General features: G+C 29.7%; 4 protein-coding genes across 4 annotated transcripts; 2 read left to right on the top strand and 2 right to left on the bottom strand.

The window, feature by feature from the left end:
* The first annotated feature begins 21,539 nt into the window (after positions 1–21,539).
* MYB86 (myb domain protein 86) lies at positions 21,540–23,618 on the top strand. The gene is made up of 3 exons (XM_047319806.2): positions 21,540–21,917; positions 22,058–22,187; positions 22,332–23,618. Exons 1-3 carry the CDS (start codon positions 21,785–21,787, stop codon positions 23,269–23,271), a joined length of 1,203 nt encoding a protein of 400 aa, XP_047175762.2. The 5' UTR covers positions 21,540–21,784; the 3' UTR covers positions 23,272–23,618.
* A 7,495-nt stretch (positions 23,619–31,113) lies between these two features.
* LOC124843159 (pectinesterase-like) lies at positions 31,114–33,223 on the top strand. Its single transcript, XM_047319807.2, has 2 exons — positions 31,114–32,139; positions 32,240–33,223. The coding sequence occupies exons 1-2, from the start codon at positions 31,134–31,136 to the stop codon at positions 32,932–32,934; spliced, it is 1,701 nt and encodes a 566-aa protein (XP_047175763.2). The 5' UTR covers positions 31,114–31,133; the 3' UTR covers positions 32,935–33,223.
* Positions 33,224–38,113: 4,890 nt separating this feature from the next.
* Positions 38,114–43,106, bottom strand: LOC124843157 (Pectinacetylesterase family protein). The gene is made up of 12 exons (XM_047319805.2): positions 42,688–43,106; positions 42,099–42,181; positions 41,641–41,770; positions 41,474–41,547; positions 40,941–41,027; positions 40,744–40,868; positions 40,580–40,640; positions 40,142–40,195; positions 39,929–40,006; positions 39,715–39,820; positions 39,476–39,621; positions 38,114–38,790 (listed from the first exon to the last, which is right to left on the bottom strand). Exons 1-12 carry the CDS (start codon positions 42,893–42,895, stop codon positions 38,683–38,685), a joined length of 1,260 nt encoding a protein of 419 aa, XP_047175761.1. The 5' UTR covers positions 42,896–43,106; the 3' UTR covers positions 38,114–38,682.
* A 23,756-nt stretch (positions 43,107–66,862) lies between these two features.
* Positions 66,863–70,289, bottom strand: LOC124848539 (protein NRT1/ PTR FAMILY 4.5-like). The gene is made up of 6 exons (XM_047326237.2): positions 69,990–70,289; positions 69,845–69,905; positions 69,541–69,758; positions 68,961–69,383; positions 68,651–68,766; positions 66,863–68,085 (listed from the first exon to the last, which is right to left on the bottom strand). Exons 1-6 carry the CDS (start codon positions 69,990–69,992, stop codon positions 67,113–67,115), a joined length of 1,794 nt encoding a protein of 597 aa, XP_047182193.1. The 5' UTR covers positions 69,993–70,289; the 3' UTR covers positions 66,863–67,112.
* Between the last annotated feature and the right edge of the window lie 1,800 nt (positions 70,290–72,089).

Below are 72,089 nucleotides of genomic sequence, written 5' to 3'. Positions count from 1 at the left end.
CGTTAGGATGATAAATTTGCTTAAGTTTTCAAACTTGTATTAAGACGTACCACTTCGATGAAAATGATGCTGCCTCATCTCACTTTATTGGTGTTCGCATGTTTTGCATCATAGGGTATACCCCCTGTTCCCCCTCTTTTGCTTCGAATTTTTCTCCATCATTTTCTATTTTTTCTTTATTAATATTATATTGTTTCGATCAACTTTATGCATGCCCCCCAAAAATTAACGATTAAACGTTAGAAAAGAAAAAAGTAATACTTTCCTTGCTTGACAAACTTTTTCATAAAACTCAAGATGTTTTTTTTGGGATTACACATAGTTAGAAATAAAACAAATTTATAATATATAAATAGATACAAATTTTACTTAAATTTATTTTTATATAGAATTAAATTTGACTGAAAATTCATTTCTTAATGTAATTAATTTGGTTAGATTAACATGTATATGTTTTTGTTTGTTTGAGTCTTAACCTAATAATGTTGTGAATTTAAAAGGAAAATGAGTATTCTGAAGTGACAAGTATCATGAGTCATTGGTCATGACAGCTGCCACAGCCATGTTTTTAAAGATAGAAGACCAGTGTGCAAGAGATTTGTTGAAAAAATTATGAGTTCTCAATTCCACAAAAAATGCAAAGAAGCCCACCTTCTTTAGCTATTGAGCTGGTTCTCCTGCACATGTCCCCCCATCTTTGGAATCTTCCATTTCTGAACTCCTTCACTGTAAGAGTCAAGGTGGTCCTTCAACACTTAAGCCTCTAATTAATTTTCACGAAATAATTACGAGAGAGAACATTATGGGCAGGAACATTCATGCTTGAAAGGTATTGATTAGGTGGAAATTTATATAGAGACCCAACTTGACCATTAATTGTCTCCAAAAGAAAAAACGACTCTTCCACACAGAAAAGGAAATTAACAATTCGTTTAAGCCAGACAAGATTCATGTTTGGCCTTTCATTTCACTTTATAATGTTTTTTCGTTTTGATATTTTCGGCATCTAGAAGTCACATTTGACTTGGACCTAATTAACCAAGTTTTTCTGTTTTTAAAAAATGTTAATGGATTTTAATCTAAGTGGTTATGATGATATCTTTCCTTCACAAGGGATTCATATTTATTAAAGACTTTGTTATATAGTTAAAGCTGCCTAGTACTTGAACTATAACATGTGTTGGGTTTGATTTTATTATGTGTACTCTTTGCTTGTGATCACAAGTTTGGTGTTTGATCGTAAAACTAAAACTAAAACTTTACACCACCAAATAATTAAACTTTTCTCCTTTTTCAATGGAGAATGCCGACGAGTGTATGTATGGATACATTTCTTTTTTCCTTTTCCTTTTGGACTCGCTTGATTTGCTTCTATATATGCCTTGTGTGAATCCTCTCAGATTTCAGTTTTTTGTGAAGTTGACAGATATTGGTGGAGCAGAAGTTAAGAAAATGATGTTACAAAAGTAGGTTATTAGGGCATGGATGAGAGATGAAGTTGTTTACACAGTAAAGTGTTGGAGTTTGGTGAAGTGAAGATGTGCAACAAAATTGGGTCAGTGTTGCTTGTTAAGGTTCATCTTGGATCCACAGCTTTTAGAGGCAACTGAAGTAGATCTTGCTTTAATGGCTGATAATTATAAAGATTGTGTATTTAGCTAAATTGAGAAGCTAGTTAATGGTTTATAAATGTTGGTGGCAGTTAGATCAGTGAGATTTGATGTTTTCTTTGTTACATTTTTTTAAATTATTTATGATAAATTCGATCTTATGCATATATTGTTGGAAGAAGAAATTTAACAAAGAGATGAGATGTAAATCCAATAATATAAATATCACTCTTTATTTAAAACTTTAAGATAATAGATTAACTACTCTTTGAAACTTCTATATAACGTTGTATTTTATAAAACGATTCACAACAAATTATTTGTACAGAGAGAAGAATGATTGAGATAGGCAGAATTGTGCATGATGTCAGCTACAACACCCAACAGGCTGCATTAAATCATATTCTTGCTCCATCTCCAAACACAAACCACATCTTTTCTATTGTCGACCCAACTTCAGATATTATTTCTGTTTTGCCATTTTCATTTCATTTTTCAAAAGTTTTATCTGATAGAGAGCTTTGGGTTTGGGCCCATATGGTTTTTTGTTCGGTTCAAATCATATATAAATCGTCAAGATCATGTTACTTAGTTGCTTTTGTTTTCTGACGTTTTCTGACAAGTATATGTAGTTAAAATGTTTCAAATATTATTTTTCTACCAAAAAATGAAAATCTTATCTCAATAATAGATTGAGTTTTAGTGCAAACTTTTGTAACATGGATTATTAAAAAATCCTTTAATTGTAACAGTAAGAAAAGACTGCACATAAAAATATTACATGTAAAAATTACTTTTTATAAGGAATATTTATACATTATAATTCATCAAATATAAATATTATAATTCATCAAATATAAAAAGGAATATTTATACATACTATAATTCATCAAATATAAATATAAAAAATAGTGTGATGCTAATGTTACACGATAGTTATAGAAAATAGACATGACAATATTTTTTGTAATAAATATAATAATTTTTTATACCAAATCTAATTATAATTGATATATAAAGTGAATGCGATAATATTTTTATAATAAATTTATTTTCTACAACTGTTAATTATAAACTGTATAAAAAGTGAACGTATTAATATTTTTGTAATAAATAAGATAATTTTTAATACTTATTTTAATTATAATTGGTATAAAAGGTGGATAGATGAATATTTTTATAATAAATAGAAAAATTTTCTACAGTGATTTTAATTATAAGTGATATAAAAGTTAGTTTTTTTTTTTTTTTTTATTTTAAAACAGAGGATTCTCAAGTTCTTAATTGTCATTTTCTTATTTCTCCTTTCTCATTATTGTCTCTTCTCTTCTGTGAAATTTGAACCAAATCTCCTTCTCTTTCACCATCATGCTTGCTGTCATTTCCTGTCATCCATTCTTCCGTGATGTTGTGCAATGACTTCTACATTATATATAACTTAGATCTCGTTCATGATGGTGGGTTCTATCTTCCATTATGTGATTAATAAAATATTATTTAATATTGAGTCTTTTTTTAAGATGTATATTTCTCGATATGATATGAGTACGTTAATTAAAAGTCTATAAATATACATAAATTTTACCTAACATGGTACTTTAGAGTCTACTTAAGTATAAAGTCCTCGCATTCATTTTCTTGAATATTCCATCTAATAAGATTTTGTTTTACTTTTAACCAGAGGGGGAAAGTGGCGGAGGTATAAAAGGACTGACTGCACAATTAGTTAAAGAGGAATTGGACGACAGAATAATAACTGGCCAAGTTAGACACATACAACACATAGAAGGTTTTTTCAAAATTTGTAGTTTCTCTCTCAATCTCCATTATCAGGGAAGCCAAAAGAACAAGGAGAGACATCAATTATTTTTGTATACAACTTTATATCAATTTTGGTTTAAATTTATTCTAACTCACAACTACTCATATTTAATTCATTACACGAAATATATTATTAAGCTATTACATTTTGAATTGCAATTTATATAAGGTTAACTCACAAAATCTTAAATTATTTTGAATCAAGTTTAATGAATGTATTAGAAAGTCGGTTTAAGCTTAACTCAACCCACAAAACCGGTTTGTAAGGTGAGGTTTGCACCTCACTTATATATTATAATTTGGCCTTATCTCTAGTCGATGTGGGACTTCCAACACACCCCCTTAACGCTAAGGTATAGACATCTCGTGCGTGATAGTAGAAATTGGGTGGTCCGATAACGACCCGATAGCGGGTGGAATAGAAGAATAGAATGCCCACTTAGAACTCGCTAGGATAGACTCCAACTATGACTCTGATACCATGTTAGAAAGTGGATTTTTAAGCCTAACTTAACCCCACAAAATCGGCTAGTGCAGAAAGGACTTTAGACGTATGTTATTTTGGGCTTTTAACGTCTGATCTCTGTCCGACGTCTATATGGGTGACGTTAATGAGACGTCAGACCCTTTAAGTCAGACGTCTCTATAGAGACGTCGGACCTATATAGGTCAGATGTCTATATAGACGTCGGACCCATACAGGTCAGACGTCTCTAAGGTTGCTCCTGACTCTTGGTGATTCGAGTTTACAACTTTATATTTTAGTTGAAGAGAATGTATTGTACATTTTTTTTTATTGGATGGTTTTAAAAATGTAGTGGAGGGAATTGGAGGACTACAAAACGCAAGAAATCGCCGCCAAAGAACGCCACCCAAGGACACGAGAATAACTGCACCAAAACCCAACGAAAACGCATTTTAATCGGTTCAAATGAAAGATAATGCATCAAAGAGTGATGTAATCGGACTAAAATTAATTTAAAACGGTGCAAAAGTGAGAAAACGAACCTGAAAAATGTAACCCGTAGAGAGAAAACGCGACGAAGATGATGAACAATGAGTGCGTGTAACGGCTGTCTCGCGTTCACGTTGTTTTAATGCCGAAATTTAGACGTCGGTTCCCCTAATTAACAGACGTCTAAAGTGCTTTAGAAGTCGAAGTGGCGGGATCAGACGTCTAAAGGGAGTCAAAAAGTGACTTTTACAATTTCTGGGTTTAGGGTTTAGACGTCGGTTCCCCCAATTAACAGACGTCTAAAGTGCTTTAGAAGTCGAAGTGGCGGGATCAGACATCTAAAGGGAGTCAAAAAGTGACTTTTAAAATTTCTGGGTTTAGGGTTTAGACGTCGGTTCCCCCAATTAACAAACGTCTAAAGTGCTTTAGAAGTCGGAGTGGCGGGATCAGACGTCTAAAGGGTGACATTAAAGGTCTTTTCTGCACTAGCACCTCACTTATATATTATAATTTGGCCTTATCTCTAGTCGACGTGTGACTTCCAACACGCCCCCTTCACGCCGAGTATAGACATCTCGTGCGTGATAATAGAAATTGAATGGTCCGATAGCGGCCCGATAATGGGTGGAATAGAAGAATAGAATGCTCACTTAGAACTCGCTAGGATAGACTCCAACTATGGCTCATAGTTTATAACCAGGCTCTGATACCATATTAGAAGGTGGGTTTAAGTCTAACTCAAAACCACAAAACCAGCTTGTAAGGTAAGGTTTGCACCTCACTTATATATTATAATTTGACCTTATCTCTAGTCGACGTGAGACTTCCAACACACCCCCTTCACGTCGAGATACCATATTAGAAGGTGGGTTTAAGTCTAACTCAAAACCACAAAACCAGCTTGTAAGGTAAGGTTTGCACCTCACTTATATATTATAATTTGACCTTATCTCTAGTCGACGTGAGACTTCCAACACACCCCCTTCACGTCGAGGTATAGACATCTCGTGCGTTATAGTAGAAATTGAGTGGTCCAATAACAACCCGATAGCGGGTGAAATAGAAGAATCTTGCCCACTTAAAACTCGTTAGGATAGACTCCAACTATGGCTCTGATACTATATTAGAAAATGGGTTTAAGCCTAATTCAATTCCACAAAACCGACTTGTAAGGTAAGGTTTACACCTCACTTATATATTATAATTTGATCTTATCTCTAGTCGATGTTGGACTTCCTACATAATGAATTATTAGAGTGGAAGACGATTAAAAGCGTAAGAAACGGGCACTGGACAAGAATCTGACTCAATGCTTTCACTCCATTGTTTCTTATTAATATATAATGACCTTGTTTAGGATAAGAGGAAAACCATGGCCTCAAGTTTTAAACTTTTAAATAAACTTTTTTATTTTTTTATTTTTCTCCACATTAACTTTTTTACTATACATAAAGAAATGTTGTTTTATATGGTTGATTGAACATGGAAAAAAGCATATATTAACAGGCGTAAGTTAATTAAAGTTGGAGATGGATGTGAAATTAGCTAAGAAATTTTTGTTTAACTAGTTTTGATTTATAATAAAAAAAATTAACATTTAAGTCTAACCTGTTACTTGTAAAAGATTATTTTTAGAAGTCACCGATTAAATTATTCGAAAGTTTATTTTATATTAAAATTTAAAATAAATATGAATTTAACTATGAATATATAATAGGTCAATAAAAAATATATTTTAAATACTGCATGAGGTATGGGGGATAGAAAAAAAAAGATAAACTAGAGTTTATGAAAACCAAGTCTAACTTTTTATATGGTATGATATATATAAGATGCAGTGTTTATATTAATTACTTATAAGTGTATTTTACAATAATGTCTCTAAAGAGAATATATCAACAGATTTAATTGGATCAGTTTGGGCCAGAGCGTTTCGTGCCCGTTTATCTTTGGGCTAGGTTAATTTTGTTATGGATTGATAATGAATTTTTCTTCCTATATTCCATTATTATTAATCGCACTCCTATATTAATAGAAAAGATTAAAATAGTCTTCCTTAGTATATCACACCACCGATGCCTCCGTCATTATTGTTGTCTCTGCACCATCATTGCTATAGAAGAAGAAGATTATGAGAGGATTGCTGCAAGAAAACCTCTCTTTATAGAACACATTTCATGTGTTTTGGAAATTTTGTTTCGAAATATTCATTATTTAAAACTTGTTTTAGAAAATATCATGTTTTAAAAATTCTAAAAAACATGTTGTGGTAGATTTCTAAAATAGATAATCAAGAAATAACTTTTAATAATTTAGAAACTTACTTTAATCCAATAATTTATATAACAAATAAATCAAAATTATACAACCGAATTATGAAGGATTTGAATTCTTGTTGCCAAAGAATACAGGTGGCTAATGTTAAACATAAATTCACCGTTTAGAAAATTGAAAAGAAGAATTAGATATTTAATATATTTGGTATAAAGGTCAGATGAAGGCACAAGCATTCAAAACGTAGGAACTTGCACCTGCGGCGGTTTCTCATTTCTTTATGCATTTTCATATTTCAAAAATAACTTTTAAGATTACGTTTTTAACAAATTTAAAAATTTGTTAAAAATTATTCTTTTAACAGAAATCTGTTAAATTTTTTGAAAAACTTATTAGTAGATTTTGAAATTCATTAAAGAAGTTTTTAAAGGTTTTAATAGATTTTGAAAATTTCTTGAACAATTTTTTTCAACAAATTTTAAAATCTGTTGAAGATTAATTCTTGAACGGATTTTTAAACATATTAAAGCACTGGGATATAGGGGTTTTGAATTATAGAGAATAATTTTGAAATTTTTAAAAAATTTGGGGTGTAAGAAGTAACGTAGAGAGGTATAGGAAGAAACAGTCTGCACCGACTGAACATTTCACAAGTATGGGCTCATAAACAAGAAACATATGGGCTTAATTCTTATTCTACGGCCCAAAACGCGCAAAGCCTATTTTTTTAAATTACACAATTTAAATTCTTATTTATAAAATATTTTTGAATACATAATTTAAGCACTAAGTTAAACAAATAAAAAAATAAATTCTAAATTTTATTATATAAAATTTAAATTATACAATTTATTCTGAAAATAATTTTTAAGTTAAAAAAAATCATATACATGGAAGTGCATGGAAAATATGGAGGTGGTGGTAGAATTTGGGTTCTGTCAGACCCAAACGCTGTTTAACCTCTTAAATTCCTGAAATTGAAGAATGAGAGAAAAATAGGGTTTGTGTTCATGTATGGAAGAAAATCGTGGTTTTAAGTAGAGGTGTCATTTGAGCTCCTAGCCCATGGGATGACCCTAACCCCTTCTAAAATCAAGCCCCAATTTTCTAGCCCCCTTAATAGGGGGCTTTTTAAAAGCCCCAACCCCTAAAGCCCCACATAAAGTGGGCTGGGGTAGGGTAGGATGGGGCTAGCCCCCAAACTAAATTAATTCACTTTTAATGTTTTTTTAGCTATTTCTTTTATTTACTTTACAAGTTCAATAATTTTCAAAATTTACATGATATTTAATATCTTTTTAATTAAATATAAATGTATAAATATTGATTTTATAAAAACTTATTTAAAACAATTTTTTAATTATAAGTATATTTTAAATATATAATTTTATTATTTTGGAAAGTTAAAAAAGAAATTTATTATTATTATTTTTATTTAAAAGAAAATGAAAAAAATTTCAAAAAATAAATTATAAAAGTAACACAGTTGAAAATTCGATTTTTCAATAATCGAATTTCGATATCTATATAAATATTTGAAATATTAATTATGGATAGATTTTAAATTCAAATCTATTGATTGGATAAATTTTAATATCCATGTAAAATTTTTATTTTTTACAGTTTGTCATATAAAATTCTTTTGTTGAATGTTTTGTATAGATATATATACATTAAAAAATTAAACCACAAACTTTGTAAAGTTTAAAATTAATTTCACGTAATAAAAGAACTAACTTTTTAGTGAAAATCCTTGTTAGACAAAATTCTTATAAATATCATATATGTTAGTATACAAGATCTAAATGTAATCCTTGTGGTTATAAAATCATATTTTTTTTCTAACCTTTTAAATTAAATTAATATTTTAAAATCATACTTATCTTTATCCAACAAAGATTGTTTTTATTGAATTATTTATCATAATTGAGCCGATTGTAATAAAAAATAATTAAATAATAGATACAATATTTTTAAATAAATATAATGTTATAATTTATAATACTAAAATTAAAATTATTATTGTATTTAATTATTAACATATAAAATAAATAATAATTATAATAATTATAATAATAAATAAATTACATCAATGTCTCTTAATAAGAAACTAATAAAAAAGACAAATGAATATAATATAAAATATATGAAAAAGACATAAAAATATATAAATTGATGTAAATGACTAAATAATACGTTTCATAAATTTTTTTTTAAAAGAATTATATAACTTTGTAAATAATAAATATTAATTTTATTAAATTTGGAAAATTAAAAAAGTTAAAAAGTTATTAAGTCAAAATTTTAACATGTTCACACCAATTAAAAATAATGTAATTTTGATCATAAATCTTAATCGAATGATATTGATTTAAACTAGTGACAAAATAGATTACCATCTATAAATAAATTCGTTAATCCATCAAAATTTTACATATTAAATTAAATTTTTTAACTTTTAAACCTATTTTATGTGGATATCTCTGAACCGTCAAATTTACAAACCAAAATTAAGAAACCAAAATTAAGATGAAAAAATTATCAAAACAAAATTTGGAAATTAAGAAATAATTGTATAAAAGCATTATTATTAAACTAATTAATATAGAAACAGTTATGAAGTAGAAAATTAATTTTATTGGTAAAAAAATATAATTATACATGAATCAATTATGGTTATAAGTTATTACTAACAAAGATAAAATGAAAGCTGGATAAAAAATACATATGATTTGTGATTACTTGTATGATGATATTATGTTTCTAGACATTAAATTTTGTAAAAAGGAAAGCCCATGGGCTGGCCCTGGCCTATAGGGCTTTAGGGGTTTTTAGCCCTGTGAACTTTTTTAATAAAGAGTTTTTTTTGGTCCTGTGGGTTTTTTTGGCCCCAACCCACATGGGTTAGGGCCAAATCTTATTAAAGGGACTCATTTAACAGCTCTAGTTTTAAGTGCCTAGTGTTTTATTTATCCTTAACATAATCATTCCTATAATATCAAATTATAGAGATTTGTTACGATAACTGAATATAATCTGATAGATATAGGTTTGGTCGGCTCCATAAATTTTATTGAATATTGCTTTCAAATATATTTATTGGACAAATAGTCATATAACTAACTATTGCGGCAAGTAATGAACAATGAAATGTAGAATTTAGCTTAACAATGACACTTTATTAGATATTAATCTTCCATATGTGGAAACCAACGTCATGAAAGAGACAGTCCTGTTCTTGTAATAATTGCTTATTGCTTTTAGATGAGAATAATATAATTAAGATGATGTTAGCTAAAATCTATCAAATATGCATGTGCTTCTGTTTCCACTCTCATTGCAACTTTTTCATTACAAAATTAAATTGAGTTAGAAGTTTAAAAAGAATAATATATAATAATCTTTAGGTCATTTAGAAATCCCAATTAGTGATAATTGTGACAGGTGTTAGTAACTTAAGGACATTATACCTACCAGAAGGTGAAGCCTAAGCAAAAATGTTCGAGTTAGTTTAGTAAGACAATTGATTTAAATTCCCTATGCAAGAATAGATAAAATGATAATAAACCTTCTCTCGAGACCAATAATTATACAAGATAACACGGGTAAAAAATCTAATATTATTATCATAAAATAATATAGTCATAAATACAATTAACAAATCAGTCCTACAATATTATTTAGAAGACCAAACTAACCATCTCATAAAAATATGACGTGTCAGATTGATAATATTTTCAAAGACCATACTTTTAAATTCGACTTAATTTTATGCCAAATCAACAAATCATTTTGACTTAAAGAAACATAATTATTATTTTAAAAAACATATCCGTCCATAGATCTATGAGCCAACTTTCTAAAGCCATATAAATCATGGACTAAAGAGACCAACAAGAATGATTATGTTGAGTTTATATGATGACTTTTTATGATCTAACCAAATTAATTTTACAAACATTTTAAATCAATCTATAATGAAATCTATTCTACAAGTTATAAACACATGATAAAAACTCACATTTTACTTCTCTTTTCTTTGGTTGAGAAAATAATTTGTTGCAAAATTATAAAATTATAATATTAGATGAAACCTTCTTAATTATATGAATTTTGGTATAAGCAACACAAAAGAAATTAGAAAATTGAAGAATAGTGAAGATTTCATATTAAGATGTTGGAAAGAGAAGGTTACTAACTTTGATCTACGTTATTTCTAATAATCAATTCAGATACATTTTTACATTTTGATCTATGAGTATTGGAGATTGTTGGCGATATGAAATAATTTAAATGTTTATAATTATTAATCTATGTTAGATTTTATAACAAAGGTTTTACAATGAAGCCTTAGTAACCATAATTTTCTTTCTAATCATGCCATGCATTAATATTATACATTTAACTTTGACTAAATTCGAGTAATGAGAGGAATTCATGATTGACATGCATTAATCCTTTTGTTTAGTGGGTTTATTTGTTTGTAATCTTGATAAAGAAATTAAATATAAGAAAATCATATAACGTAGTTAAGAAGACTTAAGTTGGTAGATGTTCTGTCCCCAAACTTCTTGTCTGTTTTCTTTGTATATATCATAGATGTTTTGACCTTAAACCTGTTCAGTGTTATGTTACCACAGTGCTGTTTGATTTTTTTTTATTATGAATTATCATTTACATATTTGATTAATGGTAAATAATTAAAAACATATACGATGAAATAGGATGTATTATAGTTAAATTAAACTAAATTATCATTTTTATTCTTTGAATATCTCACAATGGAATAAAATAAAAATTGTATGTCATTTTTAAAATCAAAATGAAAAAATGAATTATTTCATTATTGTAATCATAAAATGGATAAAGTTATTCAATGTGTATTAATACATTAATCTAATGTGTATATGAACATATTCTAACATATATTTTTAGACTGGTATAATCAGTGTATGAACAGACTCGTCTAATATGTGTTACAAGACTCGTTTTATCAATGAATGAAAATACTTGTCTAATGTATATTCTTAGACTCATCTAGTCAATGTATGAAATGACCATTTAATATATTTTTTCTATACTCATATAATTAATAAATGAACAGACTCTTCTAATGTGTTACTAGACCTATGCAATATCTTTTCTATATTCATCTAATTAACATAGGAATAAATTTGTCTAATGTATATTATAATATTCATCTAAGTAATAAATGAATATACTTATGTAATGTTTATAGAGAGATTATGTGTTTTTAAAATAATGAAACCGGTTTATAAAAAAATTATTTATACCTTATATTTTTATTATTAAAATAGTAAAGTTTCACCATTTTAATACATTATAAATTTTAAAACACCACTTTTTAGACTCTTAAAATTATAAAAAAAAACTTGTATAATTACGAGAGATGAAAATATTTGTCTTCCATAAATTAGGGGAAAAAATCGTGAAATCAGATATGGAAGAAACAAACTAGTTTAAATTAAGAACAAGAATATACGTGTTTAAGTTGGGAGACAAGGGGAGCAAAAGGTAAATGTCAAAAGACAAGTTCTATAACAAATAACATTTTATAGAGGTCATCCAGAAAAGAGAATAGACGAATATTAATTACAAGGACTAAGGACTAAAGACATAATTAACATTAAAATTAGGTTAAATCAAAATCTAATAGAAATATTTAAATGAGTTAAAAATAAAACAATGTATTTTCCGAAATTAAAAACATATTCAATGTTTTTACTTAAAAATATATTTAAAGTTTTAAATTAAAAATACTAATAAACTTTAATCCTCTCTTTAATTTCATATAATAAAAAAGTAGATTACGGTAAAATTCAGTAAAGTGAGTACCTATCGTGAGATAGATTGGAAATTTGAATATGTCAGACTACTTCGATCTATTCCGTTGAACTGTTAAATTGATGAACCAAAAATAGGACATGGTATACTTATCTATTATTTTAAATAAAAATTAAATAAAAAATAATTTAAAAGATTAAAATTTTAGATTATATTATTTTAAAATAAAAATATATAATGCTACTGTAACTTAAAAGATTAATGCTCTCAAATTAAACTCAAATTATTGATTATAATAAAATAATTATATATATATATATATATATATATGAACAAATTTTGAAAGAAAAACAAACTACAAAAGTGACAGAATGAAAATGAGTGTACTGACAGATTTGGCCAGCCCTGTCTAAAAGTAGAATGTTTTTGATGATATGTTTGCAAGTAGTAACTAGTGCAATTTGTAGAGTAACATGAAAGTTATTATTGTAATGAAATAGTTGGAAATAGATAAGAATTGGAAGTGGTTAAAGTGAGGAAAAAAAGTCATGAAATAATGAGATGTTTGTTGTGGGATTAGAATAATTAGGAAAAGATGGTTTTATGGAGAATACAGAAGCATCTCAAAATTTTCAAGGACATATCAATTATGTCTCCCCTCTTCTTCAAAACCCCATTATCATCTTCCAAATCCTACCTCATCACTTTCATTTCACAAATTTCCCATCAACATCACATTAGATCGTTCGTGCTTTTCATATACCCTTTGCTTTACTCGGATGCCATCGTTTACATTTCTTCAAATCATCTAAAAAATTCTTGTCTTCCAACATCCGTCTCACATTAATCTTTCCCTCTTCATAACATTGGTTTCCAACTATTAATTTATGCTTCAAGTTTCACCAATTCCAGATAATTTATACACTCAATAAAGAATAACAAGACTCAAAGACATTGTTATTGTTCCAATCTCATAACATCTCATTGTACCAAAAGATTATATATTTTGGTAATGTGCTTGTCAATTAGTTACCGATTCTTCTGAACTGTGGCATTTTGGTGAGTGCCTTCAGCTTTACATTCCAATAAAACAATGAACTATGCATTCTCACTACTTTTTTGCTACGTTTCAAACTGTATAATTCGGGAAAAATATTTGGATTCAAGTTAGTTTTTTTAATATTTTGTTTAAATAAAATAATTCAAATTTATTATATTTTTATTTTCTTTTTATGTTCAGTATTTCACTTACTGTTAACTATAAAAATAAAAAAATAAAAAATTAATATTTCCATTTTACAAACATTAGCAAAAAATAACAAATACATATTTCAATACAAAAATTACGATTGACATATGCTAAAAAAATAATTACTTGAAAAAAATTAATAGAAAATAACAAATATTTTTATTCAATTAATTCATTTGAAACAAGACATCGATCTCTACATATAGAAGTTTAATCCTAAAGTAATAATTACAAATATATTTCTAGAATTTTTTAACAACCTGTTAACTTCTAGTATTACATTTAATATTCTACAAATTTCTATTCCTGCATTCAATATTCTACTTACTATATTCTTCCTTAAACTCTTGAATGAATAGATATATCATCAGTATGTGTATGTGAGGTTATGAAATCACTCAGTTTAGAAAGAGATTTTGTAAACAACTATGCTAGCTTAAGCTCATATGAGAAGTAATAAAGTCACAATCTAGTTTCTATTTAATAGAATGTCAGTTACATCGGAGAGAGGGGAAAGAATGGATCCAGTGTATTGATTTCATTTTATCTCGTTCATCGTACTGAGGATTTTATCTCCTAGGCTTGATTTATCCAATCCCTCTAGAATGAGTAGAGTGGCAAAAAAGAATAAATATGACAAACTAATCTCAAAGTGTAACAAAAAAAAACGGATTAAAATGACTTCTTTAACTCGATAGCTTGACACAACCCGTCCAGCCAACCTGACAGGCTTGTCAAGCAACCCGACAACCCGACATTAATAAAAGAAAACTTAATTATTTATGAACATTTAACAAAGAAATGATGATGAAACTCATTTTAATTTTAAAATTTTTTAGTATTATAGTGATTGAATGATTATGTGAACAAAAATTATTTAATGTATGAATATGTTTTTATATTATAGAAAATTCAAATACACTCAATGATTTATATCAAAATAAGTAATAAATTATTCAAATGCAGTTTGATTTTCTCACATCACTCTGACAACCCATCACCTGACAACTCGCTTGGTAGTCTACCCAACAATCTAACAACCTAAAATGAACTCGTTTCAACCCGACCGTCCAGATTGTAAAAGTTCACCCATTATTAAGTGACGGACCAACCTAACCCGACCTAATTTTGGTGGTGGCCAAAGTTACACTAAACTTAAACCCAACAAGTTATCATGTTTGCTATTCTTAAAAATAAAATAAAAATGGAAATGAAAGCAAAAGCGGAGAAGCCAACTAGAAGGTCTTTGGTGCTTGAATCATGTTGCTTCCTTTCCATCTCCTTAATTCGAATTAGTCAAATTGATCAAATTTAAACCTGTAAAAGTGAAAAAATTGGTAGTGACAATTTTTTGTGAGCGAATGAAATTTAAGAAAGACTACAAAAATATTAAGGAAAAAAAAATCCAACTTTTCGCCTTGGAATCGACCATATGTCAAAGCAAAGGACTTGCCATTCTATTTCAACATTAGTAATCAATGATTTTTTGCACAAATATGAAGCAAAGAACAAAACCGTTTAATAAATAAAAGGGGACTTTAACCCTTCTTTAATCTTCATATATGTAGCTCTATTATGCATTGGACCTAAACAAAAAGCTTCATTCGAGGTATGGCCTACCAAGATTAGTATCACGTATTGGCATTCACAATAATGCCACTTATTTATTTCCTTCAATGCAGAAAAATTGAGGGACCAGGGGCTCCATACACAAAAATCTGCACATTCAAATTTTCCGAAAGGAATCCCGGCTCAGCAACTTGTGAGACAAATACACAGCAAATTGTACAAGCTACATCGGATTGAATTTGTCTCAACCATTGTCGGTCTCTGATAATCGCATTTATTCAAGAAAAAAACTTGTGATACATGTTGGCTCTTACCTTTTCTGACTAAGCTTCCTCATTTTGAAAATTTTACAAAACATCAGATACCATGAATGTATGTTTCTTGTTCTAACAACAATTAAATTCCCACTTTAATATACTCCTAAGTGGAAAAACATTTCCCTTTGTTTTATTACAAAAAATAGGTTACTCAAAGGCCGTTTTCTTTCAAGAGTCACTGCATTATCATCTTTAATATTTTCATGGATATTTTATCATGATACCTTCAATTATGAAACTGTGTTAACTAATGTTTCGAAAGAATATTTCTTAGAAAGCAGGTTCGATCTGGTTGTTGTTTAAATATTGATGTTTTTGTGTTCTAATGATTGACAGTCAGAAATTGATTCCCATAAACAGAGACAGCAACATATTTGATTGCAAGAAAGCAAAGAAAAAGTAGAATAGAAAGCATACATTGGCTCAAATCACGTAGCTGACCAACTTCATTTTGGTCACTAATCAAATAAGCTGATTAATTAATTTGTAGGAAGTGTACAAAGTACAACGAAGCCGACACATACGAATGAAAAATATTATACACATTTTAGAAATATTTGGAGTTTGACTTAGCCGAACAGCTCATATGGAAATATAAGATAAGACTAGGAAAGTTTTATGGTTTAATTTATAATTGAAATATCCAATTAGGACATGGCTAAGACCATGGAACCTTCACAATGTCAGAGCCAAAAGACAAGGTATCACAGAAGGATATCGATATAATATCATTCCTGTTCTGTTTCATTATTGAGAACGTGTTCTTGAAAAATAAGTGCTTCAAGACAACTGACTCATTTGGATGCTTGTGTGCCATGAATACCTTGCAGAGAATATTGTGGAATTGGCGACATCTAAGAAGGACAATTCAAACGTTGAATTTCCACTACGTTCAGATGATGTTGTTTAATTATTTTCACTTCCAGTTATGTATTTGTGTTTAAAAGTCCAATTATTTGATTAGTCTTATTATCTAAAGACAAAAGAAATTCACTTCCAGGTATACATTTGTGTTTGAAAGTCCAATCATTTGATTTATTTTTCCTATCTAAAGACAAAAGCACCCGTAGTTTGAAAAAATAAAAAAGCTAATTAAAACACTATTATATCTTAATTCGGGATGTTGAGCTTGCAATTTTTAAGTATGGTTAATATGATAAGTATTATGAAAGGGAAATTTACTTTCATTTAAACTATAATTTAATTATATTTTTCTAGAATGAAAAAGGAAAAATCTCTTAAATAAATTTATGGTGACACGAACGTGATTGTAAAAAAAGAGGCACGTTGATTGAAGATTGACTCTGTGAGATTAAAGTGAGAAAGGTTGTCTGGAATGACAGATGCTTTTGTGATTTGTCCGTAGAGGGGGGAAATGGTACTATTAACGAAAACCGTTGAATCTTTTCTTTCCAAACACAATATAACCTTTTACTTTGTCTTTAAAATTTTTATTCGATTCTTGGTCTGCCATTCTTTTGTGTTTACCAATCACACCGCCCTCTTCTTCTATCATCATCTTTCTCTCTAACATTCTGCATCCTACTGTTCAAATCACTGCGTCATATGACTTCATGTTTCGCAAAAATAACTCAAAGATTAACTTTAAAACTTACAAAATTTAATAACCGAAAGTAAAAAATATCAAATATAGTTTAGTTTAAGAAACTGATGCATTGCTATAACGAGTGAAATAGGTTAAATCTGTATAAAAAATTTGGTCATATTGATATACATTATTTTTCTTTTTGAAAAATTGACTTGATACCCAAGTACTAGAATATACATCAGCTTGTACAAGTTATTAAACTGTAATTTTTATTTATCTTTTTAAATTAAGTAATAAATATAAAGTAACAAATAAAAATGTTTAAATAAAATTTGATATAATTTTACGATAAAAATATAATTTAAGAGTATTTTTTTAACTTTACTTTTTAATTAATTTTAAATTATGGTATTATTTTATCCATAGTGGATTTTTTTTTTACTTTCAATGATTATATTTTTTTATATCATAATTTAGTGTTAATCTCTTATTATATCTTATAATTTTTATAATTAGATTTTAATAAAGTAAAATAACATCTATACTAATATATAAAGGAATTCTCTCTTTTGGTATCCACGATTTATTTTCTATTTTACCCTTTAAGTAACATTTATTTGAAATCGAATTTACAAATTTTATCTTTTAAGTGAATTTTTTTAAAATTAGAATAACTATCTAATATATATATATATATATATATATATATATATATATATGAAATTAAAAAAAGAAAACTATTTTGTATTTTTTTATAAGTGACTTGTTTTTAATTTAACCATTTTTTAAAATTTTAATTATTTTTATAAAATTAGTATAACTATCTAAAATATGAAAAAAGATACAAAATATAATAAAAAATTGTTCCTTTATAAAATTATAGACTGTAAGATCATATAATTATAAAAATAATCAACAAATATTCATATAGATAACTAAAAAGATGCATGCAAGTGGAAGAAGATTCACATGCATCAAATAATAGAAAAAAAAACCAATAAAAAGGATTAAAACTCAACCTACATGAACAAAGAAACTGATCGGTCCAAATTGAAGAGCTCGTTGTAATGATCAATCTTATGGTCTCGATTCTTCAATAAGACGAGCAAAAATAAAGAGTCCTTAAAGAAAAGTGAGATTTCTAAAAAAATGGTTTTTAGAGAGATAATGTGTCTTAAAATAAAGAAACTCGTTTATAACAAAATTACTTATATTAAAACCTTTTAACATTAAAATAACTGAATCTCACTATTTTTAAATCACTATCACTTCTAAAATGTTTTTTTCTAGGTTTTTACAATTTGTTTTGGGCTTTAATATTTTATGGTAAAATCTATCAATAAAATGAGTAACAAAATTTTTACCAAGTTCAATAAAAATATGTTATTAAATCTATTAAAGATGGATGAAAAGAAAGATCAGAAAGAAAATGTAAATATGATGACGGAAGAGGAAGAAAAAAACCACAAATCGCCATCCATCACTGTTAATAGATAATTTACCAACGAAATGTGATCTTTAGTAATTATTGGTAGATTTTACCATTAGATACATGATTGTCAGTATTACCAATGGATTTCTCATAATCATCGAAAAAATTTACCAACAAATGTACCATTAGATTTTATTAGCATGGTATTACTATTATTGATTGATTTTATCTCTCAATAATATTTTTCTTGTAGTAGCAATATATGTACAAACATTTTTTTTTATTAATCCCAGTTGAAATATATTAATACTTGTTCTACGATTATTTTTCTAAAAAACTTAATAAAGTATATATAGAAAATAAAAAAAAATCATATTTTCTATCATTATCAATATTTTATGTAATAAAAGAGTTAAAAACAAGAAGGATTAAAATGACTAAACATTTTAGGGAAAAAAAGAAATATGAAATGTATAAACTAGTCATTTAAAAAACATATTACTTAAAGAAACATTTCATAAACTCTATCAGTTACTAAACAAATTTTATTTACCAATACTATTAATAAGATCAAATAACTTTTTTAACCAATAGAAAAATAAAAACTGCGGTAACATCTCAATTATATCCTAAAATTAAAAGAAATATTAAACATATAAAAGCTCGTAATCAACCATGTTAAATTATTAAGTTGGAGTGTTCAAATACATAAAACATAATTATAGAACAATTTGTGTTTTCACTTTATTATTTTAAAATGGTATGTGTTGTTAGGTAGTAATAATTCGAAATAAATATTTAACGTATAAGATTAGTTTATTAAAATAAGCAACCATTTATGAACCAATCTAATTGTCAGTGTTTGAAGTTAACTTGAAAAAATCAATTGTGTCATATTTATTAACATGACTTATCAACTAAACTTTATTGTCACACAATTTAGTTAGGTTGTACTTATAATGAATTGGATTGGCTCCAGGTATAAGATATATTAAAAAAATATTTTTAACCTTTTTTGTGCTCACCAACATAATTTTTTTTTTGTTTAGTATCATTAGAATTAATTATACTACCTTCTATGATTATTGTCAATTTTGAAATTTAGTGGTTTGGTCACAATTTTTTTATACAATATATCCTAGTGATTAAATGAGGAGGATATATATAAATCAATTTTAACCTTGACTCCATACATACATATTTTACTGAATTTAATAATTCGTGATGACAATTAAAAATTAAAAAATTGTATGGACTCGTACTTAAAAAATGTTCCATATTATTGAAACATATTTACTTAATTTAAAAGAGTAATTATAATTATACTCATAATAATTCAACGCAACTAAAAATTGATTGTTAAACTCCAACAGTATTGTATATGTAAACAAAATTACTACTTAATAAACTAAGAGATTTGAAGTACAAAATTATTATTTGAAATAAAAAGTTATATACTATAATATTCGGCTAATTTTTACTATATTTTATAAAAGACAGAATCTACATATATACAGCGTGAAGTTTATAAAAATATATTAACTTACTAAATGGACTTAATGGTACAAATTTTGACAGTACTGATATGATCTAATATAAATTTGTTTTGAAGAACTAAAAACTGAACGTAGTAACAAAAGTTTCATTCATCCAAAGATTTGGTGCAGTTAGTGAATATTTGATCATAGAAAATTGTCTGCTTTCTTATATATATATATTTACATGAGAGGCAGAGAGGCAGAGATGCAAACTACGATGAATAGGGACAATTGCATTATTGTGATTGTCGCATTTGAATGTGGAAGTACAGTTGTTTATTTCTATTATTAACTTTGGTTTTAGTATCCTACCTAAAAAAACAACGGTTTTAGTATCTTACCACACAAACACAGAAGTCGTATGAAGTCAGAAAATTGACATTCAAGAAAACCACAATTAATTCACAACGTACGTAATTTTCAAATTGCAAAAAAGATGAATCATTAGGATGGTTAGTTGAAGTTCCAGCAATTTCTAAGGGAGGAAAAATGACCTTAACCCGGACAGATGTCAAAAGCAATTTTGCATTTGTTCCCAAATGATGAAACTTGTCCAAACGATCATGGTTTTGAAAAACCATCCCAAAAAACCAAAGGAGGATAAGAAGGCCAGTTTTTTCTGCATAGGGTACCTGGCTGCCAGAAAAAAAGTTAGTCAAGAAAAGGAAAGAGCCATAGAGTTTTCAATTTTTTTAGTGTAATTACCAAAGGGCAACAAAAGAACCTAGAGAAGCTTCTGTTATCATCAATTTAATGCAGTGTATATTGTTTGCTACTCTCAGGAATTACTTGTCTACTAGAATTTTTCCCTTCTCAAATCATGTGCTTAATTTATACTTTATGTTTCTATTCTTGGACTAGATTTAGCCTGGCAGACACACTCCTTCAATTTCCTTACATACTTTTCATTTATTTATCACTCTCTTTTCTTGATATCATGTGAGAATGGTGACGTTTCGTCACACTTGAGAAGTTTCAAACACACCAGACTATACAATTTGGAACTCCCAGCTCTAAGCAGCATGGTCCATAACCACCTAGGTCGGTGAAAAGTAAGAACCCTCTTAGCTAGCTTCGTAGCATATGGCAATTACCAAAAGTTGGTACATACAGTCACATGAAGATCAGAACTTTTGTGTGTTAAAATTTTGAGATCTCTTGAGAAAATGCCAATGGGACATATACATACATACATACATAGGTAAAAACGAAACTTAGTAATAATTATGATGTGTGTTACTCTGTTGTCGTATACATACATCAGTGGATAGAAAGCGTGGAAGAATGAAGACCGTCGAAACATGATGACCCAGATGGTGGGGCCAAAGATTGTCCCGTGAAGAAGGGTGGTGTGAGGTGCCCAGTTGAGGAAAGTCAGAAATGAATTAAAAAAAGGAAAATGGTTTGGCAGTGTCCAATCAGCTCTTGGTACAACTTTCTCCTCTCAAAGGCTCCTCCTATTTATTTGATTCCCTGTCATGCTGCCATTTTATTTTCTCACTTTCCTTGTCTCACCATAATAATAACCCTTTTTAACTCAAACCTTCATAACTCTTCCCCTCACCCCACCAAAACACCCTTTACTTTCCTAGCCATTCATTCTTCCTCCACGTACGTTTCCACAAAAACCATTGCTGGATTCAACACTTCCTCACTCACGTACACATGGGAAGACACTCTTGTTGCTACAAACACAAGTTACGGAAAGGCCTTTGGTCTCCTGAGGAAGATGAGAAGCTTCTGGATTACATCACCAAACATGGTCATGGATGTTGGAGTTCAGTCCCCAAACTTGCTGGTATATCTACATATATACATATATAGTACTATATCGTTTGTTTGCTCTCAAATTTCAACACTTCGTTGATGTAGTGTGCACAATGAATGACTAGAGACAGTAGACAAGAGAGTCATTCTAATCTTAATTCTGCATGCCAGGTCTGCAGAGGTGTGGGAAGAGTTGTAGGTTGAGGTGGATAAATTACCTGAGGCCTGATTTGAAGAGAGGAGCATTCTCGCAGGAGGAGGAGAACATGATCATTGAACTCCATGCAGTCCTTGGAAACAGGTAGTTTAGTATATAGTTAAATATCTCACAGGGCCTTTTTTTTCTCTTTCTTTTTTAACGTATAGTTATTACTTTTGACTTTTGTTCTTGTATATGTATGTTTTACTGTTTCTCATGTGGTTTGCTCGGTGACTGCTTTATCAGGTGGTCTCAGATTGCAGCACAGTTACCGGGAAGAACTGACAATGAGATTAAAAACTTATGGAACTCGTGCCTGAAGAAGAAGCTGAGGCAAAGAAGCATTGACCCAAACACCCACAAACCACTCTCTGAGGTTGAGAAGGACAAGGACATGCTACCCTCAACCGACAAAACCAATCAGAAAGCCTCATTGGGATCCAATGAAGTGAGTTTGGTTGATCACCCAGCAAAAGCCTTGCCTTCTTCAGAGAGATACCCTCTTGAAGTTTCCACCAGTTCAACCCAGGAACTATTCCTAGATAGGTTTGGTGCTACCTGCCATGACAACAGTTGCAGGCCCTCTGATGTGGTAGGACCATACTTCTCCTTCCATCACTTCAACTATGGAACAACAAACATGGGCCTCTCTGCAAACCCCAACGCATCTCTTTCCTTCGTTCCACCCTCCACCTCTTCAGACCTTAACAATTCCACCATATCCTCCTCTATGCTGCATTCGATTTTCCCAACACACGTGAAGCTCCAATCTAACGACAACCCTTCCATATCCTCTGATGCGGTTCAAAACTGGGAATCCAACAACACAAACAAAAGCAATGCCAGTATGCAGTTTCAAAGCAGCACAGACTTCCTTGAAAACACGTGGGGGGTGGCTGAGTCTGCAAAGGTTAACATTAACAAAGATGCTCAAGTGCCCCTTCAGACAGAACAAGAGGATCTAAAATGGTCCGAGTATCTTAACACCCCATTTATTCTGGGAAACACACCGGAGAATCAAATCCAAACCTCTCAATCTATCTACAGTGAGGTCAAACCAGAAACAGGATTCATAACAGACGAGTCATGTACTAGTTGGCACCATCCGCCACCAGCTTTTCAACTTTCCGATATATATAGTAAGAATCTGCAGAGATTTTCAGTGACTTTTGGACAAACCCTTTAACCTGTACGTGATATGTGGAAACTTCAACTCAACGAAAGAGACAAAGATGTTGCCGACTTAATTTCCAATGTGAACCAGGTCAGAATTTTCTCGTGAGTTCTGACCACAGGTGTGTGCTGTAAAAAAATTTGTGATTAATTCCAGCTTCTTATATATTCCCACCATTTTGTTACACAAACGTAGAGGCACCACTGCTGAAATAAGGCTTGTTCCAATTCAATGCTTCTCTCCTATAAAATTCTTAAGCCGTTCCTTACAATGTACATGTAGCTTGTGAGTTATTTTTGTGTATACAAATTCTTATTATTTTGTACCAAGACTTGCACAGTTGACATTGCATTACTTCATGGAGGCTGCGTGTGACTCAATAGTTTCAAATCCTAATATCTTTTGAGATGTTCGGGATTTGTTCTGTCTCTTTTTACAGTCAGTTTTTTTTTTTTCTTGATCCTTCTCTAACTGAGAATCCATTGAACTTCCTTCTTTTCTTTTTCTCTCACTGACCCTATTTCTTAAATGGGTGTCTGTCACTGTCTCCTACAGATAGAGATTGTTTTCACTTTTTGAAGGACCTGAGCACACTTCCCTTCCCCTCTCAATCACTCAAGACAAGAAAGTATGCAATACTTGTCTTCCTCTGATTTACCTCTTTCAAAAGGGTCATCGAGTTGTACACACCACACACCACACAGACACAGATACATTTGATTACTAACTCAACAGTTGTAAGCACTATAGCCACAATGAGGCAAAAAACCACAGCAATTTCTGCCACGCACCGACTATTTCAGAAACTCTAAGGCCACAAAAAGAACATATTTAACAGCTTTCTTCGGTTAACTATTTGGTACGGACAAGGTGAAGAATGAAAAACACGGGAAAGAAAATGAAATGAACTCATAATTCAGTGTTAGAGAAGAGAACATTTATTTTATTGTGGTGTATTGGGAAGTGCCACGAAGTGTACCCATTAGAAACAAAAGGATTTTGCGTGAATGTCCTTAGCGTGGGCCAATTCCTCTAAAAGCTTCACACCAGATAATTGGTCCCTCAGTGGGCATCTACATATACTGTTGCTGAAAGTGAAAGTAGCAAGAGAAAAAAATATGGCGTGTTCTCACACAAGACATGACAGAAATGACAGAGAGAAAACAACATGAAAACGAAAAAGAAAAGAAAGAAAGCAAGCATCATTCAAGTAGAACTTGTTCTCGAGAACCATTCCCCCACCATTGAAACAAGTTTTATTTTTTCCTTTCATTCTTTTCCAATTACTGAAACGGTTTTGACGAATGCTCCTCCAACATATCCATTCATAATTGAGTGGCTACACCAAACCTTTTGAAGCATAAACTTTTCACTGAATAAAACAATTAACAAAAGTTCAGGATATGAACTAGTGGGAAACCAGTAACTATCTAACCAAGTACATGGGAAAAGTCATAGAAACATTGAAATAGAGCTTATATTATATATGGAAAATGGTTGTTTGACATCATTTTACTGACACGTTTTATAGAAGTAAAATGGTCTTATTAAAAGTTAGCTTTTGTACTTCTAAACTCCAAAGAGTTAGTTTAGTGCAATAAAAGACTTACACTTACACAGGGTTCAGAATCTCACGAGTCATTTTGTTAAAAGAGATAAATGTATATAGTTCTGCAAACATTTCTAGAAATTTTCTGTTGCAGAAAACAAAAAAACTAGTTTCAAAGAAGAAAGTTATTGTCGGTTACTCTTTCCTATTGGCAACTTGCATCAACAAAGAAGCTCAAGTCAAATAGTTTTGAAGCATCCATGCATGACAGTGATTTGGTTTCCCTTTCAGCTTATCATTTTTCCTCCAATTACCTGTCAAAAGGGCTAAATTTTACAAGTTATCTTGCCAACAGGAAGAAAAGATTCAGGCATCTTATTAATCAGATATGTCTCTATTATAGCGAAAATGGAATATCTTTCAGATATTAGGATTTGCTTATTCATGCTTTAGGACAATAAACACTTGCAGCCCTTGATTGTCCATGTGCACACAACTAATACAATAGTCTTTTGGATCATTAAATATCTTGAAACTTATTATTTATTTAATTTGGGGAGTTAGTGATGGTACATTTTGAATCTCCATGCATGTGAAACAAATAATTGGGTCTAGTTGATGGGACCCTACAATCATCAGTGCACAGGAACAGAACAAAAATCCTGAAGGGGATAATGGGGTGCTGACTATGAAATCTCGAGTTTGATCCTTGTAAAATATTAATGTCCCAGTTAAACAAGTTTCTTCAGTTTTAAATTCTTTGCACTCATATAATTGAGTGAGGAACAAAGTATATTTATATACATCTCTATACTGTTCATAATTCATAGAAGAAGGCAAGGGCCAGAACCTAATAAAATATTTCTTGATTATGATCACAATGATTGGAGTGATAATGACGGTGTTGATGAAGCTGTGTAGTATTATTATATAGCCTTATCGATAGACTTGCTCTGGTGACAGGTAATTTGAGAATAGTTTTAAGATAGTGAAGGAGAATGAACAATCAAATGTAATATTTTTTTCAAATACCTTACTTAATCCAAGGAAATTAGTGATGGACAAAATCGATAAATATATTGTACCAAGATATAAAAAAAATAGTAATTTATCTTTTGTGTATATTAATAAATAGCAAATGAAGGAAGAAACTAAAATTTTATTTCTTAAAGTTAGCTTTTGTTTCCTTTGTTTTCAAAGGGAGGAAATATCAATGTATGTTACTTTTTTCTTTATCTGCTTTCACTTCTCTTATTAAACATCTTATTAGGTTGTTTTGCTATGATATTATTTAGATTTTTTTTTTCTCCTTTTAACAATAAAGTTCACCAAACATTCTTTTATTTAAGAAACAATAAAAAGGAGCCTCAAACCAAAAAAAATGTATAATATCATTTTTTTATTATGAATATTTTCCACCTTTAATACATCATATTTTGTATTTATTTAATTACGAGACAAATTATAAAGTTCAAAATTTTAGATTGTCCTGGACCTGGCTTAACAGTTCAGATAGTCCAATAGGCTAAATTTGTTCACACCGCTGGAATTTTCTTCTTACACCGACAACTTTCTTTCTTGTGGTACAACTGTCAACTTCCTTAATTAAACATATACATACAAAAAAAAAATCAACGAGTTCTACGTAATTTGTTCTAAACTAATTTTAACCAATGAAAAAATTATTTTCCTATAGATATTTATGAAAAAACTTATCAAAAACATACTTATAATTTTAAATAAGTTTATCATGAATATAAAAGAAGTCTTTCAAATGTTAAATGTAACTTTTATTATTTAAAAATTATTTTAGGGACTTATTTGATATTTAAACAACATTATAATCAAGCGAATATTTGTTGGATTGAATTTATATTTTAATTGTAAAAGATAAACTGTAAATTTTTGGCACTACTTTTGCATATATTACAGTGTAACAAAAATAAATAAAATATATTAACAATTTAGTTATAGATATAGGTATAGATATATAAAATGATAAAAAAATAAAAGTAAATAAATAACTCTAATAAAATTATCCATATGAATCAAATTATAAATACTTTTTCCACCGTTAATTGTTATAAAAATATTTTGCACTACTTTTGCATATATGAATATAATTAAAAATAAATAAAATATTAACAATTTAGTCATAGATATAAGTATAGATAAATAAAATGATAAAAAATAAATAAATTGAATGAAATTATTTATATGAATGTAATTTTAATACTTTTTCATCGTTAATTATTACAAAAATATTGTGTAAAATTATAATATTTACTATTATTTTTATTATTATTTATTTGAAAATACTAGTTTGATTTGAATGATGTAAAGACTTATAAAATGACATTTTAGAAGTGATAAGGTTTAGTTTAAAAATAATGAGACTCCATTATTTTAATATTAAAAGATTTTAAGACAAATAGTTTTGTTATGAATGAGTTTCATTATTTTAAATCACATAATTTTTATAGACACCTTTTTTCTAAAATTCTCTCGTTTTTCTCTAGGAGTTCTTCCTCCTTGTTTGTATCATTGAAGAATCGAGACCGTATGATTGATCCTTATAGTGAGCTTTTCAATTTAAACTGAAGAGTTTCTCCATTCGGGTAAGTTGAGTTTCAACTTTTTTTCTTCGTCTTTCTTTGTTATATGTTGTATGTGAGCCTTCTTTCACTTACATGTATCTTTTAAGTCATCTAGACGAGTCTTTATTGATTAGTAGTTTTAATGGCGTGCCCTAATCGTGTTTGTGTTGTTCCTAAGTGTAGATAAGACATCTTGCAAGCTTGAAAGGGGTTTGAGTTTCTTTTGAGCAAGTTTGTTTGTCTCTCAAGTAAAGGGAGCTAATTGCATTGTTATAGTGTTATAGATATCTTGAAACTTGTAATTGCATAATTGAATGGTATGATGAAATTGATCTATTGGATGTTTGTATTGTTGAATTGTCTTAGTTGAGTTGCGTTGATCAGAGAACTTAAGATATGGTCAATTAAGTCAATTGGTATGTGCTCTGACATTAAAAATTATTTTTGACCAAAGTACTAAAAAGGAAATACCAATTTGATCATTTCAGCAGGTTCAAATTTCCTAAATCACAAAGTTTTCATATGTTGTTTTATGATACAACACTAAGCAATGGTAGGTTGACGCTGAGTGTTAGTTAATTGTGTAAACCTGGAAATATTTTAGCTCCCAAATGATGAATGTAAGTTCATTGTGTAGGTATGGAAACATTTTAGCTCCAAAATGTTGAGCATCGTAAAATGTAAATGCTTTGACGTTGAGTGGTAGCAAGGCACCGCTAAGCGCCATCCTTCACTACAAATATGGAGTTGTTTTGTTCCTGGACGCCAAGCGGTATGAGGGTGCCATTGAGTGTGACTTTTTGTGATAAAAATAACGTTGAGCGTCATGACTATTGTTCAGCACCACCTTTTGTAAAAGTTTTGACATTGAGCGTCAGGACTGCTGTTGAGCACCACCTTATGCAAGAAACCTAGTGTTGGGTGCCACTTCTAAGCATCAATGTGTATGTTTGAAATTTCTTATTTCATGTATGTTTTGAGATAGAATTTGCAATGTACTTTTAAGTATGTTTATGAGTACTATGGTGCTTTAGTTAATGATAATATTGTTGTGAATATGAGGGATGACGAAGTAGTGATTTTTAAGGAGGGAGTCATGTGGAATGTGTCTTTCACTAGTATGTATCTTGAGGTACAAACTATTCCATTTTAATTATTGACAAATTTACTATCGACAGATTTTTTCGTAAGTAAATCCATCGGTAATACTTATTTCATTTACCGACGAACTTTTTGTTCGTAAAATCCATTGATAATTAAAAATCTTAGAATTGATCGATAAAATTTGTCGATAATTTAAAATATTTATTATCGATGGATTCGTCAATAAAAGGAGCGGTAAATTTTTTATACAAATTGGAGTGTAGAAATGTAATTGCTTCTTTCTTTGATCTCTTTCTTCACAACAAGGGATTTCTTCTTGTTGCAACGCCACCAAAAGAGGTTTCTTACATCTCCTTCTTCACAGTCACCACAAACTACCGCAAGGGGTTTCTTCGATTTCCTTCTTCACAGCCACCACAGATCACCGCAAGGGGTTTCTTCGATCTCCTTCTTCACAACCATCATAGACCACCGCAAAAGGTTTTGATCTCCCTCTTCAGAGCACCACAGACCATTACAAGGGATTTCTTCGTTCTACATTATGTGAGGGTTTCGTTCTCTCCTTCTTCTCTGTCATTGTCATACCAAGTCACTTACTATCACACCTTCAAGTTCGTCATAATCAGTGCAAATTTTTCTTTTTCTATGTTTATACAATGGTTTGTTGTGTGAGTGGGTATTAAGTGTGTTGTAATTAGAAGAAATTGATAATAATGCTAAAGTAGAATGGAGAAGTTGATTTTGTTTTATTGGGCATTTATTGAGACCATGAGTATTGAATTGATGAAAAAATGAAGACGAAATTGAAAAAGTAAAGGAAGAATATGAAGGAGGGCGAGGAACCTAAGGATTTTTTGTCATTAGTAAATTGTCAGTAATATCGATTAATTGACGAATTTTCGTATTTTAGTTATGGATAATATCAATTTTTCTTGTAGAATGATTATCTTTAAATATATTTACTATCATGATTAATTTCTTAGATAACTTTATTAATATTATATCTATAAGTTTGAAATAAATTTATTTTATTTTATCAATTTTATAATTTCTTATATTTATATTTTATCAATTATCTTTTAAAATTGAAATATTACAATTTGAATTTTGAGTAACATTGTAAGTGATATAAATGTCTTTAAATATTATATAAATGTTAGAGAAGAGAAGGAAATAATAATAATAAAGAAGGGTGAAAAATAGGAATGACACTGTCATTAATTTTCTTAAAGTTTAATAAAATTATAATATATTCATCAGAATTAATATATAATTGAAATCTAATTTGAAAATTTGTGCAGGAAGATTTGAGTTAGCAAATCATGATCTAAATTGGTGGAAAGAGAATGTGAAAACAAACTCTTTATATAATTTTTTATTTGGAAAAAATATTATCTTTATAATAACTAAGATTTCACTGAACATATTCATTATAAATCTATTTAATAGACCAAGAGTTTGACAACATGCAGATACAAGTAAAAGTCCTAATTTGGACACCAAATAAAAGTTGAACTCATTATAAACACATTTACCTCATAAGTGTATATAATATATTTATCAGATCATATAAAACTATTTAAATGATTTATATTATTTGATATTTTTAATTTAATCCAGTAAACAAATAATCCATAATCCATAATCAATTAACTAAACCTGGTAGAAGAAAAAACGTTGAACGAGAGACCTGTTAAATGTGATCAGTTAGCATTTTCAAAAATAATCATCAATAATTTTAATAAATATTCTTACCAATAATATGATTATAAGAAAAAAAAAATACTCAAAAAAATTCTCAACTTTACCCTAAAGATAATTCAATGGATTGTCTTTTTTAGTAATTTAACATATATTTGTCCTTTCTCATATGCAAAGAAATTTAGGAAAAAGTCTATACATAATGTAATAATAATAATAATAATAATAATGATAATCTATATTTAAATTTTTAGTTTTAGTGTTCTTGTTTATTTTTCAAATTTATTCTTTAAATAATTTTTTTAATTAAAATAATTATTATATCAATTTTACCATTTTTTAAATTTAATTTTTTATTTTATTTTAACTTTTTTTAAACTTAACCATTTTATTATTTATAAGATTACCTATAAAATAAATAAAAACTATTTACATATAAAATATATTTATATTAAATTTCATAATTATAATATTAAGTATTATAATTTATAATAATAATAATAATATAAATAAATTTATATTTTACTAAAAAAGGATATGCATGATTGACAATGATACGTATAATTAACAATGAAAAAGGATAGACATAATTAAAATGTTGAAACGTTGAAAGTAGAGTCAGCGAAATTAGATGGATAGTAATAGATGTTGGCGTAAGAGACTAAAGGCAATGGGAAGTCGTCTATTGATAGCAAAGTCCACAGAAGCCATGAATAGTTTGAGAGAAATGTTCAAAGTTTCTAAAAACAAAATCTCAGAAGTACCATCCATCTTTAGGAAACCAAACTTCTATAAAAATGATTCTGCAATAATCACCAATGCTCATAGAACCATCCCCGTAAACAGCAGGGAAGAAGAGAACCTTTTTCTCTTTCTTATCGCTCATACTTATTAAACTTTAAGAATAAAAAAAAAAAAAGAAAATGGAAAAGAACGCGACAATGGTCTCTGCTGTTTCTCTCATTCTCGTAGTAGGCGTTGCCCTAGGCGTTGTCGCTTTTGTCTCCACCGGCAACAACGACGAACCCGCCACCTCAGGCGACACCACCGGAAAGGTGACCACCCACACGAAAGCCGTGCAAGCCGTGTGCCAAAACACTGACGATAAGAAGTTCTGCTCTGACACTTTCAGCTCCGTCAACACCTCAGACCCAACCGCATACGTCCAAACCGTGGTGAAAAAAGCCATGGACGACGTCATCAAAGGCTTCAACCTAAGCGATACTCTAAAGGTCGAAAACAGCAAGGGAAATTCAACCGTCAAGATGGCCCTTGATGATTGCAAGGACCTGTTGGAATTCGCCATCGACGAGTTACAAGCGTCTGAGATTCTAGTCAAAGAGAACAACATTAACAACATCAACGACCGCGCTGCGGACCTCAAAAACTGGATTGGCGCCGTCGTTGCATACAAGGAATCGTGCCTGGACGGGTTCGACACGGACGGGGAGAAGGAGGTGCAATCCAAGTTGAAAACCGAAAGTTTGGACGGAATTGGGAAGTTAACGGGGTTAGCTCTTGACGTTGTGTCCGGCTTCGCGGAAGTACTCTCGGGCTTCAATTTAGATCTGACTGCCAAGACTTCGTCTCGTCGTCTTCTCGATGTGGACCAAGAGGGATATCCATCGTGGTTGTCCATGCCGGATCGGAAGCTCTTGGCGGACACAGCTTCCGTTAAACCTAACGCGGTTGTTGCCAAGGATGGTAGTGGCGATTATAAGACCGTTGAGGAGGCCATTAACTCCTACCCCAAAAATCATCAGGGCAGATTCATTATCTACGTCAAGGCCGGTACCTATGATGAATACATCAAAGTTGACAAAAAGAAGAATAGAATTCTGCTATACGGCGATGGCCCCACAAAGACAATTATCACCGGCAATAAAAACGTGGTTGATGGTTATAAGACAATTAGAACTGCTACCTTCTGTGAGTTATTCTTTTATTTTCAGTTCAATGAAATCTGATTCTGGCTAGGTATGAAACAACACGTGAAAACAGTATATTAATATGTGATGACCGTTTGCAGCGACGGTTGCAGAAGATTTCATGGCAAAGTCTATTGCATTTGTGAACTCTGCCGGCGCGGCGAAACACCAAGCAGTGGCATTGCGCGTTCAAGGCGATAGGTCGGCCTTCTTCGACTGCGCCATGCACGGTTACCAGGACACGTTGTACACCCACGCTCATCGTCAGTTCTACCGCAACTGCGAAATCTCTGGCACGGTGGATTTCATTTTCGGCTACGGCACCACCCTGATCCAGAACTCGAAGATCGTTGTGCGGAAGCCAGATCCGAATCAGCAGAACATTATCGTGGCGGACGGGACGGACCAAAAGAACATGCCGACGGGAGCGGTGCTGCAAAACTGCGATATCATCGCGGAGCCGGAACTGGAGAAGGTAAAGACGTCGTTTAAGACGTACTTGGCGAGGCCGTGGAAGGCATATTCGAGGGCAATCTTCCTAGAAAACACGATCACCGATGTGATTCAGCCAGATGGGTATCTTCCCTGGAATGGGAACCTGAACCTGGACACGTGTTTCTTTGCTGAGTACGAGAACACTGGGGCCGGTGCCGATCTGAAAGCTAGGGTGAAATGGAGTCGCGGGGTCCTTAGCAAGGCCGATGCTAACAAATACACCGCTGACCAATGGCTCCAGGCAAACGCCTGGCTCCCTGCTACTGGCATTCCTTTCACTCCCGGTCTCACCAAACCTTGAACTCAAACTCACCCATCAACAAATCCATGTCCTGTCCCCATTAACCAAAACAATCTTGCTATATATCCATTCTTACTTAGGTTTAGATGAACCCCAATACTGTATAGTAGCCACATTATAGAAATTCCTTGGATCATCTTTCACATTCCAAGACTGTATGTCAGTAATAAGCTGCCATTCATTGTATATTGTGTATGTATATATATATACATATATCGATATGAAGGGCATGATAGGCTTGTCGATTTATTCAGTGTCTATCCTCACTTCCTTCTGATTTTTGTATGCCCTAGACCAACAATATCGCTATAAATTTAGTTGTTCACTTTTTCTTTCTACGGCTTCTCACTTATTTTTCTAGAGATACTTGCTTATTATTATTATGATTAATGTTTTCATACATCTCTCCACATTAGTCCTCGGTCTTCCTTCTCGATTTATTTCTTAGATTCATAAAGACTTACCTCATATCTTGTTGAAAGTGAAGTAGTTTAATTTAAAATACACTAATGCAGGAATGCCACTCTCATTTCTACTATGTATGCTTCACCTTTCTTTTTCTTCTTTTATAAAATTTCATTTTGAGCTCGAAGGATATATAATATCTATGCCTTCTATACCTATATATTTATATTTATATATATATAATATTTTTCTTTTTTATCTACGTTTGTTTTTCAAATTTATCCTTTAAATATTTTTTAAAATTAAAATAATTATTTTTTACTTTTTTAAGTGATCGTTCTTTTATATTTAATTGATTTTTTATTTGATCATTTTTAAAACTTATTTTAATTATAACATACGTACAAAATAAATAACAATCATTTACAATAAAATTACAAAAAATATTTTAAATTTATAATTATAATATAACAATAATAATAGTAATAATAATATTATTTTTTTATTTTTTTATTATTATAAAAATATGAACAAATGTAACGCGTATATCTTTGCTAGTATATATAAAAAATAATAATAATATTAAATAACTAGATTAAAAGAAAATGATCTTAACAATATACAATGTGGATGAAACCTAGTTTCAAACTCCAAAAGTTAGTTTTAGTGCAATAAAAAACTTACTTACACAGGGTACAGAATCTCACATTTTGTTAACTAGTTCTGCAAACTTTTCTAGAAATGTTATGTTGCAGAAAATAAAAAACCTAGTTTCAAAGCATAGAGTAATTGTCAGTTACTCTTTTACGATTTTTTTTTTTTTGATAAAATTCTTTGATAATTTTAAATAAATAATAATTTAAAATGTTTATTATCAATAAATTTGTTCGTCGGTAAATTCGTAAAAAAAACAAAATTTTTGTCCACATCATCTCATCATCTTTCCTCTAATAATTTAACTTTGAAAAATCCTATATCAACAATACAGATATATCACTGGAGTCGTCACCGGTAGTAAACCAAATTGTGACACTGCCATCAAACCACTAACCCCTTGTGCAAACCATGTTTCAAATTGCAAGTCCACCTCGCAACAGTGGAAGCACATCGTGCAGCAAGCCCTAATCGTGCAACCACCATGCATAATACCATCTCCACTGGATCTTCATCTTCTCTTGCACCATCACTTCATCGCTTTACCATGAAATGTGAATCCATTGATGAAAAAAAAACATCAACCAGTGTACCCACACATAGATTTAGTGCGAACAAAAACGAATCAGTCAAATATAAAAATAGATAAGCCAAATTTGAGATTATGAGTTCTTTACATAATGCTCGGAAGAGATGTTTTCTCCACTAGAGATTGAGGACGAAATGGGATACATTTTCACCTTTGGTGTATGATACTCGTGCGAAGAAGGTGAAGGAGGACAAATAAAAAATGAAAAACTTAAAATAAAAAAGAAAAAAAAAGATAAACCAAATCATAATATATATCAATAAAATGTATTCACAGATTTTTTTCTTCAATAGACAAATATAATTTTTTGTCAATAAATATTACTGACTACACTTTTATTAATGGTTTCAATTTGTAAAAAAAAATCATTATTAACAAATTTTTCACATTTCGATAGAATTTGATTATCAGCAATATCTATTCTTTTTGTAATGTTATTGAAATTTTCATAAAAAGAAAAAAACTCAAATAAAAAAGTTTCTAAACATCCATTTAATAGATTTAACAAATTATCATAAAAATATTTTATTACATTATAATATTTACTATTATTGTTATTATTATTTATTTCAAAATAATAGTTTGATTTGAGTTTTGAGTAACATTGTATAATATATATATATATATATATATATATATATATATATATATATATATATATATATATATATATATATATATATATATATATATATAAAGAAAATTTGCTTAGTTAACCTGTATCAAATTTTAATTGACAAAAATTCTCTTAAATATTTTGGATTTTAAGTTTTAAGATTAAGAATATTTAAATAATTGACATTCTTTAAATATCAGAATATTTTAATAAATTTTACTTTTAATTCAAAATAAAAAAATCATAAATTTTAAAATTTAAAGTCTATAATATATGATAGTATTTTTTTCAATTAAAATTTAATACGTTAAGAAGTTATATGAATTTAGCAAACCTATATATATATATATATATATATATATATATATATATATATATATATATATATATATATATATATCAATCATTAAATATTATATAAATGGCAGATAAGACAAGAAAATGATAATAAAGAAGGGTGAAAAAAACACTTGACATTGTCGTTAAATTTTCTTAATGTTTAATAAAATTATAAAATATTCATCTGAATTAATATACAATTGAAATCTAATTTGAAAAAATGTGCAGGAAGATTTGAGTTAACGTTATCTAAATTGGTGGAGAAGAGAACGTGAAAACATAATCTTTATATAATTTTTTTATTTGGCAAAAATATTACCTTTATAATAACTAAAATTTCACAAAACATATTCATTATAAATCTATTTAATAGACTAAGAGTTTGATAACATGCAGATACAAGTAAAAACTCGTAATTTTGGACGCCAAATAAAAACTCAACTCGTTATAAACGCATTTACGTCATAAGTGTATATAATATATTTATCAGATCATATAAAATTATTTAAATGGCTTATATTATTTGATATTTTTAATTTAATCCAGTAAACAAATAATCCATAATCCATAATCAATTAACTAATCCTGGTAGAAGAAAAAACGTTGAACGACATACCTGTTAAATGTGGTCATTTAGCATTTTCAAAAATAATCATCAATAATTTTAATAAATGTTCTTACCAATAATATTATCATAAGAAATAAAAGAAATCAACTCAAATATTCTCATCTTTATCCTAAAAATAATTCAATGGATTGTCCTTTTTAGTAATTAAACATATATTTGTTATAGCGACGAAAACTAAAGAGCACGAGTTTGAAATAAAATTGAAAAAAAGGGGTAAAATAGACTCATTTTTTTTAAACATTCCTTTCTCGTATGCAAAAAACTTAGGAAAAGTATATACATATGTAATAATAATAGTAATCTATACCTAGAATTTTCAATTTTTTTTTGTTTTTCAAAATTATTGTTTAAATAAATAAAATTAATTAAAATAATTGTTTTACCAATTTTACCGATTCTTTAAATTTAATATTTTTTTGAATTTAATATTTTTTATATTTAACCATTTTATTATGTATAAAACTATCTATAAAATAAATAAAAACTAATTTAATAAAGTTTTAAAAATTATTTACATTTAATTTCATAATTATAATAATAATAATAATTTTATTATATTTAATATCATAAAAAAATAAATATAAATATACATAACATGTGTTTCCATTAATAATAATAATAACATTAATAATATTAAGTATTATAATTTATAATAATAATAATAATAATATAAATAAATTTATATTTTAGTAAAAATAATAATAATTAATAATAATATATAAGTCCATCAAATTATTCACGAATTTTAATAAACTTTCTTCTTATTTTTTTGTCATATTTTTCTTAATCCCACCTCCACCTCTTTATTTTTTCAAACCCACTCATTTCTACTACTCCAATCCAATTATATGTTCAATCCAAACAAAGCCTAAATATTTTACCATTACATATTATAGGACGTATGTATTTAATAAAAAAGATTCATGTTTAATTTCACTGCCGGTAAAAGCCTAAGATATTTTCCTTTTAAAGGAAACATTAAGGAAAGTGACAGTTAAAGGACAAGAACGAATCCCATAAATGGTTATCACATTTATAAACAGCAAAACAACATATCCAACTGGTTCTAACTAAGTTCTTTGATAGTCCAATTCTGCAGTCTTTTCAACTACATCTTTCTCGCTCCTCGTTTTTTAATAGCCTTCACATGTCAAGTCATTTGAAGGAACCTTTCCTCATCATATCCTCAACATTATCATCTTCTAAATCACATAATCCACCAATGATTTCCAACCACCGATGCTAATATCTTCTCATCATACTTTTCAATTTCAACTCTCTTTTTTTCATTCATTCATTAAGTGGACTACTTTCAAGGATAATAGCTCACCAATGATTTTTTTATTTTATCAATGTGTAGCTTTAAAATGTTTAATATTTTATTGTTTAAATGTATTTAATAGATTAAATCTAAAATGATAATCATTGTCTTCAGTTTGCTGTAATTAACTTGTGACATTAGATATGTGATCTTCTTAAATTTAAGGCTAAGTAAATGACTTCTTTAAAAGCCTCCTATACAATTTAATTCCAAAAGGTTGAGCCATCCTGAGAAAGGGAACTTCTGCTACTCAGAGGAGATAGTGATGCTTGAAATGATTTAGATTTTAGCTATTTGTATAGATTCTATGTGCAGTTTAATTTAAAATTGACAACAGAAAAGAGTTGGAGCAAACATTATAGGACATTATTCCCTATGTATCCACAGTAAAAACAATAAACTGAGTTAAGAATACTGCAAATTTTGTATTTGTCTGAGTAGTCGTGTTTGATGCATGACAGTAGAAATTATAATTTGAAAGATAGAAAGATATTTAAAGACTTAAGATTACACAAACAAATTAGTTGATATGTCAGAAACATACTCTTACATGTTAGTGTTATAGATAGATAGATTGTGTGATAAATAACAGTTAATGCAACACAAGATAAGTTCACACAGTATCAGTAAAAGGGAAATAATGACGAACTTTTCATTCAAACTGAAAGGAAAATATGAGATTGAGATTATCTCATTCAACCTCCGTCAATGCTTACTCGCTTACTGTATTACAGTGCATATATATAGTCTAACAGTTCCTTACTTCTGCCAATTTTTGCAAAAAACTAAAGGCGTTTGCCTCAGCTTTCTCAACTAATTAATCTATACACCAAAACTACTTCCACCAATTTCTAAATCATGGAAAAGGCTTATTAAATTTGCACTTCAAACAACCATTTTCTTTTATTGGCCTTGATGATAAATAAACGAGAAATGCTCTCACCTTTTGACCTATTTCTCTTAACACGATACTATTTGGTGAATGTCATACAATTCCCATGAAAGAGAGAATGAGACTTACATAATTGTGTAAGTCTTGCATGAATTTCACCTAATAATAAGATGTGTTAACAAAATGTGTCCAAAAGTGTGTTCTTACTTGCATTCCTCATAATTCAATAGCATATTCCTAATCGAGTGTAATAAGGTCCAAAGGAATGAGACTAACGAAATCGTGACCATTGATGAAATTTGGCTCATCTGAAGACAAGATGGTGGCACGTATTATCACAAGGGTAAGGGCAATCAATGGCCTTAACAACTGCTCGGTCGAAATACCAGTCTCCAACAGCCAGAGCAATTGCCTGCATATTGTCAATGCACATACTTTAGAGTTTAGACAAGAAGATCTTAAATTTTAAAAAGGAAGCATAAGGAAACTGCATATACTAGCTTCAGAGATCAAAGACAGACACTAAAAAGGATTAGATTGTAAATAGAAGTCTCATGGAAGATTATAGAATCAACACCACTGGATAACCTACTGTGTAATGATTTGAGGCTACCTGATAAATAGTAACAGACCCTTGAGTTGCACAATAATAGTGCAAGGCTTCAGCTTTATTCTCATTTTTAATTCAACTTTTTTCTTGCTGAACCAGCACGTATCAAGACATTGAATATTGCGATTGCTTAAAACAACAATGTCTTGGCGGAGATCAAGAATAAATAAAGTAAACAAAATACTTCAAAGCAATTGATACTTAATATATATATAACGTCTAACTAGAAGCATACTCTACTTCAGAGTATAAGGATGAAGTATTCGCAAGCAAACACCATCAAAAAGCACATTCCATTAGCAAACATATATGGCCAATAAATTAAGCATGCATTTACAATTTCCTAGAACTTTTCTCAAGGTGAATTATGGGAAAAAAATGAAATCATCATTTAGTAATAGTATGCTCAATCTAGTATTCAAACTCCTCCGCGTACGAAGATGCACGATTCTTAACTAAAGCTGCATTAGAGACATGATGAACCCACCTTGTTCCCAATGACAGGAGAATTGTCTGCAAACCATGTATCCTGCCTCTCAGATTGGCAGTGAGCAAAACATGAATTTATGAATAATCCATTCTGATATGATCTTGAGAAGCTTTTAATACCATTCAGCATTTGATTCCTGAATCCTGCATTAGATACAGTAAAAAGACGTTTACACTGACTAATTTATTCAAGACCTTTTTCAACTTTTAATGAAAGCTATCTCGTAGTCAAACCACCTTGCAAATATTGGATTTGTGAAGCAGTACATTTAGCATGATTTAATCTACAATCATGCCAATAGCCACGGGGATCAGCCGATGAAGGAGCTAAGCTTGATTGTATCTGTTGATAAACAGAAAATATTTCTTTAGTGTAATATGTCTACAATTGATTTAATGCATGATTTATCAGGAATTAAGACAATAACCATATACAAAATCAGACATTTACCTGCCATGAGTCATAAGCGGTATTAAGAATGAATAGCGGGGTTCTAATATTGGCAATCAAGTTCTGAGGGAAGAAGCACTGAAAGAGGGGTAAAAAAGGATACATCACTGAAAGTCCAACTCAGAGCAAGCAACAAATTATGGATCATCTAATCTCCAGAAATCCATTCAAATGAAACTTAATTTTCTACATTTTCAGAGTATCAATGATTACCGAAGTGGGATCGAGGTGATTAGTACAAGTGCGAGGTAGATTCTTCTGCACTCCCTGCAATGGATGAACAAAATATTTACCATCAAGTAGTAGAATCATAAGAATGTAAAAATGGCCAAATTTCAAACCTTGCGAACTAATTGGCAACTGGCAGATCCTCATTTCAAATTAAACAATGATTTTAAAAATTCAATTTAACCGCAAAAAATTCCTACTCAGGTTTGGTGAAAAACCTTGCCAAAAGTTCATGATTAAAAACAGCATGTATCCAACATGGAGTTTGAATATAAATGGCATTTTATTTCATATTAAGCTTATTTGAAATAGTTTAACCAAACACTATGAGTCAATGGTTAAGATGACAACAAAACAGGAGATGTTGTAATAGATTTTGCTTTCATAATATAGTAAATTGGTGGCCTGAAAATGTTGTGGTACCTGCAGCTCTACGACACCACTGAAAAGATTCCTGATGCTATGTCCCCTAGACACGTCAATCCTGTAATTCAAGGGAGGAATTAACCAACAATTGAAGGACCGAAAATCCTGTGGTAACAATGGAAACGCATTCATGCAATAAAATAGTGCATTTAGCCACATACGCATCAAGAAATAACCCTGCATCACTGAGACACTTCACTTTGGTAGTGTGTGGGAAAAACCCTCGAAATTCATCACAGTGTATAATCGTAGCCAGACCACCGGCGGAGCATCCAGAAAGCATAGCCTGAAGAAAAAAATAGTATCTATTGTGAGAAGAAAGATTAAGTAGCATTGTATGTGTGCATGAGTGTACAACCTGCTTGGCAAATCTCATTCCCTTTGACATCAAATCTTCCACTGCAGCCAACCATATACGTTGTCCTCTAAATTGTAGTTGAGCAGCCTGTCTCATGAGATGATATTTACAAGTAAGTATTGTCTAATGTAAAACAATGTACGTGATGTGAATCTTTTCTTCAACATGCCTCACTCAGAACTGTTATGATAAAATTGTGCTTATCCACCCCTAACTATATCCAAGAAAAATAAATGTATCTACAGCTAACATTAACAGATGTTGTTACAACTATACAAACTGAAGGAAGAAAGTTGGATAACAGCAAAGAAAATGAAGGCCTTGTCTAATTCAGATCCTTGCAGACATCTCCAAGAAACATGTCAAAAATAAAAGTTTCAGAAAAAAACTGAAGCTTTGGTATCCTGTGTATTGTCCTTTGGAATTATCAAATCTATTTACTGCAAAGAATGTTATTGCTCACACTGAACTACTATTATAAGGTACTTCAACGTGATTTAAATTTTCAATAAGACCAAACCATAAAAATTTACCTGATGTTCACTATCCCCGGCAAACGATGCACCATCACAATAACGAATTTTCACTCTGTTCCAGTTGAAAAAATCTGCAACCAAAGGGAACAGGAAATGAGGGAAAGGGGGCTGGTGATGTAGAAAGCAAAAATAGAGCAGTTCAGGTTGTTTAATTGAATGAAAACCTGGATTATCTTCAGCACTATTGCTTAATATTCCTGTAAATGGTATCTGTTTCTCCATGAATCTTGATGATCCACGCCGTGTTTTCTTGCGATAAACACATGATTTAACGTCATTACACCACCCACCTCCCTGTCACAGGATTCTCACTTAAATATCCACAGAATTCTTTATAGCACAAAAGGGAACTTGTTTCGCCCACACTTCAAAACACCCGTACATGACATATTCGGATCCCAAATTATTTCTAAGAGTATTTCAATCATTGTCTTTTCGCACACAATAAAGATTGACTCCGACAGTATTTTATTTTAACTATAAATGCTTACTCAACAACCTTTGTACTAGTAAACTTTCATTGGATATTATTTTGGTGGACACATCTAAATCTATTAAGTAGAAATAAAAACAAGCACGTGGCATTGATTAGTTTGAAAACCCAATTTCATTTCATTGATACCTCTAAATTAACAATCCAGCTGTTAGCTCCTGATCCATATCCCCGATGTAAATGATAGCCAGGCAATGTTCCATCCAAGCAAACTGCCACAACACAACAAAAAGAAAAAAAAAAGTATATTCAGCTAAATTAAAGGGCATCAAAATCATGTCTATTACCCAAAAATAAGGGTCATTATATGCTTCATTTTTCCATGATAAGGTTAAGTATATACTTCTAGGTAGGACACCAATGGCATGAAGAGATCCGCCAAGAGAAGAGTTGTAACTACTCAATTAGTCCCCAGCTTTCAGGGGATCTTACAAGAAAGAGTTGTTCACCAAGCAGAGAAATTTTCATCACGGGATTCAAATCTAGACCCATGGGAAAGGTCAAAATTCATAGCAGAACCTTAACCACCCACCTTGGTTCTATGTATGCTTTAATCTCTAGGTACATGTGCAACAAGACTAATTGAAGCGATTTCTAATTAGATAAACTATATTCTAAACGACAATGGATCTCATCAGAAAAAACAACAGAACAGCTGATGAACTCAGTTCCAAACTTTCATGAGATGAAAAATAAAGAGGTTCGAGCTAAATGGTACCTGCTCCTTTGGCAGCAGCACTTGGAATGAGTGTGAGTCCTACCATAAGAGGAGACCTCCCAATGAGGGACGAATATGGTTGTTCTCGAGCCTCCAACAAAGAGAACTCGGTTTCATTGAAGTAGTGATATTGAAAGGCTGAAAAAGCATCAACCCAGAAGCCAAAAACAAGTGCTGCAACAATGCCAGGCCAGAAGAGGTTTCCCATTCTGGCTTTGCTGCCGGTGCGAGTTTGTGAAAGAAACAACACACAGATGCACAGTTGGCACAGCAGAAGAAGCCAGAAGGTGGAGCTTCCTTGATTAATTAATGGGCCAAACAATGCACTATGCGCCAAATACACAATAGAGAAATGTGGGAAGGTTTTATGCGAGAGAAGAAGGAAGAAGAAGAGGGATACTTATAGACACAGAACAGTGTTTGCCGGGCTTTTTAAGGTTTCACCAGGAACAGAATTCACACCCGGTCTTGTCTTCAATTAAAGCAGGATTTAAATTACAATTTATTTAATAATTACTACTATTCAACAGTTACTCTAACATTTATTGCGCACACTGTTGAAAATTTCTAGTTTAATTAACAATCAAAATTTGTTTAAAAAAATACTGCATTCAAAATTTCTGAAACTAGTTCAAACGCTCGCCTCTCACGAATCACGATTTCTTAGGTTTGTTTTTATTTTTCTTAAATATAAATGAAAAATCTATTAATGTTTAAAATCTCAATTATTTAAATTTGTTAAATAAATAGTCGTCAAAATCTATTACAAAACATTTGGCTCTAAAGAGAAAGAAAAGTATCTTTTTGCCCCTTTCTTTAAATATCATAAATATTTTGTTTCTGTGACTAAATTATTTACAATGGAAACTATTTATGTAATATTTTTTGCATTTTATCTTAAACATTTTATTATTTTTTTTTAAATATTCATTTGGATGCGAAACTCAGATTTTTTTTTTTAAATTGCAAAACTAAGTATTAGTAATACATTTAAAGAACTAAAAATAAACTTATATTGAAAAGTTAGAAAACTAAAAAATATTTGAACATTTATTATATATCCATTTTTTTTACATAGACTTTGATGTATATGTAAAGTCTGCATATGCACTGTATCACATGTCTACTAATTGCAAATTATAAAAATCCTTCTTAACTACTGCAAATTTTGGAAGTTATAAATATTATTCGTATAAATGTTGTGCTGTTATGCTTGTATCGTTTCTTTTAATTTGGTTGAGTTGGATTTATCATTCCAATGAAGAGACCGAAAGTATAATATATGTTATTTGATTGTTTTTCTTTTATTGATTTCATTCCATAAACGTAAGGTGGCATCTCTATTTTTTCTCTCTACCTAACATGACCTAGCCTGCCTTATATTAATTATTTGTATAATTATTTGCAATGTTTTTTTATTGTTAAAAACATTTTTTGTTATTTATTCTATAAAAATCTGCATAGGAATGGCTTTACAACTTCTTGCATTTTATATAGGTTAACATATTAATTATACTTAATGAAAGCACATGTAAGGATAGATGTTGTTATTAAATATTTTATATTGTTGTTAGAGTGTACTCTACATATTTTATTTTCTTTTTCTTTTCTTTTATGTTTTTTATTTCTTTTTTATCTTGACAGTGAATCTTAAATATAATTCAATTGGTCTAACTTATGTAATATGTCAAAATATTTTAATTTTAATCTATGCATGATTTCTAGCACACTTTTTTTAAAATATAAATTAAAATGATTAATTATATATTTTAATTTCATTATAAAAAATAAAATTTATTTGAAAATATCATAATCAGCAATATTATAAAAAAATTGTCAAATAACAGTAGCTCATCCAAATTTTATCTCATTAGTTTTGAAATAATAGCTTTATAATTTTTTTTTAGCCTCCACGTTCATTTTAAAATGAACTCTCGAACAAGGTGACATTTCAACTACAAATTAAAAAAAAACACTCAAATATTTTTTAATCTAGGCATGAATTGTAAATCTAATATAGTCTCACAAAATTAATCTATAAATGAAATTTATATTGATTCGTGTGTTGATTTAATTAAACTTTTAATCATATCTTATATATGTTCTTAATGCGAGAATTAAATATAATATGTCCGAAACTAAATATGCATGGATGATATAAGATGTAATATTCTATTACTTATAATCTTCTATGTGAAATCAATGTATAAAAGATTTCACATTTGTGAAGGAATCCACTAAAAGTATAGATGTCAAAATTGGGAATATAATATGCCGAACCACTTAATTAAATTGTATTTTCTACCATGACAACCAACCATTTCAGTTCACTTTAAGAGACAAGAATTAAAAAATTTACATCTAAAAAATGAAATATATTTTTTAAAAAGTTAAGTCATAACAATTTTAATTTTAAAAATAAAAGTTTGATGTATAAACTACATACATATTTTAACATAATATTACTTCAACATTAAATAAACACCAGTCAGTTACGTGACAACATTTTGACGAGGACGAGATCAAGTTCTTTTGCAAACCAATTCACAGTTCAGAATCGCCAACCCAGTCAAAGAAAGAAACACAGTGCTACATTTTAAAATTTCTTCCATCACCTTTTATATTTCCTAAACCTGATGCCACGCCAAGTTTAGAGTCTCTGAAACTAACAAAATTGCTTTTATTTTTGTATACTTCTTTGGTTACAAAGTGGGTCACCAAGGTTGCTGAAAGTAATCTGTAGTTTAGTTAGAATTTCTATCTTCTTTTTTTTCTTTTGCATAACACTATGAACTAAATGCATGAAGTGACAAACAACAATAACTTTTCAACGAGCCGAAGAAAAACGACACTTGGCGTCTTCGTTTCGTTCACGTAACATTTCTTTTTGTTGTTGTAATGTTGTGTCTATCTAATAGATAGAATAAGTGTCTCGGTTGAAGACACCTAAACATACATTCACGCGGGTTCGCACAATCTTTCACGCAACGCAAGTAAACCAACTTTTGGGCACATTTATGGGTCCTCTGATACTCTCTATCCAACCCATATGTTTACCCATGACTTCATTATTTTATGAGTAGGCTGTTTTCCATGTCTTAATCAAATTTATCAATATGAGCAACGTCAATAAAACTTCATTTGAGTGTCAAACACTCAACTAATAATTATAAGCTTTTTATTTGTGATTTTTTGGTCCAAGGTAAGCCAGATCACTAAATTCTCAAACTATTAATTATAGTTGTTTCGATCGTAGATCCTTATAAGCTCAAGTAGCTCACCAGTTCGCTGCTTGCTGTAGTGCAAAAAATGTTAGCAGGCTCTAATTCAGCCAAAAACAAAACAAAAATGCTTGAATTTCGGCTTAAAACATGTGATTCGAGTAAAAATTATTCAGTGTGATAAAATTACAAATTTATCTTTTTTTAATAACTGTGTTCAAAATATTAAAGCATTTACAATATATAACAATTAGTTATTTAATAAATATATGAATATTTGGCTTAATATTACATTTTATATATGCTCAAGTATTATTTATTGTTTTGAGTTATGATAGGTTGACAACCTTTCGAATTTGTATTCCTCGTCCATAATTATTTTTTTTAATTTTTCATTTAATATTTTAGTTAAATAACTTTATTTAATATTTTATTGCTACGTAATATTGTTAAATTGAAGTAAGAGGAAACGTGGGTTGTCAATTTTTTTCCTATTATTTTACAACTTTTTTATGAAGTATATTTTTGTGCATTTTATTATCATACTTTGTTTGATTTTAAATTTATTGAGAAAACATTGTTAGAATTAATTATTGACGTTAATTACCATGTACAAAATATTATATTTTATCTTTAAAATGCATCTTAGAAGATTAACAGAAAAATGTGTATTGTGTTTTTTATCTCGATTTTTAAACGATCTGGATATATTAAAATAAGTCATTCAATAATAATATATAAGTAAAGCAAAAAGTCGTCTTTGAATTTTCTTTTTTCATTTATACATACACACCTCAAATCCATTACAGAATATTGTGTATTCTATGGGGAAGATATATTTTATCTCTACCTCAATAAAATATTTAAAATATATGTAAAAATAAGATAAAACATATCAGAGTTGAAAAACGTAACAAAATATGCGGAAAAAAAATATACTGATTAGATCCACAAGCATATGACAAAATTTAGAAACGACAACATAGAAAGAGAAGAAGCAGTCAAACATAAAATCAGATTTAGGGTTGGCTGGCGACCATTATAAACATAGGTCAAATCATGTGACTAGTGTAATTAACGTAGATCCAAACAATTATTTATTTTCAATGCTTAATTAATTTGATGCCTCAAGTAGTAGATTAAAATAAATAAATAAATATATATATATATATATATATATATATATATATATATATATATATATATATATATATATATATATATATATATAAAGATTTAAAAAGAGTTCAGATTTTCTAGTAGTTGTCAAATAAATAACCATGTGGATGTGTCGGTGGTGGTACACCAGTTTCTCTCTCTGTTTGTTATTGTTTTCTCTTAATATTATTATCTATGTGATTTCTCTGCTGATAAGTACTAATAATATATAATAAGTGTTTACGACTTGATGATTGATTACTGACGGGAAGTAAGATTTAACTCTGGTGAAAAGAAAAAAAATATTTATATATCTTTTTAAATATTTCAAATATTTTAACTTTTAGATCTCTAAATGTTTAAGTATATAAAACAAATGCATTTTTCAACCTTTAGTTTTTCTAGACAGAGAATAGGTATCTGTAGCTTTATATTTTATTTCAGGTGTATATGTCGTACTTTTATCAATTAATAAATTAAAAAGCATACTATTTTAATAACTGTTTTATTAGCAACTTAAGTTAAGGTAAGTAACAAATTATGTTTATTTTTTATCTTAAAATTTTAATTTAATTCTACAAAGTCTAAGAAAAAGTATGGAAATTAAAATAGTTTTACCTATGAGAAAATGTTAAAACAAGAAAATATTTATAATTATTGGAGATGTAAAGTAAAAAGGTGTAACATCCGAAGAAAGCATATATAATAAAGACGTCCACATGCATAATATAGGAAAGCAGTGAGAGTAACTAGGATTACAGTCATCATCTAAGTAACTTCAGAATATAAGCTTAAACTCCAAAAAGATATAAAATATAAGCTGAAATGGAAAATAATATCCTAGAATATAAGATCAACTAATAGTATCATAGGAGACTAGGCAGCAGCATTGTTCTCAACTTTCAGAGCTGTTCTCCAAAGGAACCTCCTCGCCATCTGTTCTCATCCAATTGGATGATCATCGCAAGAAGAAACATACCCAAGCAACACAAACAAGCAAGGGTGAGCTAGATATAAAAATCATGTTATTCAATCACACACGACATGCAAAAGTCACTCAAACATGGTACATTGACATCACAAGACTCGTTGCTTTATAGACCGGCACGTCCGGACCAGAATGATTACCGAGCTATGGCGGGTCATGCACTCGTGGTGGCCTCTACTGCTTTGCAAAGCTGTTGCCAATGGGTTCCACCCTACCATACTCACGAGGTTAGTCTGTTCCACTCCCTGGAGCATACTGGGAGCCTCCAAGACTAGGACCTCCTGCTACTCCTCACCACATGGATCAATCCTCTCTACTTGAGAATGAAAGACCATTGGAGCGTCAGGAAAACCCCCAAGACTGAGCTACCATGCAATCATTCTACACACCACCAGGCACCACCATGCATCCTCTCCTTGAGGACCATGGAATTACGTTCATGAACCGTACTGACACTTTGAAACTTAACACATACATGAATATCCAGATACCATCATATTATCACAGTGAATACATACACACCCCACATAAATCACATGATCAGATCATTTTAGGCATGCCAAACACTTCACATACTAGAATCAATCAAGAGAGAATAAAAGAAAAGGCTGGCATCAAAAGAATTCGCACAGCGCATCCTACTCGCAAGGCGAGACAGGAGGCTCTCGCACAACGCACACCTTAATTCGCATTGCGAATTAAGTCACAACACTCATCAGACTTCAACCTCTCGCATAGCGCACCCAGGTCGCTATGCGGGAACCCAGACAGAGACCAACCTCCCCAAAGTTCTCGCTATGCGCCTCACTCGCCCTTCGAATTAAATGGCCAGTGATTCCAGACCACCACCAGTTGCATAGCGATAGGATTCGCCATGGCGAGTCCATAAACAGTGAGCATCACCCCCTAATAATTCGCACGGCGCACCAGCTCGCACAACGAATTATCAAGACAGTGAGCACCCTATACAGGGTCTCGCTATGCGAAACAACTCGCATAGCGACACTGCATAATTGGCAGAACGCGAATTATGCATAATCACTCAATCACACTAATCCTTACCATTTCTAGTACTCTTGGCTAACTTCTAAGAACTCCAATTCGATTATTAAGTGTAATTACTCTTGTCTAGATGATCCAAATCCTCCCAGTACTAATCTAAAGTGATTAAATTTCGTTTTACCTTTTAAAACATCAATCCCTACAACTTATGGACACAATCTCATTTCAACCATTATCTCAAAACTTACTCAGTTCTCTGACCCCTCACCAGTTCCATTGACCCCTCTAAACTATCCCAACTGCCCCATTGGTCACCGGAGAAGAATCAGATGTCTGAACGCATCAGTTTCACCTTCGACGCCAGCACATATGACTAGTCACAACTGACTGGATCAGGCCAGGGCTGCTCTATGATCAGGGATGTGCCAACTCAGGTTTTTAAGATTCTTCTATCCTACCAAGACAGTACTCTCAACAAGTCCCAAGTTATTTATCTAATTCATCCAAACTGTCCTAGGGTGTTTTAGACTCCAATTTCCCCATTTCCCTATCTCACTTCCATTCACAGTAAGCTAAAATAGTACATGTACCCCCTCACTATCCATTTTAACTATTTTATACAGTTCTTACTCCATTCCAGAAATCCAGTATAGCCAACACACACTCATCCAAGTCAAACAAGGTTCAGTACACCATAGATACACAACTTCCACACATCCAGCAAATGCAAATCAACATGCTCACCACAAAATATAACTCAACAGTAGTTAATCATAAATTTTCAAGCATACACATCTTATAATTCAAACAAAACATAACTAGCTCCCCTTACCTGGAAGTCAAACAGTACAACCAACTAGAATGCCCTAACAGTGCCTTCTCAGCGAAAATCTAAACAGTGACCTACAACCACCTAATTGGTGATGGAAAACAGCTCTTAGAGCTATAATAGACAGAGGATCAAAATGAGCTTCATGCAACCAGTAAAGTTGCATGCCCTAATATCAAGAAGAGTGGAGAATTTGACTTATCCGTCCAAATGAAAATCTAATCGGATAGAATGGAAGCCCTCAACTTTGTGAGTGAAAGAATACCACCTATTTGAAATTTAAACGGTGGAAAGTGGTGGAAAGGTAGAGAAGTCAGAGCAAGAAGAAGAAGAAAATGGAGATGAGTCTAGAGAGAGAAAGAGAAACTGGGTAATGAAATCAGAGCTGGAAAATGAAGGAATCTCTTCTAAGATCAAGGTGTCTTTGGCCCTTTGGGCCTGACTGTCTCAGAAAATAGGACCCCTAACTCATATAATTTTTTGAGGACCTTACAAAAGGAGTTATATATATATATATATATATATATATATATATATATATATGTATATATGCATTTTCACTGTAACTTGTGTAGGGTCATATTAGGATCTTTTTGTCAGGTAATTTAAATTTTGATTGTTGAAGATGCAGAGTATATTATATTATTATCTATATTTTAGGTCCCTAGAAACCCTTGGACAGAGAAACGTGTTGTTTGTATATTTTTATCAAACAAACATTTTAATGATAGTATGAAAGTACTGTATTAAATTCAGATTATAATGAGAGAGATGAAATGTACGGGACAAACCGTGCATCTGGATCTCGAATAATTTATCAAATTTATATTCAGCTATTTTAATGTTTTTATAGGAAGACGAAATACTTGTTTATACACATGCATTGTCTTTACATACATAACATAATACATTTTTCTTTTCTGACCATCCATACATGTTTTTTATATATTGTTGGTTAAGTTTCAAAACATCATCTATCTTATGTAAAAGAATAAAAATGGTAGGACATGAATCTTTTTCAAATATATTATAATGTTTTTAGAAACTTAATTTTTTTTAATAACATATAAAAATATATTGAAAATTCAAGTATAAGTTTAAATTTCACATTAAATAAAAAAATATTATATAAAGATAAAAAAGTGTTTTAAAGTTTTGGATTAAAAAATGATATTAATATTATATAATTGAATTTAGATTTTATTGAGGTGAATGTTTTCCGTATAATTAACTAAAATTATTTTTTAATAAGTACCTTATCAATTGTGTTGCAAGGCAATTATTTTTTCTGCTATAATTTTTTATTAGACCCAATTTTATTTAAAAAGTAAAGAAACATTTACTTGGTATCCACGTTGGTTGAGCCAAATTTAATGGTGAGTGAACGGATGAGAAATTGTTGCATTTTACAAAGACAAAAATTTCCATATCTTTTTCTCTCCACCAACCATGGATATAGAATATTTCACTCATATCAACAAGTTTTTAACCATATTAAATGAAAGTTAGTTATAATAGTTACTCATAAATAAAAAATATTGTTTAAATATATATCTTATGTACACCAACTACTTAAATTTCAAAGGCGTTAAGTATAAAATTAAGAAAGGAACGTGGCGCAGGGGTACACTACTACAAGAAGAAGAAGACAAAAAGTTAGGATTAAATTATAAAACATATAAGGTTATTCCTGTCATTTCCACATGTCATGAGCTGCGGATCGAAATTTGGGGGTTCATAAGCAATCCCTGTGTTACTTTGCTAGTCTGATCCAAAGGACAAATTATTTTGGTTTTCTTTTGAAAAATAAAAAAGATATTTTTTAAAAAATTAAATCATATTATTAAATTTAAATCTAAAATTTAGGTATAACTATTTTTATATAAATAAATATAAATTGTAATACATTTGTTCTTAAAAATAATATTATTTATTTATTTATTTCAAGTATAATTATTTTTTTATAATTCACATAGGAGACAGACGGGGAAAAATTATTTTGGTTTATATTACAATTTTTTTTAAAAAAATTTTTTTTTAATAAAAATTATTATTTTAGGATATTATTGCATGATTTAGTGGCAATTAAGGAATAGACACGTCTTTTTGGTTTTCATAAAATTAACACAATAAGGTTTTTCCATACAAAAAAAAAATAGTACAAATAAAAAATGAAGAATGTTACAATTACTATCGCCAAAAAATGAAATTATAATTTATATTTGAAATGCTAATACTGATATTTTTGTTATTTTATGTCTTCATTTAATTACAGGCATTATTATTCCTTAAGTCTTCCCATACAATAAAATTAAAGAAAATGTATAACGGATTATCGTATATTACCTTATGTTAAACTAATATACCAGTAAATATAAGTGTTTTGAAAAATATCCTAAAAATTTATAGAGAATTAAATAGTGAATTAAAAAAAGTATTTACTAATTTTTATTATAGTTACATATGTTTCTCTTTCAATATTTTCTTGGGCAATTTATGTAAGCATTAAAATATGAATGCTGGTGTATTTAATATAATAATAATTTACAACACCAACTTATCACCTTAATAAACTGTCTTGTCCATTTTCATTTTTGGTATATTTGTGGAGAGATAAAAAAAGTTCTACCTATACATACATACAGATTGGCACTTTTCGCTTTACATCTCTAATTTCCTGAAATACCTCTAATTAATGAGATTATTATCTGTTAATTTTTTGTTTATTCCAAAATTCTATGTTAAGCATTGACTACACCTCTATTTTATCCTATGACGAAACATGCATCCCATGTTTGATATGGTTTGTCATATAAAAGTTTAATTATATTAATTATTTAATTATTTTATTTGTTTATAATTTTTTTAAAATTTATATATAAATTTGTATGAAATTATAATTTAATTTGAAAATTTATAATTGTTAAAAAATTACTTTTATGAATTTATTAGATTTAATAAAAATATTTTAGAAAAAATAAAATTCTGAAGATGTATTGGATATAAAAATCTGAGTGAGAGGTTATCGGAATGGGATATACAAATACTATGTTGTTTCATAAAAGTTTAATTATATTGCTTATTTAATTATTTTATTAGTTAATAATTATATTTAAATTTATGTATCAATTTTTATGAATTTATAATTTAATTACATAAATTTTACTTGTTAAAAAATAATTTTTATGAATTTTTTATATTTAATATAAATATTTTAGAAAAAATAAAACTGTGAAAATGTGTATTCAAATATGAAAATTCGATAATAGAATAATCGGATGTGAATATCTATTAATAAAGGATCAAATGTCAATACCCATTAACGAAGAATTGGATATGTAAATATATATATATATATATATATATATATATATATATATATATATATATGCTTGTGCATTGCTTTTTTTTTTTTTTTTACGTTGTTTTATTAACGTTTGCAGTTTTTTTACATGCTTTTTTTACATTGCATTTGAATAAAAGTGTAGATGATTAAAAAAAGTAGAGTGAAACTTTTATCATAATTCTATAATCAAATTTCGATAATATCTGATAAAGATGAAATTGAATTGCAGCATTTGAACATTGAAAAGCTCAACAATATCCGATATATGGTTTTGTTAAATTTGGATCTCAACATTCCACAGTAGTTTTCTTACTTTTTTTTGTACAATTCTTATAAAAAATGTAGTTTTATATTTATTTTGAGATGATAATAATAATGAAATTATGAGTGGATTTTGAATTGTAGTTTTATATACATTGTGAAACATTTATAATAATAATGGATGAGTGAATGTTTTTAAAATGAATCGTGGCTTTCAAATTTTGTAATTCAATATTTATTAAATTTTAATGATTTATTAAGTGTTTGAAGTAATAATTTTTTTAATTTATTTGATAGTATTATTTGAATCTTTTATACAAATTATTGACATGACTTTCTAAATTTTTAATTCAATATTTATTAAATTTTAAAGGCTTTTGAATCAATTATAAAAGCTTAAACATGACTTTTTTTCGAAATTTTTAATTTAATACTTATGAAAATTTAATGATTTATTAAGTCTTTCAAATTATAAATTTTTTAATTTATTTTTTAAATGATTTATTAAGTTTTATTTTTTTACATCATAAAAAAATCTAATAAAAAAAACCAAATGAAGAAAAGAGAAAATAAGATCTGAAAGAGAAACAGCGTAAATGAATTTTGATGGAAGAAAGAAAAAACTGTTAAAAAAATCTGGTCAAATATTATTTTTGTTTTATTAAAAATTAATAACATTTTAATTAATTTTAATTGAAGATATATCCGTGATTTTCGAAAAGTTTAGGGGGTGTAATATTTGGAGTTGCAGATGAAACACCTCTACCCTAATTATATATTATATCAATTTTAATAAATATACATGGAATATACAATAATTTTATTTTGATATGGCCGTTAATGTAATTCATTATTTATTTTATTTATCAAATAAATATAATAAATAAAATAATGCTAATGTAATTCAATTTTAATTAATTGGTTAAAGAAACAATATTTGAGTGTGGATTAGTGTGTATGAGGTGTGTGTGAGATTGTGTTACAACCAGTTCTAGTAGGTTGAAAGTGTAGCTAGCTCTTTTTGTTTTCTATAAATGTAACTTGAGTCATGAAGGTGTATCAAGTTCTCTAAAAATATATGTTTCAGTATTGATTTTAAGATGGTATCACACCGGATCGATCCCATTCTAGTTATTTTTTCTTGATTTATTTGTCGAACATAGCTCCACCATTATCAGGCACTAATTGTCATGGTCCAGTGTATGTTTTTGTTTTTGTCCACTCATCCTCTACCTTTCAATATTATCAAACACTTGTCAACAACTATTTTAAGTTGTCCGCTATTATTCGTTGATGCTTGCCGTCGTATGTCATCGTTAACTATCGTTCGTCGCTCTTCGCCATCTCGGTTTAGTCTAGCGATCATCAAATTTGGATCGCCTCCTCAAGGGATGGCCAACCTCGCCAGAATCAAGGTGAACTTCTAGTTCACGTGCCACCTTTCTTCGAATAACTTCGGGTGCGTGTTCGTCATGCGCCACCTTCCTGGTGTCAAAATCACACCGCACTACCACAGGTCGTCTCACCATATCTCATTCTTTCCGTTTGACCTTCTTCTTTGTTGTTTCCTCACTATTTGCCACCTTCTGTTGTTGATTGTCGTCACAGTTTCGTTAGGCAACCATCAGATCTGGAGCGACCCTCCATGGGACAACCAACCCCACCAGTGTTAGAGTCCAATTCTCCTCCCCGCACCGCCACACGCATCATCTTTGTGCGCTGAGAATCAGCGCGTGTTGTCCACATGCCACCATCCATTGATCGGAACACCATCGTGCCACCTCCATAGCTGTCTCCAAAACCCCTTTCTTTGTCCTAACCCTTGAAACTTTATTTTACTAAAGTCCAGTAGCCATCCTTGTGGAAAATCATATATTTTTCTATTTTTCATGGCTTTTTTTTCCTTAACAAGAAATGGCAACTGGCAGCATTATTTCATTATTTGGAAGTCCCTCCATTGCTTTCAAAAAACTAAATGGGAAAAATAACCTATCTTGGTCTACTACAGTCGAAATGTGGTTTCTTGGCGAAGGAGATTATGACCGCCTTGAGCAAGATGGAAGCCATGTGCCAGTTGAGAAAGCAGATCAGTTATGGCAATTAGTAGAACCAAGACTTCTATTATTTGTAATGGCAACAATTTGTCATTGGCCACTTCATCAACTAGATATAAAAAAGTCTTCCTCCATGGTGATCTTGAGGAAGAAGTTTATATGGAGCACACTTCTGGGTTTGTTGCTCAAGGGGAGTCTGGTATTGTATGCAAATTTCATCGCTTTCTATATGGCCTCATGTAGTAACCACATGCTTGGTTTGGAAAATTCAGTTCTATTGTTCAACAATTTGGCCTAAACTGTAGTGAAGCAGATCATTTAGTTTTTTACCATCATACATCTCTTAGGAAATGTGTTTACTTAATAGTATATGTTGATGATATGGTCATCACAGGAAGTGATACTGCTAGAATATCTCAACTGAAGAAACATTTATGTAGACATTTTCAAAACAAGGATCTTGGAAGTCTCAAATAATTTTTGGGCTTGAAGTAGCTCAATCAAAAGATGGAGTTGTAGTCTCTAAAATGTTGTATGCTCTTAATATATTACAAGAAACAGGTATACTTGATTGTAGACCGGTAGATAGTCCTATGAACAAAAATCAGAAATTAACTACAAAAGAAGGTGAATTATTCTCTGATCCAAAGAGATATAGGAGATTGATTGGGAAACTGATTTTTATTTCACTATTACAAGGCTGAATCTATCTTTTGCAGTTGAAGTGATTAGTCAATTCATGCAAGCTCCATGTCTTGGCCATTGAAATTCTATCATTTGTATTTTAAGGTACCTGAAAAAGACTCCCGAGAAAGGGTTGTTATATGAAGATAGAAGAAACATTCAAGTCTTTGGGTACTGTGATGCAGATTGGGCATACTCGCTTATTGATAAACGATTCATTACTGAGTTTTCCATGAAGGAAACATCATTTCATGGAAGAATAAGAAACAAAAAGTAATAGCTCAATCAATAGCTGAAGCTAAATATAAAGTTATGGCATCACTAACAAGTGAACTTATATGAGTGAAGCAGTTTCTTCAAGAGTTCAACTTCTATAACATTCAAACTATGAAGATGTATTGCGATAACCAAGTTGCTCTCTATATTGCATCAAATCTAGTATTTCACCACAAGACTAAAGACATAGAAATTGATTATCATTTTGTTCGGGAAAAAATGTTGTACAAAGAAATTTGTAAGTTTGCTAGGTTTAAGAATGACAACAAATTGGGTCGCGCATAGGTAGTGTTTACCCGTAACTCGACCCGCAAAATGAAAACTCGACCCACAATCTGCCTGCTACCCACTTAAAAAATACTAGCGGGTACCCACATATACCCGCAAAAAATTAAAACAATATATTTTATACATTTTTAAAATAAAACTGCAATATATATATATATATATATATATATATATATATATAATATAAATAAAAATTTAATTTTAATTAATTTTAACATAATAAAATATAAATTAATTTTATTTTTAATTAAATTTAATTTAAAAAATATAAATTAATTTTTTATTTTATTTGTTGTGGATAACGGATATCTGTTGGTCAGATAGTACAATACCTGCCTCCCATCCGTTTAGTAGCGGGTATTAAAATATCTACTACCCGTTACCCGTGGCTAATAAATATCAACAGATAGTAACTACCCGTCGCGAATTTTATGCTGAATATTTGTACTCGCAAATTTTTTTGTCATCCTTAGTTGGGTCAAATGATCAACTTGCGAATATGTTAACTAAGTCTTTAAGAGGACCTCAAATTAAGTTCATTTATTCCAAGCTTCCTACACACAATTTGTATATTCCAACTTAAAGAAGAATGTTAAAATTATGAATTATGTGGGTGTGGATGAGTTGTGTGTGAGTGTGTTACAACCACCTTAACTAGTAACTAGCTTTCTTTCTTCTCTGTAACTTGAATGATAAAGGTGTATCAAATCCTCTAGAAATATATGTTTTAATATTCATCTTAAGAAATATTAATAATATTTATTTATTTATAAAAAATATTATTTATTCTAACTCATACTAATTTTATATATTTTTGGAGAGTACTTTTTTATTAATTTGAAATTAATATTTTTTTTAATAATTCAAATAATTCGAAAACAACCTGATTTATAATCCATATTTAACACGGAAACAAATTAATATATATTCTGACAAAAAAATTAACATGTATTATATATATATATATATATATATATATATATATATATATATATATATATATATATATATATATATATATATATTCTCTGTTTTTATTCGCAAAGGCAGAGATAACTTTGAGAATTTATTTAATTTTTGAAAAATTGTATAAAATTAAGTAAGGGAACTTCAACTTATTATATAAAATTGTACTAAAGCTAGCTGTTGAAAAATTGTCTGTTTTTTCTTGATATCTCGAAGAGAGCACAATAATTCTACGTTAGAGTAAAGAAAAAGAGAAAATTAAAGAGGAAGAATGGCCAACGGCACAATCTAAAGGTGGTTCAATGCGGCTCCATGAAGAAAAGCTAATCCTTAACCGTCCGCTTCCCATAACAATCCAAATCCAAATTTCTTGGATAATAACAACTTCATTAGCATAAAAAAGTTTTGGACTGAATGGATGAAGTTGTTCACTACATAAATTATTAGAATAATTAGAGGAAATCAAACGATGACACCAACTTTTAATTTTTATTAAATTAAAGTCAGTTAGGATTCTTTTTTTTTTAATTTCATCCTAAGTTAGGATCTAAGATATTTAAAATTGATTTAAATTTGTGAAGTTTTTCTCGGAAAATTAATTTTGACAACACTGTCAAGGCTATTCAATCTCTTTATAAAGCAATGTGTTACTTTTTAACTGTGTTTAAGCGTAATTTTGCTAACCTATTCGCGGCCAAGATACAAGTTGGAAAGTGTTAATCTTTATTTTATTTGTGCTTATTACTCTGCCCAGCACTGCCCACCTAGTCCTAACCCTCATTCTCATGTCTCATGTAAGGGAGTAAGATATAATAACATAATATTTAATATCTTTAATATTTAATGTAAAATTGTATACAATACTATATTATTATAAAGCATAATATTATTTTGTATTTACTTATTTCTTTCGTAAGTTTTATCTAATGAAAATTAGGACTTTCCATAAAAATAATTTACATTTTAGTTTTTCAATGTCATATAAGTAATTTCTTTAAAAAGAAAAATCGGTCGTTCAATTAAATTTTTGCTGAAATAATTCCTCTCTAATACCAATACATAACTCATCCGAAAGTACAGCTAAATGAAAAAGAATATAAAAGGAATCCATTAATGTTAATAAATTATTTTTGTAAACATTAATTTATGTTTCTATAATATATCATTAGTAGCTCCTAATATTTTTGTTTTGAAGCTTCACTAATGTGTAAAGGCTAATTGATAGGGTCATCCCTAACCTCAACATGTACTGTGTTAGAGTGGACCATCATATTTACTTCACTACAATTATAACTTTTGTCGTCTTCAACTATCCTGAGGGTGTTTCATTTTGCACCTCCAAAATTTTCACTCTATACTTTCAATTTCTTAACATAACCCTAATTAATGAGATTATTATCTGTTAACTTTTTGTTTGTTCACAAATTCTATGTTAAGCATTGACTACACCTCCATTTCATCCTATGAAGAAGCATGCACCCCATGTTTCATATGGTTTGTTATATAAAAGTTTAATTATATTAGTCATTTAATTATTTCATTTATTTATAATTTTTCTTAAAATTTATGTATCAATTTGTATGAAATTATAATTTAATTTAAAAATTTATAATTGTTAAAAATTTATTTTTATGAATTTATTAGATTTAATAAAAATAATTTAGAAAAATTAAATTCTGATATTGAAAATGAAAATCCGAGTGAGAGGTTATCGGATGTTGATATTCGATCAACAACAATCAGATATACCTATCTTGTTTTATAAAAGTTTAATTATATTACTTATTTAATTATTTTATTAGTCTATAATTATATTTAAATTTATGTATCAATTTTTATGAATTTATAATTTAATTAGATGAATTTTAATTGTTAAAAAATAATTTTTATGATTTATAATATTTAATATAAATATTTTAGAAAAAATAAAACTGTGAAGATGTGTATTCGAATATAAAAATCGAGAATAGAGTGATCGGACGTAGATATCTATTAATGAAGGATCGGATGTCAATATCCGATAAGTTAATGAAATCAGATATGTAAATCTGATATGCATGTTTGCCTTTTTTTTTGTTACGTTGCTCTATTAATGTTTGCAATTTTTTTACATGCATGATTTTTTACATTGTATTTGATAAAAGTGGAGATGATTAGAAAAAGTAGAGTGAAACTTTTATCAAATGTAATTCTATAATCAAATTTCAATAGTATATGATAAAGATGAAATTGGATTTCTTTGAAAACTGAAAAGTTCAACAATATCTCATACATGATTTTGTTAAGGTTTAATCATTTCAGACATTTTTATTTTGGCAGGATCGCCTCAAATAGGTTTTTATATTGTAAATATTCTCAATTAAGTCTCTTATTGTGAAAAATTAAATTAATTTAGACTTTGCCGTTAGTTCCGTACTAACACTCTTAAAGGACGTATACGTGTCTGTTCGTGATTTTTTTGAATTTTTTTATTTTTAGTTTTTTTAAAAAAAATAAAATTAAAAAAATAATAATAATGCCACGTGTCAAACTGATATTGTGTCACGTGGCAATGACAATGTGACATGACACTAATAGTGTCACGTGTCATTGCATTAGTATCAATTTGGTCGTTGTATTTTTATTGTGTCTCAATTTGATTCCTGTATTTTTATTTTGTCTCAATTTAGTCTTAATTTAAAAATTAAACAATTTTGTCCCTCCTCAAATTCAAACAAAATTTAAATTGTATATAAATATTAACAAATATTTTTATAAAAATTGATATTTTTATTAAATATTTTTAATTATATTTATATTACTTAATCATATAAATGTTAATTATGTTATTTAAATATACCTATAAGGGTTTAAGAAAAAGAGTGACATAACATGCTGGTTTAAATTTTCGTGGAGAAAATTTTCATGGAAAATCATAAAAGAAAAAACTACCTCTAATTATCATTTTCACAAAAACTTTCTCCAATTTTTTATTTAAAAAAAAAGTAAAATTTCACATCATAATTTGTTCGATGAGCTAAATCATTTGGAAACATCATGTTATGTCACTGTTTTCTTTTAACTCTTATAGGTATATTTAAACAACATAATTAACATTTATATAATTAATTAAATAAAAATATAATTAAACTTAATCTTGTTAAAAATATTTAATAAAAATATTTGTTAAGATTTATATACAAATTAAATTTTGTTTGAATTTGGACGGGACAAAATTGTTTAATTTTTAAAAGTAACACTAAACTGGGACAAAATAAAATAAAAATACAGGGATCAAATTGAGATACAATAAAAATACAGGGACTAAATTCAGACTAATGCAATGACACGTGGTTTGACAATGACACGTGGCACTGTCATTGCCACGTGGCACTGTCATTGCCACGTGGCACATATCAGTTTGACATGTGACATTTTTTTTAAAATTTTTTTTTTAAAAAATTAAAAATTAAAAAAAAATTAAAAATTCAAAATTCAAAAAAACCACGAACTGACACGTGTCACCTCCTTTAACGGTGTTAGTACGGAACTAACAACTAGGTCTAAATTGATTCAATTTTTCATAATAAGGGTCCTAATTGAGAGCATTTACAATACGAAGACCTATTTGAGAAGATCTGCAGAAATATGAATGTCCGAAATGATTAAATCTTTTGCTAAATTTGGATCTCAACATCTGATAGTAGTTTTCTTAAACTTTTTCTTTTATACAATTCTTATAAAAATGTATATATATATATATATATATATATATATATATATATATATATATATATATATTTATTGAGATGATAATAATGAAATTATGAGTGGATTCTAAATTGTAGTTTTATATACATTGTGAAACATTTATAATAATAATGGATGAGTGAATTTTTTTAAAATGAATCATGGCTTCCAAATTTTGTAATTCAATATTTATTAAATTTTAATGATTTATTAAGTTTTTGAAGTTATAATTTTTTTAATTGATTTGATAGTATTAGTTTTTGAATCTTTTATACAAAAATTATTGACATGACTTTCCAAATTTTTAATTCAATATATATTAAATTTTAAAGTCTTTTGAATCAATTATAAAGGCTTAAACATGACTTTTTTCGAAATTTTTAATTTAATACTTACGAAAACTTAATGATTTATTAAGTCTTTCAATTTATAAATTTTTTTAATTTATTTTTAAAATGATTTATTAAGTTTTATTTTTTTACATCATAAAAAAGTTCATAAAAAATCTAATAAAAAAAAGAAAATGAAGAGAAGAGAAAATAAGATCGGAAAGAGAAACAACATAAATGAATTTTGATGGAAGAAAGAAATATCTTTTAAAAGAATCTGGTCAAACATACTTTTTGTTTTATTAAAAATTAATAACATTTTAATTAATTTTCATTGAGGATATATCTTGATTTTCCAAAACTTTGAAAGTATAGAATGAAATTTTTGGAGGTGCAAGTGAAACACCTTCTTTCAATCATATGTTTGGGCCCAAGTTCCAATTGGATTATTGGTCCATGAGAGTTGCTTCCTCCACATCCAAGTGTTCTCTCACCTTATCTTTTCATTATTTTTTTTATTCCAAAAACATCTTATGTAAATTTAACTTTTATCATTTAATTTTATTTATCTTTTTTAAAACTCTAAATCTTTCTACATTCCTATACCACGCTCTTACCCTTGCACATACCACAAAAAAGAAATTTCGTTCCGCTCAAACTCTCGGCGGTCACATAAACGTTCACCGTCGTGACCGCGACCACGATTACCTCAACCTAGCTAAACTTCAGTTAGGCCTTAGTATGCATAACAAGTTTGACACGCTACCATATTAGACATCTCTATAAATATACTGAGTACAGAATGTTTGATGATTGATATAATTATTGGCACTAGTAAATTCATTCTCAAGCATATGTCAACTACCACGAGGAATTTCTTAACAGTTGAATAGAAACAATATTTATTCATCCAAATTATACATGTTCATGAACTTAATGCTCAACTATAGAGTCCAATAATCTTTATTTTTATTTGATAAGTGTAATATTGGAATTGCAAATGAACTTCATAAATCAGAACTATAGTCCAAAAGTCACTACTAGATGACAGAGCAACCAATAATTAATAATAATGTATTAATATGCAATCACACTTTAGGGGAAAATAGTAAATAGCTATACCTGCGGAAACAACTCCTGCAAGCTTCCATAGACATAATTAAAACCCATGATCAAGGTAGACAATCTGCAAAGCTTTAAAAAGAAAAGAGATATTTCTTTTTAATAATGATATTTTGGCCGATAGATTCCTTAGGAGATGGAACTGGACTACCTTATGGACTTCGAGAACTACTTCTCCTCCATGATTGCGCGCATGGGGGCAGAAGGATTCATTGGAGAACTCTACAATGACTTTCGCTTGCTCATGGACGTAAGCAAGGGTCTCGTCACCTTTGAGAGATTGAAGATCAACTGCTACTTGCTAGGTTTGGACGTGAGAGACGATGAGCTGGTGGACATGCTAATGAAGGATGATTTAGACGAAGATGGTGCTTTTAGTCAAATGGACTACATGTGGTTGGACAGATGTTAATATCCGTGAACCCTCGATTCTTAAACGGATTTCAACATCTGTGGATTCAACGGATGTCGATATCCGTCTATAGATATTGACATCTGTTTAAGAATCATATTCAAGATCCGTTTAAATATTATTAGAGGACAAAAGAAAAATAGGAAGGTACAGGGAACAATGTGTGGTGGTGGAGGAATAACTCTCACTTTAAATTGTAGATATTATTATATTGTTAATGGCAAAATAAATGTATATTACGTAGTTTTTTCTTCTTTTTGTGTGAGAATATCACCTAACTTTTTTAACTTTTCTAAATTTTTTTGGAAGTGCTTGCTCAATCCAAGATTTTTATAAGAAAAAATATTACATTCCTAACGTTGTAAACTCGAAATGCTTCTAAATTTTAAAATGACATAATTAACAGTATTAAAACAAGTTAAGAATTTAACTCATCACCTAATATATTTTGTCACTTCATAAAGATATAATAGATTTCAATTTTGTCTTCTTTTATTTATCGCTAGGTTTTTTATTCTATTTAATTATTCATTTTATAAAATTTAATTTGGGATTCCCTTCCTTTGCTACCACAATTTCTTCTATATTTTATATGCATTTTTTTAATAAATACATGTTTTGACAAGTTATTCAAAGATATTTTTAGTAAATAAAAATATGAAAGAAGAAATAAAGTGTACTTGAATATAATTTAAAATTAGTCCATGCATCAATTAAAAATATATCTTTTTAAAACTATATGAAAGAATTTTTACATATAAAATAATTATAATATAAGAAGGAAATAATTTTATATTTTTCTTTTTCAAAAATATTTGTAGATAAGTTCGTGCAAACAAACTTACTTGGATATTTTCTATGTTACATTAATTTCTAAACAATTGTGTGAATAAAATGAAATGATATCATAGAATGTGTAAGTTCTCTTGTAAATGTGAATATCTAAACGATTTAATACATCATAGAAATACTAGATTATCTATGTTTGGAAATTTTTATCTTTTATTAGTGTGTATAGTTTCATGTTTATGCTTCTACTTTTATGGTAAGTTGCGCAAACAAAATTGAAGTAAAGTTTACAGTATGTTTAATACACTAATACTACATAAAAGACTCTAATAAATCATACATATGCATCTAATCTTTTATAAAATGTGCAATACAGAATCAGGTTAATTTCAATTTTCTTTAAAGAAGACATTCAAACAAGTTTTCACCATTACAGCTTTCTGTAGTATTAGTCAGTTTTCATCAAACTTGAACCAATTAAACTCTTTCTCTCCAACACTTCTGAATGGTCACTTTTCCGATTCATATAAAGAAGGTATGTAACTAGTTCATGAATGTTTCACTGGAATTTTCCTGTTAGAGAAAAACCTTTAAAAAGTACATGCTCTTTTGTTTTACTCAAACTATTTTCAACAGATGTTTAACTATGAGACAGTAACCATGCATGCATGTCTGAATCCAACTTTACCTAAAACTATTCTATGGAATACTATTTAGATTTGGTTCGCATACAGAATAAGTTAAATAGTAAACAATGCTGCAATTGGAGTCTCCTATTCATACAGGTAAAAATGACAGATTATATCTATTATTTTCAGACTATAATTGATCAAAGATGCATCTTTTTAGTCAAATTTCGACTAAAATTAATAATCCATGAATTTGAGAGATACTTCACCCTAATTTCACATGTGAAAAAACCCTGCATAATTCAAACTTTTGTTGAGAAAGCTGAAAAAACAAAGGCAATGTTACAGTTGCGATGACTCTGGCATAGTATCGCTGACTAAGAAATGGCTTGTCGACACCAACTTTGCCTCCAATTCCAACACACTACTACCCTTTAGGTTTCCCTTCTTCGTCTTCCATATGGATCCAAATTTTCCACCATTTGTTCCATAAAAGGGTGCTGTCACTGTATGATACCACAATGGGAACAACAACTGCCATAAAACCAGGAAAATAATGAACCTTAAGCCATGGAGAAAAGAGAAAGCACAATTTGAAGATAAACGTCGGGTATTTGGGAGATAGATAAATTCAAGTACAGGAAAAAAGAGATAAGGTATATGTTCTACATTGCCGTTGATAATATAAGATATGGTATCATAAAGGCGAATTCATATATCATATATATAAATGGCTCACGCCTTAATTTACATATAGGATTTACAAGGTTAAGTTAAACTTAAATTCTAAATCATTTAAAATTTATCTAATTAAAAATTATTATTTTTTAAGCTTATCGTGTTTTTTTTATTATTAGACAATTTATTAATATTTAGTTTTATGTTTGAAATATATATAAGTTAACGAAAGAATACATTGATATTAATTAAAAATAAAATAAATTTATAATATATAAATAAAGGTAAGACTCATATTAGAAATTGATTAAAATGAACAGACAAATCTAAAAATTTAACGAAGCATTCAATCATCTTTTTAATCACCATTTGGATAATGGTTTTGATTAGATTTTAATCACTCTTTTAACATGCGAGTATCATATTCAATCAAATAAATACTTTTTATTACGTGTTATACCTGCAGAACCGAGCTGGAGATGGATTTCCGCCGTCCACGACCGTATGACCACCTCGTGCTTTGGTTCATGACCAACAACGGCGAAAGACTCTTCAAACTTTGAAAGCATGGGTGAAATTATTACACATAACATAATTTAATTGATCCACGGCCAATAAAACCTTTTATTTTAAGAAACGTACCGAAGGAACACCTTTAAGTATTAGAATATTAGAAATGGAAGATCTATGTTGGATTCCAACTTCACGACCAATTCTTTTTAAGAGCTAGGTAGATTTCTTTCTTTTGTAAATTCAATTTACTTATTAAAAGATAAATTTTGAAAATATTTGTTTAATTCTTTTAAGTAATTGTTCGTCTTTGAGAAAAGAAGAGTGTTATTGCACTTCCATATTTAGCGGTAAGATCAGTTTTTCTTTTCTTACTTTATCTTTTGCTTTAAAAGTGAATTAATATTTTTGTTATTATGAGGCCTATTATACACAATAAGATGTTTGGTGTGGTACTCAAGTCAACATTCTTACATGCATGAGTTGTTATGATCGATATTTTGATTCAAAATTTAGTTACCACACGATATTGTAAAATTCACATGGAATTGAACACGGGACCCTATGCAGAGTTTCTACAATAGACAGGTCGTGAAGAGTTTTGTTTTCTAATTGAAATTTTTGTCGGCAGATCTATAACACTTGAAATTTAGATTTTGTTTATGGCATAGCCGAATGATGAATGTGACTAGAAATAGGTTTTTATATGTTCCTTTAACAGATGAATGTCCAATTTAATTTATTTTTCAGAAAGGGTGAGTTTTTTTCAATTTGCTTTCTTTCTTCTCTTTTGTAATGAAAGGGTGAATGTTTAACAGCAATGGTATGTCTTATTATTGTATTGAGTATTGAAAGGAGTATAGATTCTTTGACTTCATTAAACAATGAACTAAGCACCTCTTAGTAGACAATTACAGTTTAAGGTGAATAATTAATAAAGTTATAAGACTAAAAGGAAGACATTAAAAAAAAAGTTTGACTCTGCTGAGAACCGACACCCAGATGGTGCCAGAATGAACAGTGTCAATCAATCATACAATAAGCACACATGTCGGATAAGAGAGATTTCAACCACTATCTATTCCAGTGTTTTCACATAATATGTTTATGATATCTAGTCCTTAATACCAAATGGTGTCTTGAGCCTCCTGACCTTATCTGTGTTTCCATTCTCTAGAGTTTCTTCCATCATCTGTTTCATCAGAGGAGGAGGGGCCCTCAGTGTTGGCTTCACTTGTTTGGCTGCTTTCTTTAGCCTTAACTTTTCCGTTCTTCTTTTCTTCCTCATCAACACTTTTCAAAGTATTCAAATTCACCATTGAATTGCTGTCTTCATCAGCTTTGTACTTGTACCAAGAGGCCCAGTAAAGGTAGTTAAAAAAATTTAGACAGCTCAGGATTGCTAAAAACCAATAGAACAAGTTAAGGTTGTTTTGATTCAAGTCTAAGCCATGCAACCATCCTTGCTTGCTTGGGGTGACCCTTTTGGTGACAGCATTAATGACATCCACAAAGACTGTGCTTAAGAAGTAACCAAGAGACATGGACAAATATGTGAAAGAAGTTGACAGTGACTTCATATTTTCAGGTGCTTCCCTGTAGAAGAATTCTAGGAGTCCTACAAGAGTGAACATGTCTGCAATTCCAAATATAGCATATTGGAAAGATAACCAAAACAGACTTATTGGCCTTGAAGGATCCTTTATTCCTTGATCCCTTCTTTTCACTTCTACTATGCCAGCTACTGCCATTGAAATGAAAGAAAGTACTAACCCAACACCGACTCTCTGAAGTGGAGTAACCCCAGAAGGGTGATGAGTGATCTTTCGTGCCAATGGCACAAACAAGAATTCATAGATGGGAATTAGGATGCTCATGAAAAGCAGGGGGATCACTGGAATTGATGGAGCTGGCACAGTAAAAGAACCAAGTTTCAGATTCATCATATTCCCCTGCTGAACTGAGAATGTTTGAAGTTGTGCTAAACAAGTGTTCATTATAATGGTGCTTGCTAATATTGGTAACATTCTTGTTAGGATCTTTACTTCTTCTACTTGCGTCACTGAGCACACCTTCCATGCTTGTGGCTCAATGTTTTGTTCAAGAATGCTTGCTCTATCTAGAAACCTGATTCAAGAAAGAACACCATTAAAGCAAATATAAAGAAAAAGCGTTGTCATCAATCAATTATTAACATGCATGGGGAGTTAGCCATTTAAAAGCAATAAAAAAGAAAAAGAAGAATCAAATCATTGAGGATACTGCTTGTATTGAGAAGGAAATTGCTTTTGATTTTATCAGTGAAGTACTGGGAACTAAGCCAACAAGAAAAACAAAAGAGGTTGATTGCAGATAGTACTGTAGTTTTAAAACTTTTTCACCGAGTTATTGTTGTCAGGAACTTATTTATTTTGTGCGATGTTTACAAGTGATTCAGATATATTTTCCGTGACCTATTGATCATTCTCTGCATAGCTGCAGCTCCAAGCGTGCAGCAGTGATAGTAGTAGGTAGGCCCAGAGTCCTTGGCACTACCTGCTACGTCGTACATGAAGAAAAGAATCTCAACACGCCAATGTGCTGGACCATGTATTAGTTAATTGTCTCATCGCTCACAGAACATCATTAGGATGTGTTACATTATTTTGCAAGCTGTTAACCATGAATTTTGACCATGTACACAAGGAGTTACCTCATTTGGTTGGTATGTGCAATCCTTTCTAATTTAGCACTTTCATAGACCTCATAAAGTTCTTCATGTGACTCTGGCAGTGGTAGCTTCCGGTTTTTGAAAGCCACGAAAATAACCTGCAGCGAAAAAAACAGGTTGGTATGGTGCTTATTGCATATATAGTTTGATTTTGCAGGTTTGGATAAACTTCTGACGAAACACTCACAGAAGAAGATAATACAAAGATAAAATAAAGTAACCTTTTTTATCGTTAGGAAGTAATTTATAAAAGTTCTTGTGTAACTGAACTGAAAATTGATTTTTAACTTACTTGAGAAATCCTCAAAATGGGGCTTTGACCAGGAATTTTGATGCGGTAGAATGGCTTGCCAAGAGCAAGAGTGAGAAAGCCAATGGAGGAAGCTACTGTTGCTATGGTAAAGCCCCAGTGCCAAGCCTTTTGGGTGCTAACCCAAACAACCCCAGTGACCCCTATAATTGATCCCAAGGTTGAACTAAGCAAAAGCCAATTGAAGAAGCTTGCAAGAGCCTTTGCTTCTCTTGGACTCTTTTCATCAAATTGGTCAGCACCAAATGCAGTCAAGGAACCTCTCACTCCTCCCATGCCCAAAGCCAATAAATACAATGACGTGTAAAACATGACAGCTATGCCACCTTTGACACAGCTCGACTTGCCACAAGCATCTGGGTGTAACTGGTCCAGAGCAGCTTGAACTGTGAGCATTACCAAAGCCTGTGGGAAATGACAAACACCAGAAAGAAATAAACTTTATTGTTTTCGAACCACCTTTGTCTCATTGGACAGACCATTGGGATTTGAAATTTTCACATAATAATATACTTTTAGAGATAACAATATTAATATATTTACAGTATTGTTTAGCACTTACCAAAACTTCGAGTGATCCGAAAAACAAACATGTGGTTAGTCTGTTGAAATATGTGTCCGAGATGAAACCACCAACTAGGGAGAGCAAGAAAGTTGAACCCAAAAAGGTTGTCAGGGTGTTGGCAGAGTTGGAGAGATCAAAGTGCATCACCCCATAAAAGTATAGAACCAAGCTCGCCATGTTTGCTACAAAACCCATGTTGTCCAGTGCTAACAACACTGCATGAACAAGGAAGAAAAAGATGAGGATGGTTTGCAAGCTAAGCTTCAGAACATTGAGAACAACCACCGGAGCATGTGCTTACCAAAGATAAACATGGAAGCCCTGAATCCACCCTTGTGTTCTTCCTTTACCTCTTTGTCTCCCTGCATGAGAAATCTGAAACTCATCAACAACGACCCTGAGACGGTGAGGTAGAAATGAGGTGTTGAATGACTAGTCTTACTTACCATTCTTGAGTTTCAATTCAAAAAATGGAGGTGGTGAACATATAACTGAAAAAGGAAGGTTTTTGGGAAAAAGGTTCAGTTCAGACAAGGATATGTGGTAAAGAGAGAAGTTTAGTTCAATGCCTTAAAACTGTTTGCTGCTGGTGTCCTCCATGCTATTTATCATGCTCTCTCTGTTCGCTTTCTCTCTTTCTTTTCTCTCTTGGACTCTGTGATTTGCGCACCAGTTTCAAATAAACAAACAAACAAATTACTGGTTGAATTATTATTGACACGAGGCTCACCAGCACAAATTTGAAACAGATGGCGGAGAGATTTGTAGGTTTTAATTTAAGGCTCATAAAGCTTAATCATGGATGCTAATTCAATCAATGATGTTAATCAGGACCATCATGTGTGCCCCACAACAAATTCTGGAAAATATGTCATTCTCATTTATAATTTTCAGTATTTATTTTTATGTACTTTTAAATCAGTTTTTTAATTTTTATACTTTCTAAAATAATACGTTTCCAATTAACACTGGATTTAAAGAATTTAGTAACGATAGTAAATTCAAATAATAACAATAGTCAATTGCAATTTTTCAGCTAACATTAGTCGAATTATTAAACTATTATTTTCATTCAAAAGTAATAAAATCATCATTTCGCTATGAATGATTTGAGTTATTAAATTTTAATTCAGTATTAATATCTTGTATTAAAATTACTTTTATACTTATATTAATTGTAAATGCTATTTTTAAATTATTTTAATGTTTACCATCAAAACAACTATTAATTGACATAACATTTTTAATCATATTAAAAAGTTAAATTAGATTTTAATAATCTTCAATTGTTTGTTTCTAACTATGGAAAAATAAACAGGCAAGAAATAGAAGCTCATTTTCCAAAGCTGCAATATACAAAAAATGAAAAAACAAAACGCAATTTTCTCTTATGTGCAAAGAAAGCAAGATAAGTGTGTGAAAAAAATAAACCATTAATGTAAGTAAATAGTTAAAATAATAAAAAACTAAATTATAATAATTTATTTCAGTGTATTTTTATTATGAATTATAATTTTTTTATCTATTATAATATTTTTTTATCTCTCATACTCAATAAACTATTCATAAATTTTTGTTTTATTTTTTATTATTTTTCTCTTAATCTAAATTATTACACTTTCACTTGTATTTCTATTCATTTACAGGTTCAATATTTTGAACATCTATATTCATTTAAGTTAAAATAATTTTATAATGATTTTTAATACTATTTATATATACTATTATGTTGTATTAAAACATTTGACCTGTTTTACATATTTATTCATTGAATATATTTAATTTTTTAAATTTGTATTTACATATTATTATACCAAATTTATAAAAAAAAAAATTGCATATAAAATCAACTCATGGGGAGTCATTCCAACACCACATCAATTTAATGGATTGGTTTGTTATCGAGATGGACAGGGAATGGTATATTAGGATAAATAAATTGAAAAAATAGTGTATTTAAAGAATATTTTCTTAAATTGAGATAAAAATTCACATTTAAGACCACATATTATATTTGAACTAATTTTCCCTTAATGTATAGGATAATTTTTAAATGGGTATAAACGCCTACTATACTTCATCTCCTTTTGTTCCTAAATAGTAAATAATTATTGTAAGAGTATTTATTAGTTATAACATTAAAAAAAAAAGTGGTCATTACATTTTCCTTTTTTAACTTCACAAACTTTGGAACTGGAATAATATATTTCAACTTTTTTTAGCTCCAAGTTAAATTTTACACTGAGAAACAAAGGAACATAGCTAACATATTGATTTACCTACGCAATAATTCCCCCCCTCCTGAAATTATTTCTACTTGTATACTTTATAATTTTATATAAGGTTTCACACATTACATTACATGTAGGAAGATCTTTTTCTAAAACATAGTATTATATTTTTCTGTAAGAACTCTTCATAATAAGTAGTAATATTTTTTACATTTTAATAAATTTTTATAAAGAATGAAACTAAAATATTTTGAAAACAAAATAAAGAGTTATTAAAACCTAATAAACCCAAGCACTAAACACACATTTAGGCTT

Source organism: Vigna umbellata, chromosome 8, assembly GCF_029865625.1.
Source record: "Vigna umbellata cultivar VRB3 chromosome 8, Vumbellata_1.0, whole genome shotgun sequence".
In the NCBI taxonomy this organism is placed as follows: domain Eukaryota; kingdom Viridiplantae; phylum Streptophyta; class Magnoliopsida; order Fabales; family Fabaceae; genus Vigna; species Vigna umbellata.
Note: the sequence above shows the minus strand (reverse complement) of the source record. Positions and strands in the feature narration are given on the sequence as shown.

Bases quoted from the DNA above. Each gene is read 5' to 3' on its own strand.
- LOC124843159 (XM_047319807.2), top strand. From the start codon at position 31,134: ATGGAAAAGAACGCGACAATGGTCTCTGCTGTTTCTCTCATTCTCGTA. The intron at 32,140-32,239 runs GTGAGTTATTCT...GACCGTTTGCAG, and splicing joins AATTAGAACTGCTACCTTCT to CGACGGTTGCAGAAGATTTC.
- LOC124843157 (XM_047319805.2), bottom strand. From the start codon at position 42,895: ATGGGAAACCTCTTCTGGCCTGGCATTGTTGCAGCACTTGTTTTTGGC. The intron at 41,771-42,098 runs GTATCAATGAAA...ATCCTGTGACAG, and splicing joins GCTGGATTGTTAATTTAGAG to GGAGGTGGGTGGTGTAATGA. The intron at 39,821-39,928 runs GTAAATGTCTGA...GTTTATCAACAG, and splicing joins CCGCTTATGACTCATGGCAG to ATACAATCAAGCTTAGCTCC.
- MYB86 (XM_047319806.2), top strand. From the start codon at position 21,785: ATGGGAAGACACTCTTGTTGCTACAAACACAAGTTACGGAAAGGCCTT. The intron at 21,918-22,057 runs GTATATCTACAT...TCTGCATGCCAG, and splicing joins TTCAGTCCCCAAACTTGCTG to GTCTGCAGAGGTGTGGGAAG. The intron at 22,188-22,331 runs GTAGTTTAGTAT...CTGCTTTATCAG, and splicing joins CATGCAGTCCTTGGAAACAG to GTGGTCTCAGATTGCAGCAC.
- LOC124848539 (XM_047326237.2), bottom strand. The intron at 69,384-69,540 runs GTAAGTGCTAAA...CATTTCCCACAG, and splicing joins TCGGATCACTCGAAGTTTTG to GCTTTGGTAATGCTCACAGT. The intron at 68,086-68,650 runs GTAACTCCTTGT...TTCTTGAATCAG, and splicing joins GCACATACCAACCAAATGAG to GTTTCTAGATAGAGCAAGCA.